Below are 72,089 nucleotides of genomic sequence, written 5' to 3'. Positions count from 1 at the left end.
CTTTACTCAATTTGAAATCAAGCAAGTACAAGGAGAACATGAAACAAATTAAAACAAGATTTTCAGACTAGAAGTAGAAACTAGTAGGAGAGAAGCCTGGGTGAATTAATCGATACTGAAAAGAAAAAGAAAAAGAAGGAACAATGGGAGGGGTTGGCCGAACAGGAGCAATGAGTCACCTTTCTGATAAGCATGCATTTATCATTATTTATTTGAATTAATTTTCCATATTTATTTAATAAAAAGAGAGTTCATTGAGTATTTTGTGTCTTTTTCATGAATAATGTGATTTAGGTTATTACAAATAATGTGGAGCAAAGTTGGCAAATATATTAGATATTGGAGGATTTTAACTAAAATAAAATTAGGGGATTCAATCTTGATCTCGCTAGTAGGTGTCCCATGTGTCTTTGTAGTAGTATCTGCTGCACTCTACCCTTCAGTAGCCTCAGATGCCTTCACAGTACCACTACCAGAGTTGTTGGTAACGTGGATAGCTTGAATATGAAAAATTTGTGAAACCGGTCCAGACTTAGGTCCGTCTCCTCCATTTAGTTTCAGAAAATCAAGAAGCCTCTTGACAGCAGGGTCTTCCATGATGTCAACAGGGAGGAGTTTAGAGAGTTCAGTTGTCGGCAAGGGTAAATCATCAACGATATTCTTGTGCACAGCCTGTGGGTCACTATGACCGCCATCAGCTTGAATATCAGCCTGCTTGTTTTGATCCACAGCAGTAGGGAATACATTTTCTTTTGCCACAACATCCACTGGTTAGACCTCTGATGTCATCCTAGGATCTCCACCGTGAGAGCAGCCAGCATCTCCACCTTTTTTTGTTTTCTTTTGTATCTCAGCTTCGAAATCCTCAGCTTCAATAATATTTTTTCCTTTTTCCAACCAAGAACAATTTGGTTGGGGCATACCTTTTGCATTTTTTCCAATAGTCGGGTCACCGGCGTGTTCAGCAACAATTTCATTAGAACGGAATTCTCTCAGACACACCTCCTGAATCTTATTACCCAAGTCTGTCGAAAAGGAGTTTCCGCTATGAGAAGAGTTATCCAGAAATGCATCCACAAACTCAGCATCATAGATTCTTATAGGGGTAATTTTAACCTGAGTTACCCCACCTCTACCGCCAGCAACTTGGATCCCTGGGAAGCTTTGAACGTTGCTACCACAGAGCACCACACCCCTACGGATGGGATCAGTAGTGATATTGTTAAAGGACCCAGGTGCTGCCAGCCCAACTATACTGTTGCTTACTCCTTCATGTAACGAACTGAAGTTAGTTTCGTGTGTAATTTTACCATAGTTAGCACATACCATCAGGAGTTCATACAAAATACATACTTCAAACCAGTCTCCCTTCACATTTTGGATAGTAGCAGAAGGTTTGATGGGCAGATTAATGTCCAGAAGCACCTTTACTCTAGCACTGTTCAAAGGTAGACCTAGATCCACATAGTTAAGTTGAACGTCAAGAACACTCCCAACGTCAGATACAACATTAAAAATTTGTTCAAACCCAAAGCATTCAGACTGCACTCCACGTAGTTGCACCCAAACAGCAATGGGGGGCAGCAACGATCTCTTTCGGTTCTTAGGGAAAGGATTAACCGACAGGTGAGCCATGTGGTTTCCAACCCACCATGGCGAAAGTGACAGAACTTTACCTCTCTGTTCTGATGAAGCAAAGGTAGCACGAAACAAATCCCTTCCGCAGCAAGCAACAGAGGACCCCCAGGTCCTTCCAAAAAGTAGCCAAACTCCCACACAAGAGCTCCATTGATAGTGAGGGATATCCTAAGGCATATCCAAAAAGGGGGCCGCCGGGGGCGTCCCCAAACGGGTCAGCTTTCTTTTTTCCAGATGAGCCACGAGAGAGCTGCCCAGATGGTGCCAGTCCACGATCAACTGCAAAGGATGACAACCCAAGTCCAGAAGAAGACGACGAGCCAGAGAACTGCATATCCAGTGGGGACTTCAGGGACGCGGAGGATATTTGTCTACTCTGCATACTCGCACCCACAAGATGCACAAAAATGGAGATACAAGCAGTTGTTAAAGTGAAAAAAAAACTCGGTGAGATTGCAAAAAGTAAGAAAACAACAGAGAATATATATTGAAAACGGCAATGTAAATAGGGAAGCACGACAGGTGCACACAGCCCTACAAAGCAAGAAGACAGAATCTCAGTCGAAAAAAGCTCAATTCAGACCAACAGGGTCGATTAGCCAGAACAGGAAACGAAGAAGTAACTATTAGAGGCAAAAGGAATATTACTGCTTAAAGGAACAATAACGGCAGGTGGTTGGGGAAGGGGTAGGAACCATAAAAGCAATAAAGTCTATAGAGCTTCATTAAGGGAAGCCGATTGAAGCAAAATAAGTGGTTGAAGCAATAAATGATTATTTGAAACAGGAAGTTCGTAGAGCTTCCAGGTGCTATAGCATGCGACCCATCTCAACCGCCACGATCCAGAGACTCCATTGTCACCAGCACCCTACCCCTCAAGGGGCCATTAGTTCTGGTAAAGAGAGGAGATGAGAAGGCCGACTCGAGGACGAGAAAGACACGAGTGAGAGGGAGGGAAAAGAAAGCCATATAGAAAGCCAACCTTTTTTTTTAATACCGCCCATTCAGAGGAAACTTTCTTATCCGTTTAAGCAATTATTATTAATTTAAACTAGAATCAAAATCCAAACACCCTTAAGATATTTTTATTTTTATTCTTTTTGTCAAAAAAAGTAACTCCTCTTTTTCTCAAAATTCTAATAATTTTCCCTCCTTATCTTTTCAAAATGATCCCATCACAGAAGAGTCTTTTTATCTCCACTCTTCTTTGGGTTCCACACTTCCACTTGCAACCTTCTCTATTTAAGGATGTCAATTCGGTGCGGTACTAATAAGGTATCAATACCATACCGAATTTCAAAACCAGATATGGAAACTATACCATACCAAATTATACGATACAGTATAAAAATTGTATTTCGCGGAATCGTACTATACGATTTCAATGCAAAAACGATGCTTAGAAACAATGTAAATATGGTATAATTTCGGTACGAAATAAAACATTCTTCTCGATATAATTTTTTCCTTGCATATGTGTAAATATCTCAATAGCCAATTCAATTGAAGTTTAATGCATTTCCATCAAACTAATGTCACTAACCATGTCTACTAAATCAACATAAGGTTACAAAAAGCCGGTAAACTAAGATATGACCATACACAAAGTGTGTCAATTTAGACTTAAAGACTAAAAGGCAAAGGCAATGATGAATTAAACATATGCAGCCATTAATTAGCTGGTTAGATGGGTAGTGGCATACTAGAATTGGATCATGACAGAAGTGGAGGATCAAGGAATTCCTAACATTAGGATATGAAACAATCTCACAACTTTAAATATATTCGTTTGTCAAAAACACATTTAGCTTTACTCAATTTGAAATCAAGCAAGTACAAGGAGAACATGAAACAAATTAAAACAAGATTTTCAGACTAGAAGTAGAAACTAGTAGGAGAGAAGCCTGGGTGAATTAATCGATACTGAAAAGAAAAAGAAAAAGAAGGAACAATGGGAGGGGTTGGCTGAACAGGAGCAATGAGTCACCTTTCTGATAATCATGCATTTATCATTATTTATTTGAATTAATTTTCCATATTTAGTTAATTAAAAGAGAGTTCATTGAGTATTTTGTGTCTTTTTCATGAATAATGTGATTTAGGTTATTACAGATAATGTGGAGCAAAGTTGGCAAATATATTAGATATTGGAGGATTTTAACTAAAATAAAATTAGGGGATTCAATCTTGCTGCCCAAGAAATCATGAATGTTGAGATTCAACTTAATTGATGCAAGGAGAGCATGAATCTTAGCCAAATTGAAAACAGGTAAAGGTCCAAGGAACAAAATTGGTAATAAGATCTGAAATCGTGTAAACCTTGAGTATTTTAGGCATATCTCTCTTTTATAAACTCGAATTGCAGTGATTTAAGATACAATAGAAAGATAACAAAAATATCTACAACTTTTTAGTTTTGAGTTTTTCTAGAATATGAACTAATAAAGGTCAAATTGAAGGCTAGAGATGACGAATTCATTGTGTGCGCAATATATAAAAAGGAGAAGCCAACCACAGATGGAGAGAAGAAGACATTACCAAACCAAGTTGCCTTTCCAAAAGGACACTCTAAAGGACAATAGAAGAAGACACTACCAAACCAAGCTGCCTTTGCAAAAGGACACTCTAAAAGAACATGATCGATAGACTCAACCAACTTCCCACATCTTTTGCAAGAGGGTCGACTTTCAATTGTCTATCCCTCATTGCTTTGCTCGTACCTAGGCCTTGTGCACACGCCCTCCATAAGAATGATTTCACCTTTAGCACGGTTTTGCAGTTTCAAATAAGTTTCCAAGCTATCGAAGTAACCAAATTCCATTTATGTTCCCTAGAAGATGAAGGAAGAAAGCTCATTCTTAATTTGGTCTCTACTATTACTTAGCAAATGATAAGTAGATGTAGATGAAAAAAGCCCATTCTTTGATGCCCCAAACTAGTTAGTCCTCAGCTTGGAATTGACTAAGTTTATACTTCTAATCCTTCTCACATCCACTTCATAAAAAAGTTGGACATGCTGATCATCAAACTTTACAGTACCATTCAAGGTTGCCAAGTGGCTAAGTTTAGCAACTTCGGCAATTTAGCATGTCTTCATTCCTGTTGGGAAATGCCATGTCAGCATTTGCCACATCAACCTCTATTGGTTTTGATGATAATAAGCCTGAATTACTAATGGCTATGTTGAGTTATGATGTTTTAGTTCAAGATGAGAACAAGTGGACCAACTCCAAGTCAAAGCCATATGCAAGTCAAAGCCAAGATCATGCCAAGATAGACATGAAGTCTAAGTCAAGATGACCATGCCAAGATGGACATGAAGACCGTTGCACAAAATCAAGTCGAAGATCAAGACTTAGGCTGAATTAGGACTTAGGACACTCTCTCATACACATTCATGTAAATGCATCAATTATATGTAATTCATATTACTAGAGTGACATAGGACATGTTAGTGAGGTGTACAATGCTTAGGGTTGACCAAAAAGTCCAAAAACCCAAGCCATGTCCAAGCCCCAACTTAATTCAGCAAAATAGGGCTCAAACGGATGCCCGTCTGGTTTAGCATTTCTGTGTTTTCAATCACAGAAGGCCAAACGGAATTTCCGTCTGGCAGACGGAATTCCGTCTGGGCCAATCCAGGCCAGACGGATGACCATCTGGGCAGACAAACGTCCGTCTGGTCCTGACTTAGCCAATAACGGCCAGTTTGCAACGGCTCTTTTTTGAGACGGATGACCGTCTGCCCAGACAGAATTCCGTCTGGTGTGAAAACAGCCTATAACGGCTAGTTTAGCGGCTCTTTTCAGACGGACGCCCGTCTGGGCTGAAAAGTGGACTTAAAATGTGTCCGTTTTCTATCCATTGGGGATTGGGTTTTGGCACTCAAAGGTGCTCTATATAAACCCAATTCACCTCGTTTGAGAGTAACAATACTCACACTTGATCACCCACTCCCCAAGTGATCCTAAGCTCTCAAATTGCAAGAAAGCCTTGTGCTTTGCCTTTCACCTTCTCCCCAACCTTGAAGAACATTCCAAGGTATTAAGCAAGCTTGTGGAAGCCAAGCTTGAGGTGATTAAAGGCGTCGGTGGTGCATACATTTTCATTTGAGCATACAACTCACATTGCATCACATTCACACAAGAGTTAAAGTGTCACACCTCTTGTAAGGTAACATCCTTCCTTTGTAATTGTTTCAATTCTAGTCTAGGTTGGTAGATTAGTATTGGTTTGGGTGCTCTTGCTCGTGAACAAAGATTGTTAAGGGGTGCTGTTGCCCTACTTGCTAAACAAAGATTATAAAGGGTTCTCTTGCCCCGTAACAAAGATTATTGTAAGGGTTTCATCTCTACCCATTGTATTGAAAGAGAATCAATAATGGAATACTCTCTTGAGGCCAAGAGAGGAGTGGACGTAGACTTGCAAAGTCGAACCACTATAAAATACTTGTTTTGTGGTTGATTGTATTGTTTAATTTCATTTGAATTTTCAATTTACCTTGTATTTCCGCACAAACCGAAAAATTGGGACAATCCACTAATTGCAACCTAATCACCCCCCTCTAGGTTGCACCAACAATTCCCAAATAAATTAAGCTATTTATGGCGAGATAAGGCTGCATCGTGTTGTGACCATGCCTAGATACTGCAGTTTTGGGAGCCTCGTTGACTAGGTAAGGCCCCTGATGTAACTGGTTCAAATTAAATTTTCATTTTTGTTTTGTAGATAAATACAACAGGTGGCCTTCAAGCGTCATGCCTTCCGTGTAAGAAGCTGAGCATCCAATTGAACCAATATTTGATTTGTGCATTAGCCAAGTAAATGATCTCATGTTCAGTTTTGCAAATTTATGAGTTGCAAATTTATGTTTATGGTCTCCAATAGCCCATTTTCTTCCCACGCCAAATCACCTAAACACCCCCTCCCAAAAAAAAGAAAGAAGAAAAAATGACTCATTGAGTGTGCAAACATAATTTATCTGTTTAGATTATTGGAATTGGACATCTAGTATTGATTTTGCAACCCAGGTGGAAAAAATGCAATATCTAATTCCTATTCCAAGACTAACCATGTTTATGACGATGAGACCAAGTTGAGATTTTTGTTCCATCACAAAAACACTCAATAACCAGTAGATCTTCAAAGAATTTCTATATACAGCAAAGATGATGCATATTGCTTTGTGGTATCCAGAGACTCACGAGTTTGCAGAAGAATAGGCCAAAGTGGAAACCTGAGGAGAGGCAAACATAAACAAATGCAGGAACAGAATGAGCAATATATCCAACAATAGCGAAGAGAGACGCAGCTTTGTTCCCAGCATAAATTCCTCCAACATCACTGAAAGTGAAGTATCGGTACCGGTATCTGGTGCTAAGTATTAATGAAACCTAAATACAAATGTTATAGCAACTACCACCAAAGATGCCTATCTTTCAAGTAAGACTACAAATGAAATCGATTTCTTCAAGGCTATACACGAGTGTTACACAACTCACTATCAATGCAAATGTTTACCAATGTTTACCAAAAAATAAAAATTTCAATTATTTTTTAGACAGGGCAAAAAGGTGAAAAAGGCACCGCTATCATGCACGCCTATATTCATCTCCGCAGTCACCAATTACTTTTAGAAGATTCTTTCCTTTCTTTGATACTTCTTGGATGCTATTTTCATCGGAATTAAATCGTCTGCGGCCTAACTTCCAGCGGCCCCGCTGGGTGGCCACCACGTGTTAGCAGCTAAAATCTCAACCGCTGACACTTAGTTGGTGGTTTAGGTCGGTTAAATGAGAAAACCATTATTGGACCGGTTTAGTTTGGTCCATTGTTTCTTTAATTTTTCAAAATAAAATAAAATATAAAACCTAAATCAGTGTTTCTATTCATTCGACGGAACGGAAGTAAAAAACCGAACTTTCTGAATCGTCTTCTCCATTGAACGACTGAGACCAAGACCAAGACAGCACGAAGATACTTCTCTACATTGTCTCCGACGAAGGATTGCGACCAAATCGATTTCTTCTCTACATCGTCTTCCATCGAATGTAAATCGATTTCTTCTTCAATCTAACCTGAGATCTAAGTTCTCTGCATCTTCTTCTATACTCCATTGTTCTATTTAAACCCATGGCTGTCGACAAAGACTCAGCGAAGGAGATTGCGACCAAGAACCGATTGAATTGTTTGCTCGAAGGTACTTCTCGATTGAATTTTTTCTTCGACCTTATCTTTGCTAAAGTTATTGAGTGGTAAAATTTCCCCATATGATTTCCTTTGATGCTCAACTGAATTTGGTGATTTTTCTTCTATCTTGAATATGGCGATTTTTCTTCTAGCTTGAGTATTTAAAATTTAAGATTCACCTTGTTAAATTATCATGTTCCATAGCCAATTGCATCCCTAAACATACGGCCAATATGCAGTAAAACTGCCAAAATAAAAAATTCTTGTAAAAATGCATTTTGTTATGTACTCTTGTTTTAATTCATAGATGAATGAATATAAGAGCTTTGAGTTTTCATTGTATTCCATTTGATTGCTTCTACATTTCCTAGAATGATCTTTCATTTAAGAAACTTCTTGTGAAATTTTGTGGGATACTAGCTTGGATGCCTATGAAGCGTTTGATGAAATGTTTATAAGCAACTTGGGTCAAATGTAAGATTGACAATAGAATCTTGTGGATTGTTTTTTTTTCCTCCTTTGTCTCATTATTGATACGAGTCCTTAGCTCAAAATGGAAGAATACCTGGAGATGCACCAAGGTATGGTGGTTCGACTCCACCAGGATTCATAAAGTTTTTTTTTTTTTTTTTTTTTTTTTTTTGTTCATTTTCTTGGAAAAACCTGCTCATGTCATTGCATTTGAATAAAAATACCCTGCTCATGTATATTTCCTTAGGTTCGTTGATAAATCAGAACAAATCCTTTATGCAAGTCTGTGGCTTTTAATGGGGTCCTGTTCTATGAAGATGAGTTGTGCCATGTTGTTGCTCAGAATAAGCTTCTTCCACATTCTGAAGAGGTGAAATATGTCCCAGAAAGATGCATTCTTAAATATTTTACGATAGCATTAAGTATTATCTTGAATCTGTAGACTTTTTGGCAACAAACGATTGCAACTATAAAAGTGGCAGATCCAAGGGGTTGAATGGTTTAGCTGCATTTTGCTCTAGTTTCCATTATCAGTCTATGGTGGTAAATGGGGACAAAGTCATATTACTGTGGAGCAATTTATCTAATCTGTTGAATCATAAATTATTGCTAAAAACTTGGTCATTGAAGTTTGCTTAATAAAGTTTGATGGGGAAATTTGCTTTGAAAGAATAAGACATGTATAGATATGGCAACTAGGAAATTTGATCATGTAAAAACTTAATTTTTGAATAAATAGATTGAGTAGTCCTCCATGGTTGTGTATCATTCCATTCACCTACACAAACAAACACAATGGATTCATTACTTGAAATAGAAAAAGAAACTTATTGCTGTTCCTGTAGTCAGATTAGTACCGTTACAACAATAGACTTGTCTTCATTAAACAGAGGCTGATCCCCAGAAGTGGGGTCAATTATAGCCAGCCGTTGATGAGACAAAAAATTGTCTCTATATTGGTAAAGCCCACTCCAGTTGGGCCGTTCTCATAAACAATGGTTTAACAATTAATTGAAGATATTTAATAAATAATTTTTTCAAACCATTTTGGATATAGACATGAGCAATTGGTTATTCAACTGTGATCCCAGTTGTAAACAAGAATCATAAAACCAAATATGTAAATTCACCAACATTATCAAGACAAACTGTCTTTATCTTACAATCCATAAATTGTGTTTTTAGACTAATTATTTGAGCAAACAAATCGCAAATACCAAATTGCGAGTTCATAATGAACATTCATGTGACAATTTTATAAATGCATATACTAAAATCATATATTATCTGAATGGTCCACATGATGGGTGAACGGGCACATATATTTCACCATGTATACATTTTAATAACGCAGAATATTCGATCTCAACTTTAACTGATGAATATCTAATAATAAATTTCCCTTGAGAACAAAAACCACAAGAAAAATCACTTAATTGAAAAATCTTTTGGTTCTGCAATAGATGACAAATGAATTTTCAATAATTTTTTGCATCATACTTGATTAGGGATGGTCCAACCTATCATGCCAAATAATAAAACTATCAAAATCAATGTTCTTTTGATTTACCCAGGCTTGTATTTCAATTATGCAAATATTCGTGTAGTACAAATTGGATGAAAAGATCTAACACTTTTGTAGTAATTTATAGATATTCACTTTTACCATTATTTGTAATCTCAATCTAATAACCATTTTAGTAAATAGCTTCAAAATTTAATAAAAATTTTTGAGACTTATTATAAAATAATGCATTATTTATAACTAATTTGGTCTCCAAAGTAATAATAAATTAGCTTTTTCGGAACCCTCAATCAATGTTATACTGTCAATTATTGTATGAACATTGGCTTATGCATCATCAAATAAGATAAATATTCTTTTTGTCTTTCTTATTACAATATGCATCGTAACACATTAGAGAATATTCATATTCTTCTTTAAAATAAAACAAAATACATCAAAAAATATACAGAAAGTCAATAAAAAAAATTAAAAGGGAAAAAGATTAAATTTAAGATAAGAAAAAAATTAAATTTAAGATAAACTAACATATAAGATTTAAGGGGAAAATAATTACAAACTAACATAATATCAATTTTATTTTAATTTGAGCTCCAATAATATAAACAAATCTTCAATTGTTATATTCAAAGGAGTTTGCAGTATCTAGATATGTAGTATCTGTGAAGCCATCAAAATCATCCTCTTTATACGCAAAATTTGTTCCACTATTATTATTTTGGAAAGTTTAATTTATCTCCACATTATTTTCATTCCTTTAATCAAAGTTTGACAAAGCTTAACGAAATATTGTGGAGTACGATAGATAATTGCCTAATGATATTTCATATCACATCGATAACAAATATTATCTTTACTCATTGAAAACTCACATTGAGAATCCTTATTATTATTTTATTTATTTTTATCATAAGAATAGTAATTATTCTGTCTTTTGCCTCATCTAAGTCCACAGTCATAACAACGTTTATAAATTTGTCTATTTTATGGCCTATCATGAATTACTGCATTCACTTGCAATGAATGGATGAGCTTCATAATTTCTTATTAATAATTCATTATTTTGCTCAGTCACAATGAGACATAAGATCAATTTATAAAATCTTTTAAAATATTTTTCATGATATTACTATTGTAATAGCATATTTGAAGCATGAAAAGTTGAAGCTGAATTTTATTTACAGTAAATCATCATCAATAATATTTTCTCCACATAATTTCAATCAAAAACTAATTTTAAAAATTGCAGAACTGTACTTATTTATAGTTTCAAATCTTTCAACTTCATATGCATCTGTAGAACTGTATTCATTTAAAGTTTTAAATCTTGCAACTTCATGTGCATCTGCAGAACTGTATCTTACAGTTTCAAATCTTGCAACTTCAAGCGCATCCAACAATATTTGTAGTGCAAAAAGCAACTACTATATACAATAAATAAAATCATTATGTTGAGATTGGTTGATGACAAACCACAATTGTTAAGACAACCTAATATCTTATAATTTGTTTGACTCTTAGATTATATAAATCACATACTTTAATCACGATGCATTTACATTACAAAATAGACAAGACAAATTATATTGCTTATAGAAACATGCGAGGAGGTCGATTATCATTTTCACCTAGGAATAGAAAGCATAATGATACATAGTTTGTCATCTTTTTTCTCAAAACACAATACTTTAAGTAAAGTCATGCTAATAACGTGTTATAAAATATAGAAGATATATTAAATACGATGAAGAAAATTATGACAAGATAAGTTCAACTTCCTCTATTGAGTTATTCATTAAATATTTATACTAGAACTAGCATTTTCTCTGATATGGAAATATCAAAGTTTACAAAGAAATACAATATATGATTCTCACACAAAATAAGATGATCTTGATATGGAATGATGGATTGTTAAAATCTTCGGTTAATATGTAAATATGGATCGCCAAGATTGCACGCTGAGATGGCTAAGATCTTTATTTGGAAGATACATCATTTGGTAAGATCTCTTTGAGGGTGATGGATATCCACAATCAATATTATTTTTAACAAGGATTTAATTAAACAAATTATTAAACTACTAGTGAGAAAAATATCAAGGCCCAAATTTATCAACCACTAGTTTTAGAACCAAGATAGAATATTCTTTTTACACATTACTTATGGGTTCCCTCAAATTTTTTATACTAAGGACTGGACTAGTATAGTAATGTTTCTATTTTTGGTTTGTTGTTTTTTTTATATTGGTAGAATTTAGAATACTGAGTCATGTATGTATAATTCGGTTTGTTTGTTGTGTCCCCCCCCCCCATTTTTAAATGAACCGGAACTTTGGCACAGTTCTGAGGCCACTTTCCATTAGAAAAAATAAAATAAAGTTCTCTTGTAAAGGCAAAAGGGCATTTTTGTCTTTTTGATATCCAAACATTACCTCTAATTTTGAAACCCAAAAAACTCAAATATTTTCCTTACCTATCGAAGTGAAAAAAGATACTAAAAGCATAATTATACTTCACATGCAACAAGTCAAGTAAGCCTCAGAGATCACCTAGATTAGGGTTAAGAAGTTTCATTAAAATAAGAAATCAAAACAGAAAAAGATCAAACTGATATGGTTATTGTGACCCAACCGGTCATTCATGGCAGTTGGTTGGGTCAATCAACCACCCTGATCGGCTGCCCCCTTCTCGGTCAGAAACTCAAGTTCGAATTCAGACTTTCGATCACCCATCCTCAATCTGATTTGGGATGATTCAAATCCGAATTTCGTCCTTAATATTCCAGGGATTTCATCTCATTCTAGAAATATAGAAGATGAAGACTAAGAATCCACTTCATCTCTTTCAACTAAACCAACCCTTGATTCGGATATAGAAATCCATCTTCGGGCATGATCTGGTCGCGATCGTCGATAGAAAGATTCAACACACTATCTACAGAATCATAGAGGGAAGAGGAACTCTCAAATACCAAAGAGAACATGTATGATGAGTGTGTGTGAATAACTAACCTCCAGAAGATTCGAAAGACTGGACGGGAATCAAACCTTCTCTGTGATTTGAGCGTTCTTCACCACCAAACATGTGTATTTTACCTCCTAAGTGTCCATAGTAGCCTCCACGAATAAAATAATACGAAATTAGGTCATAGATGGCTATTTATAGAGAGCTGGCGAAAAACAAGGTTTAAAACCCGCAATTAGACATGACCAGTCGGTTGGGGCGGTTGCAAAAATTTATTTGTTTGTGTCTAAAAATGCTACACAAGTGCACGTGTTGCAATCAAGTAGTAAATAGTAAGTAGAGTATCGATCCCTCAGAGAATTTTATCGTTAAATATCAATATAAAAGGAAAACTAATTTAAACAAGATTGACAAAATTACTTTGTGATTAATGAACTAAATAAACGAAGGATAGGTTAATTAAACTAGAGATCCTAAATGCAACAGAAATAACTAAAATAAGTGGTATAAATGTTGGGAATCAATTTCCCCTCCCCTGAATTTGGGTTGAGAATGCTACAGCAAAGCTGCAGTACAAGGCATATCAAAGAACCTGGAACAAAATTGCACTCAGGAATCTTCCAATCCACATATGCGTTAACATCCTAATTCAAAACCATCATATTCCTATGGAGAATTGAATTTAGGATGCAAATTACGCCTGAGTTCCAATAGTGGTTACGTGAGACAGGTGAATATTCCTACCCTACCCACTAATTAGCTAAACCCACATAAAGATCAAGCTAACTCACGCTATTCAACATTGATCTAGATCCAATTAACTTTCCAATTAACTAAAACCACAACATTCACTCAAGGATGATCAAATCGATAAATGAAATTATTCAAAAACATGCATACTGAATACATCGATAATAAACTGTGCTAAGTAGAGCTACAACAAACTGAATAATCACATCTCAAATCACAGGTTTGGGTATTCTTATCATCCCAACAAAATAAGAAATTAGCTCATATTAAAGTTCAAATATAGTGAGATAAATGTAGCCATTAAAAGAGTTTAGCTAGAATATAAAGAAGTAGGAAAATAAAACCAAATAAAGAATTAGGAGAATGCTTCTACAATGCTCCAGCTCCCTATCTCCAGCAGTTCTTCCTCATGCACGAGCTCCCTCTCTATCTTTGGTTCTGTTCTTTTTCTTCTTGTGTTTAGTAGCTCATCCGCCTTCTTTTCAATTCCCCCAAACTTTCCTTAAGTGATAAGGTAGAAATGGATTGTAGGATTAGAATCTTTCCTTCTGATACCAACGGCTGAGATCCTTCATGTAATGATAGGAGGAATATCTAATTAATAAATATTTTCAGTAATTTCACTAGATGATGCCACGTGTGTTCAATTTGGGAAAATCATGCTACTGCAAAGCTACAACATCTTTACAACAAACTAAGAAGACTTTTTCTTTGTTCCTCTTCTATGTTTCGTATCATTTCTTCATCCTTTATAGTTCTTTTCCTACAATGCTAAGAAAAAGAGGACTGATTAATTCCATCCATTAATTCAAAGGAAATTCATGCATAAATGATATAGAAGACCTTTACAAGATTTAAAACACTAAAACTCACTAAAACAAAATTTAATGAGAATTAACACTAAAACAAAAGGAAAATACTCTTGAATCAAGCTATTTTAAGTATAAAATTACTAGAATTAACTCTGTTTCATAGACTTATCACACCCCCAAACTTAAGATATTGCTCAACCTCGAGCGCTAAAAGGAAAAAAAAAAACACAAAACTATAATACAAAGGATAATAGTAAAAGACCAAGAGAGAGGAAAATACCACAACCTAGCTTAGTCAAAAGTTGCCTCTCAATCTTTCTCTAATTTTCAATTCCAACACTTCTTGCCAATAACACTTAGATGCCATAATTTTACTCATAAGGATGCCCTCAAGTGTGTGTATGAAAGTTAAGGATCTCACCCCTGATTACCCTAGCCTAGCTGAATTATGGTCATCAAGCTTAGTTAATTGATCTCATAAGTTGACCAAGTGATTACCTCTCCACTGATTAGGGACCTATATCCTTTTACACCCCAAAAACCCGTTTTACAATATTTTGAGTGTTTGAACCCCAAACTTTATCTCTGGATTTTTTTTTTTAAATGTCATTTATGCCTTTTTACGCAAATACCAACATTTGTGATGAAGGTACCCCTGGTTGCTCAACAAGATCACAAACAAAAGTGCACATGCATGCTCATATTCCGGGTCACTATTTGACGCAAAAGTAAACATGGGTTAAATGCGTACTCCTGGTTACTAGGCAACCTAAAGTAGCAGAGCATTATTCTCTCTTCTCTTTTTCTTTTCATGCTCATATTCTGGGCCACTATTTAATGCAAAAGTAAACATGGGTTACATGTGTACTCCTGGTTACTAGGCAGCCCAAAGCAACGAAGCATTATTCTCTTGGGGGAAGGGGGTTCAAACCTTTGCCAATACACACAATGCACATAATTTTTGAAACCACCCAAATTGGGATCCCCAATATGTCAGTCTCAAGGTTCTCATTCAACTAATTCTGAAATCCTAAACTCTCACATTGATCCAACCTTCCTAGGTTCTCTAGGGCTCGAAGCATCACTTGGTGCTCAATAATACGACATAAAAAATATGAGTAAATGAAAACATCATATCATTATAGCAAAGTTGTGGTAATACATCCCACAAAAATCAAATTAAGAGGCACTGACATTCTTATTAATTAATTGCCATCCAAATCACATAACAACCCAGATCAACTAGCTTTTTATTTTTTTAAATTTTTTTTATCACATATATAGAAATACACACTATATACACAAAACATCAAACTAACATTGATGCAGTAACAAAGAGGCAAAGCAAACAAAACCTAAGCCATCACATAGGCTAAATGACTTACAAACCTTGCTGCAACATCAAACAGCAAAACAACAGACATAAAAGCCATAAGATAAAATTAAAAAAATAATAATAAATAAAGCAAAAACTGACTCTAGAATGCTACTCACAAATGAGCAAATAAAACTACATATGCTGCAAGTAAAGTAAACAAAACATTAAGAAACTAAGACCACATATAAAATAAAGATGATAAGATGACATGCAACATGCAAAGCCTACCCCCAAACTTTAAGTGAGCAGTGTCCTCACAGCTCCAAAATAAGGAAATATAGAGACATGATAAATATAACAAGCATCAAAACAAGACTTCCCTAAAATAGTATGAAGGATCGGCAAAGCCTAAATATTCTCCGTATCATTAGGTCTTGTGGCCCCGGTGCCGAGGAGAGAAAAGATGTGGTGGAAACTCTGGGAAGGTGTTGAACCCATGGAAAGAAATTTCGGTAATTTCGCCCGGTTCGCTACCCAGCGAATCGGGCGAACTGGCGAAATATCGCCGATATCTTGGCGAAGCGATATTTCGCCCCCCATATAGAAATTTTCACCCCTAATTTTTTTGAGTATTTTTACTCAACAATTTTGGTAAATTTGATGCCTATCCTAATCTGATGCAAATATGTGGTAAATTTGAATTATTTCCTAAAAATCATTCCATTTAAATTCTCTTACCTAGTCACATTTAATATGTTACCTTATGAGGCCTACATCATTAGGACATAATTGGAACGATTATCAAATCACTCTGAAGATTCTTTTATAAGATTCATTAATAATTTAAATTGTTTCCATAAATTATTTCATGTATACACTCTTCCCTAATCACATTGGCATGTTGACTTTGATAATTTAAATTATTTCTTAATAAATATTTCCATTTAAATCTCCTGCATAGCCACATTTAACTGTTACCTTCTAAGGCCTAAATCATTCGGACATAGTTGGAATGATTAACCGACGATTCTATTACAAAATCTCTTCATAATTTAAATTGTTTCCATAAATTATTTCATGTATATACTCTTCCCTAACCACATTTGGCATGTTGACTTTTGAGGACTAGATCACTAAAATATAGTTGGTAAGATTGCTCATTAATCTTGAAGATTTTGCTATAAAAAATTTTCCTATTTATAAGTTATTCTATGTAGATTCTCCTCATAATTACATTTAGCATATTAACTTTTGAGTCTTGAATCATTGTGATAAAATTGGTAAGATTGTGATAGAATCGTGAGAGAAATCGCCTAAAAAGTGCAAGAAATAGTATAAAAATCAAACAAAAAAAATTAAAAAAATGGATTTTTCCGAAATATCGCGATATATCGCCGATTTCTCGACGATATCTGGTAAAAATCGTTTCGCCCCCTAGTTTCGTTTCGCCAGGGGGCGAAACTGGCGAATTTTGCCGATATTTCAGGGAAACTCGCCGAAATAACTTTCCATGGTTGAACCGGTGGCTGTTTATTCTCAAATTGATTTGGAGTGCTCGGTCTCATGCGGCAACATAGGACTAAAAGTCTGTTTGTTGTACGTGCATTTCTCGAAGTTCCTCTAGGAGGTGGAACTGAGATATTTCCATTAGGCTCATGCACTACTCCAATTGAGTGTAAGAAGAAGAGGATGCACTTGGGGTAGAAGAATGTGGGGGTATCGCCTCTACATCACCAGGGTTGTGCTCTAGTAAGGGATTAGCTCGAGCTCTCTAAGTCCTGCGCACAATGGTGTACCTCGTGATGGCATCCTTATTAGGTGTTCAGGCATCAATATCTTGCACAGGGACATGGTGAGCCAAGCATAAGTCAGTAAGCAAAGAAGGAAATAACAGACTACCTCCTGGCCTATGAGCACAAGCACAAATCGCATCATGAATGCGTTGACCGACATTGACCCTACAACTTTGCAAACTGGAGTGCAGGACTAATGCTCTCTCCACTGAGACAATCTGAATGTGTGTGGAAGGCATTAATTGAATTGAGACTATAAGAAATTATACCAAACTTTGGCTTCGGGTTTTAAGGAGGAACGTAATACAATTAATGCCCCATGGGCTGACTCAGACCACTCTATGCCTACAGAACATAAATGTGTGAATATCATGCATCTCAGTGGGATCTGCCTTAGCAAGATGCATTATGTGCTCATCAACTACATCCTCTAGTCCATAAAGTGTATTAATAGTCTAACTATCAATTGGGACCTACACCCCTAACATAGACCGTATCTTGGGGCAACTCCGTTAGGTTAGAATAAAATTCTTGGACAAGAGAAAACATAAAGTCGCCAGGATGGGAGCAAAACCTTTCCCAATTATGCATCGCAATGACTGAGAGTAAGAAGGGAAATCCCTGTGCCTCAAATGGGGACAACCGAAAACCTTTCTCCTGGAAAATATTTCGTTTGCAAATAGAGATAAAACGTGCCTCATCTTTTGAAGACACAAAATGTTGGGGGCAAGGGATTCACTAGAAGTAGGCTAATGAGCTGAGCGGGTTTTCTTTCTAGGTTCCATGATTAATGGAGCTTTAGTAAGTAGAAATAGAAGCACACCCTTAACAAACAATGATTTGAAAAGAGGAAAAAAAATTCAAAACATATAACTAATGAAAAGGGAGAGTAAGAGCACTTAGCTGTTGCAGAACGAGAGATTTTGTTGCAGCTGTGCTATAGCACAACTAGAGCATCCCAACCACACAAAAAAATGACGTCGGAATGGACGTTGGAGAAGAACTTTGTTGCAGCAGAGACGAGAAGAGTACGATAAAGAAGTGGAGACAGTGGTGTATTAGCTTGGGGGTCGGGTTGTGTAGGCAAGAAGGGATAAGAAGGATGAATATTTGTGGGCAATGGTAGGCAATGGAGCCCTAGTATGCTTCTGAGTCAAGGAGGAATAGAGGAAGAAGAAGAAGAAATGGTTTAGGGTTAATGGAGTGGCTAGGTTTTTGGTTGGTTCTTGGCTTCAAATGGGTTTGGGACATTATGGGGTTGTAATGGGTCATGGGTGGTTCAAAGGTTTGGAAGTGATGGGTTGATTGGTTTACAGAGAAAATCGGGTCGGGTCGAATTAAGTGGCCCTTGTTCTTTTTGCTCAGATGTTGTGGCACTACTGCAGCATGGTTGTAGCATCACATAAATTATGCAGGTCATATAATGCATTCTTGTAATTGTAAAACAAACTTTGCTATAGCTTTGCTGTAGCAGTGCTAGTGAATTTTCCTAGGGAATGACAAATGCTCTAGTGATGATGCAGCGATTCTATAGCATTGGGATCCTATTCATCAGTTTATTCTGCTGATCGAAGTTGCAAATTACTCTCTCATCCTCTTGGCTTTCGTCACACTCCCTACAAGTCAAAATACATGTCATCTTGTCATCTTTCATTTTTACTATCAAGTTAAAACTAAGACAAAATTGTAAACTATCTACTAACAAAAAGCTAACTCTACTAAGCAACTACACAATCAATTAACAACAATATAATTCAAAATAATAATAATAATAATTTGGGTTGCGTCCCACAAGCGCTTGTTTTTAAGTCGACAGCCCGAGTACTTCCTTTTTTTTTAGGCATCATGAAGGGTGATTGAGGATTTGTTACGCTCCAATAGTGAGCCCCAATAATGCTTGATCCGCTGTCCATTCACCAGAAATCCCCTGTTGGAGCTTCCTTCTTGCAACTTGATAAGTTGATTTCATGCATATTATTTTAGACGATTAATTTACTATATTTCCATGTGTTTACAATTGTTTTATATCAATTTACCCTAATATGATATGAAAATGAATATGTTGCGCCTTTCCTTTAATTTCTATAATTTTGGTGATTTTATATATTTCCTAACAAATTCTAATTAAGATTTATTACTTTTACATGTAGGAAATTGTCAACCAAATCTGCAAGGGTATTATTGAAAAATTCTGTAAAGAAAGTCCTAATGGAACCAAACTGGATTTTATTCCATTCTAGAAATGAAAGTCTTGTTCATCAAGTTACATTGCACTCTAGAAGCTTCCTCAAGTCAAAAACATAGAGAGAATGAGTCCTTGCATGATTTTGTATTTTATTTCCTATTTGGGACTTGATCAAAGAAGGAAAAAGAGGAAAAAGAATCATATTCAAAGAATGAAGACAGAAAAATCCTGTTTTTGAGTGTCTTTGTCCAGTTTTGATCAAGCCCTTCATCGGATGGTCATCCAGTGTCTGATCGAGCAAATATTTGGAGGAGATCTTCACGACTTCTTGGTCTTCAAATCCAACGGTGGGATTATGTATTGGAGATCTTTAAGTTAGTCCGATTCATACGTCATCTTTAAGTTAGTCCGATTCATACGTCAAAACACTCCTTGGTTAAGTCATGTAGGAACTCTGAGTTTGATTCAAATTCTAAGTTTAATTAATCTATAAAAGGAGAGCAAACTCCAGGAAAAGAAAAGAACGTTTTTTGGAGCTTTAGAAGAGCATAAAGAACCTTCTTGGAGATTTGGAGGAGCGGAGAGGTCGAACCAGGAGACGTTGGTTGGCTTTGGAGATCTGAAGTTTGGGAATAAGTTTTTCTTCATCTTCTTTCAATGTTCACGAACTCTTCTGTAATGTTTTTTTATTTTTAGTATGAACTAATTTAATTTTTCTAGGGATCAGATGTAGCCTATCTTTGAATTCTCACTCTTGAATTCATCAATAAAATTTTGAATATTGTTTCCTTTGATTGAGTTTTTACTTCTATTCTTCATGCTTTTGATTAATTGGCCACTAATCGATTGATTTGTTAATCATAATGAACTTAGAGGGGATTTATGTGTTTAGTTCATTGGAGTAAAAGCCATGAATTACATGTAGGATAGAGATATACTTACATGGTTTGTGTAGTTGTTACATGGGAATCCATAAAATTTAATGATTTCTTAGTTGTTTTAACCCACATAGAAATATAGTGGGTTAGCAATTTAGAGAATTTTTATTGGTACTCAAGAGAGACTAGTAGATAGTAAAGGGAATCTCGACTATCAATCATAAAAATATTTGTCAAATTATAAAAAGGGATAAAATGGTGGAAATGCTTAGTTATGGTGAAATCTGACCCTTAAGTTTTTAGCTATTAATAAATCTAAATTTCAATTTCAATTTGTATTATAATCTATAATAATTCTCTTCCTTATTACTTGTTCGAATGAAATTGGTATAATTAATTTGGTACTTCATCTATAGTTCTCGAGGGAATGATCTTTTATCATTATATTACTTGTTACGACAACGTACACTTGCGTTGTTATTTTTCACAACAAATTTTTGGCGCATTGCTCCATGTGGAAAAATAGTCACTACGTTAAATGGGCCTGACCATCTAGATTTCAGCTTCCCTGGGAATAGTTTAAGCCTTGAGTTGAACAATAAAACTTGTTGGCCTGGTTCAAATTCCCTATTCAAGATATTTCGATCATACTATTTCTTAACTTTCTCCTTATAGAGCTTGGCGTTCTCATACGCTTGAAGTCTGAATTCATCAAGTTGATTTAGCTGTAACATTCTCTTTTCGCCAGCTAGAGTGGATTCAAGATTGAGTTTCTTGATTGCCCAATATACCTTATACTCTAGTTCCAAGGGTAGATGGCAAGCCTTTCTAAACACCAGTTGATATGGTGACATTCCAATGGGGATTTTGCTAGTTCGGTAAGCCCAAAGTGAGTCATCCAATCTTGTAGACCAATCCTTCCTTATAGGGCAAACTGTTTTCTCCAAAATCAACTTGATCTGCCTATTAGAAACCTCTGCTTGTCCATTTGTTTGGAGATGATAGCTTGAGGCAACCTTGTGACAAACTCCATACTTAGCCAATAAAGCTCCAAGATACCTGTTACAAAAATGTGAACCCTCATCACTGATAATAGCTCTTGGTGTACCAAATCTGAGGAAGATGTTTTTCTTCAAGAATTGAATAACCATTTTGGCATCATTAGTTGGACAAGCAATAGCCTCCACCCACTTGGACACATAGTCCACCACTCTACTAAAATGTATAAATGACCATATGAAGGAATAAAAGGCCCCATGAAATCAATTCCCCAAACATCAAACAACTCTACTTCCAAGATATTGGTTAAAGGCATTTCATTCCTTTTGGAGATGTTTCCCACTCTTTGGCATCTATCACATCTTTGAATAAATTGATGGGCATCTTTGAACATACTTAGCCAATAAAACCCTGATTGCAAAACCTTTGCAGCAGTCTTATCACCTTGGTAATGTCCACCTGATACGGAGAAAATATGATCGAACTTGGTTCATTCATGGTTCGACCTTCGACTCCGGATCGAGGCAAAGGGAATCGACTCGTTTCCGAACGAGCCGGGTTCAGGAGGTAGCTTGCTGAGGAAGAAAACTAACTCAGCTATAGGCACACCCTAATCCAATACTTATGGAGAAGTTTAATTAACCTAATCACGGCAAGTCGAATTGGGCGGCTATCACTTATCACTTTCAGAAGGATAATCATCAGATAAACGATCGGATTATCCTAGGAGTCCTCTACTAGTCCAAACTAGTAGAAGTCTATCACTCAACGGATCTATCTGTTGAGATCCAATGGCTATTCGAAGAAGGCTCATACACATCCAACGAAGGAGATTCGAAGGTACATTCTATATAAACATCGCCTCCCCACAAGTGAGGAAGGATCTAGATACACACACTTGAACGTGAATACTCAGATGCTTACTATCTGAATCGTATTCCAGTTATTCATTCCTTAGCTCTGTGTTCTAGCAGAGCCGTTTGTGATTAAGTTCATCAACTGACTTAGCCTTCGGAGGTGGACTCCCGACCCCCGCGGTCGGGCCACATTTGACGCTTTGTTTTGCAGGTCATTCTCAGGAGATCTAAGGGCTGAGCAGATTTTGGATGCATCATTTGGTGCCGTCTGTGGGAAACGTCATGAAAGTCAAAATTTGTTGAAACCGGAGAGACACAGAAGCGTAAAAGACCAAATGGTGAGGGTTCGATCACCTTTGGAGAAGAGGATGAGAGAGGCGTTTGTCTGCCTCATGATGATGCCATAGTCATCAAGGTAGAGATCGCACGCCGCAAAGTACACAGGGTGTTAGTTGACACCGAATCTGCTGCAGATCTTTTATCTTATGCAGCTTATCAAAAACTTAAGGTGGGTGAAGACTTGATGGAGCCTTCATCCACACATCTATATGGTTTTGCAGGATCATCTACAGTGGCGGAAGGATCGGTCCAGTTGGACCTATCAATTGGAAGTTTCCCAAAGGAATCAACTATTCAGGTAAATTTCTTGGTGGTCCGAGATCTCCTTGCTTACAATGTGATTCTTGGGAGACCGTTGTTGTCGAAGTTAGGTGCTATCATTTCAACGAAGCACCTTAAAGTAAAATTCCCGACTGATATGGGAGTCGGTCAGGTTTCATCCGACCAGAGAATTTCTCGGCAATGTTATGTTGCATATCTAAAGGATAAGGAAGGGCCGAGAAAGACAATGGCTTTGCCGATTGAAGTACGAGACGATCGGGATGAAGCAAAAATGCAAAGGCCCGAACCAGTAGAAAAATTGGAGCGAATCCAATTATATCCCGGTGATGAGAAAAGAGTTACTTATATTGGATTTGAGCAGCTGGAAGAATTCAAGGGGGAGTTAAAGTCTTTTCTTCAGCAAAATAGTGATGTGTTTGCATGGTCTGCAGATGATATGCCAGGAATCGATAGGCAAGTTGCAGAACACAAACTTTGGCTAGATCCCAAGGTGAAACCAGTTATTCAACGAAGGAGAAATTTCTCCGTGGAAAAATATGAAGCCGTTTGAGACGAGGTAGAGAAGCTAAAGAGTTCTGATTTCATCGAACCAATTGAATGCCCCATCTGGCTGGCCAACGTCGTGATGGTCACAAAGGCAAACGGGAAGTGGAGAATGTGTACAGATTACACAGACCTCAACAAGGCTTACCCTAAAGATTGTTACCCGTTGCCTAGGATTGATCTGCTGATAGATGCAACTGCAGGATATGAAACCTTGAGTTTCATGGATGCTTACTCAGGGTATAATCAAATCCTCATGAATAAGGAGGACGAAAAATTTACGGCTTTCATGACTGATCGTGAAAGTTTTCATTATAAAGTCATGCCTTTTGGCTTGAAGAATGCAGGGGCTACTTACAAAAGAGCTATCAAAAAAATATTCAAGGATTTGATAAGGAAAATTGTCGAAGCTTATGTTGACGATATGCTGGTAAAAAGCATTGCAAGAGCGAGACACATAGAAGATTTAACAGAGGTATTTTCAGTAGTACGAAAATACCAGATGAAGCTGAATCCAGAGAAGTGTGCCTTCAGAGTCTCGTCAGGCAAATTTTTGGGCTTCATGGTATCACAAAGGGGTATTGAGGCTAATCTAGCCAAAACACAGGCCTTAATTGACATGGAGGCCCCCAAAACTGTTCGGGATGTACAATGCTTAACGGGGAGAGTAGCCGCTTTGAACCGTTTCATCTCACAATCAGGAGAAAAATGCCTACCTTTTTTCAAAGCTCTCAAAGACCTGAGGGGAAGCAAGGAGGCAAAGTGGACCGATGAGTGTCAGAAAGCTTTCGAGGAACTGAAGGAGACACTAGGGAAACCACCGCTATTATCTCGACCCAAGAAGGGGGAAGTTTTACAGATATATTTGGCAGCATCACCTTCAGCGGTAAGTGCAGTTCTTGTTCGAGAGAAGGATAAGAAGAAATGGCCAATATATTATGTCAGTCATGTATTATTGTGCGCGGAAACTCGATATTCTCAGATTGAGAAGCAGGCTTTAGCTCTTATGATAGCAACTAGAAAACTACGGCCATATTTTCAAGCTCATTCCATCGAGGTATTTACTACTTTTCCTCTTAGTAAAGTTCTTCGTAAACCTGATTTATCTGGACGAATGGTGGCTTGGTCGGTTGAACTCAGTGAGTTCCAAGTAAGCTTTAAGCCTAGAAGACAATCAAAGCACAAGCACTAACCAACTTTGTAGTAGAGACGTGCACCCATAGAAGAAGTTATCGAGCCCACCATCCCGACTATCTGGGAGGTATATGTGGATGGATCAAGTAACAAAGATGGGGCAAGAGCTGGAATTCTCCTGAAAAGCCCGGCAGGATTCATTATTCAGTATGCACTAAGATTTGCATTTGAGGCAAGTAATAATGAAGCAGAGTACGAAGCCTTAATAGCTGGACTTAGATTGTCAAAATCTTTGGCAATAGCAAACGTAACTATTTACAATGACTTTCAGCTTATTGTCAACCAAGTACAGGGGGAGTATGGTGTTAAGGAGCCCCGGTTACAGAAATATCAAGAAATTGTGCAAGTATTGCAGAAAGAGTTCAGAAATCTGAAAGTATGTCAGATTCCAAGAAAAGAAAATATAATGGCAGATGAGCTATCCCGATTAGCCAATGCCAAAGAAAAGAATTTAGACCCTTCGGTCTACATCGAAGAGATAATGTTTCCAAGTTATCACGAGAAGGAAATTTCCTATATTGAAGCAGAGCATTGCTGGATGGATCCCATAATTGAATATCTGGGAGATGATAAATTACCAGAGGATCTGAAAGAGGCGAGATTAATCAAACTACAGTCGGCACGATTCATTATGCAAAATGGGAGGCTATACAGAAGATCTTACTCTGGACCCCTCCTGAGATGTTTGGGTCCTGAAGGATAAGAGTCAGCTCTGGCTGAAGTGCATGAAGGAATTTGTGGTGCTCACATGGGTGGTCGAGCCTTGGCACACAAAGTTTTGAGGCTTGGTTTATACTGGCCTAAACTCCAACAGGCTGCTATGGAGTACGTTCGCCGATGTGGCAATTGTCAAATCCATGCCACGGTTTCTAAACGCCCAGTTGAAACCATGACTTCGATTCTAGATCCCATCCCTTTTGCGATGTGGGGAATTGATATCATGGGCAAATTCACCAAGGCGTCGGGCGGGCAACCATCACTGCAAAAAAGGTGGAGAAGTTCGTACTCGAATTGATTATATATCGGTTCGGGATGCCAAAAAATAATCATGACCGTTCATGGCACCTAATTCGACTGTCCTCAGTTTGAACAATTTTGTGCAACTTATTTGATCGAGCATCGTATGTCATCAGTGGCATATCCCCAAAGCAATGGTCAGGTAGAGGTTACAAACCAGACACTACTTGAGGGAATAAAGAGAAGACTCGAAGCTGATAAAGCCTTATGGGTCGAAGAATTGCAGAATGTCCTGTGGGCCTACCGAACTACGGTTCGGACACCTACAGGAGAATCTCCTTTTAAGCTGGCATATGGATCTGAGGCTTTGGCACTTGTGGAAGTAATGGCTGGAATGTTACGGGACAGAGAATTCGAAGAAAAAGCGAATGAACAAGGACTGCTTGATACACTTGATTTGTTGGATGAGGTTCGTACGAGAGCAATAGCACGAACTCAACATTATCAAAGGAGAATAGCGTCACATTATAATTCCCGAGTAAAAGACCGTCGGTACTCAGCAGGAGAAATGGTATTGAGAAATACCTTAGCTTCATATCCACGCCATCAGAAGAAATTGGACCCTTCGTGGGAAGGACCATATATGGTTGTCAAACCAGTCGGTTTGGGAGCTTACAAGCTCAAGAACTTGACAACCTAGAAAGAGTTGGATCGTTCGTGGAATGCCAGGCATCTGAAGAAATATTATCCTGAAGATTATTATTTTCGTTCACGATGTAACAAATTTCAAACTCAATCAATACAATTTTCAGTTTTTCAACATACTGTCTTTTGATTGGGGGCATCATACAACACATTCAAGGAGCAGATCCAGCGATAAATCAAAAGGCATCAGTTTAAAAACCGTGTGGGTCCTTCTATAAGGCATCGGTTTAAAACCGAGTGAGTTCCTTCTCAGACTTATTGAATTTCTCCGGAAATCTTTAAGTAAAGGCATCGGTTTAAAAACAGTGTGGGTCCTTCTACAAGGCATCGATTTAAAACCCGAGTGAGTTCCTTCTCAGACTTATTGAATTTCTCCGGAAATCTTTAAGTAAAGGCATCGGTTTAAAAACCGTGTGGGTCCTTCTACAAGGCATTGGTTTAAAACTTGACTGAGTTCCTTCTCAGACTTATAGAATTTCTCCAGAAATCTCTAAGTAAAGGCATTATAAGACCTACTGTGAAATCCAGCCCAAAACCTAAATTAGACACCCTATTTGTTTTGGATGAAGAAGAACTTGTTTGATGTTTGACCATGAAGTTGGACCTTGAGTATGGTGTTGATATGTTTAGAAGGTCCTAGGAAGTCAAGTCGGACCTCTCCCTTAGTGTAGATTCGAAAACCCATAGAAATCGATGATGGAATTCCCTACTTGAAGAGCTTGGTTGATTTAGAAAAGAGAATGCACCTTGATGAAGAGAAGATTGGTTGATGACCTTAGAGCATGGTTAGATATGATTTAAAGCCATTTTCCTATGCTAGGTAAGTTATAGTTGTTGTGTTTAAAATTTCGTTTGATTCCGATAAGAGAAAGGCCCTCAAATCCTTGTTTTAGGCTATGCTGTCACCCTGGGTCGACTGGCTGGGTCGACTGGGTCAATCAACCCAACCCACTCGACCCAAGTAAACAGAATTCGAGCAGAATCTTCTGTTTAGGTCATTATTGCTATATATACCTCATAACTTCGTGTTTTTAGTATCCCTAGCCTCCAAAACACCTAGAGAACGAAGGAAACTCATCTCCAAGCCTCCTTTGGTGTGGAAGAAGATCTACATTCAACTCTCAAGCTTTCTCTCTCTTGTTCTTCAATCAAAGGTTAGTATTCAATCTATTATGCTATTGATTCATTCTTACTAGGATCATTCTCTTCCCTGATCTGAGATTATGAGGAAGATATTGCATCTCTACAATCATATCTTCTACAATCTCTTCTCATTCTATATGTTATGATTTCATATTCATTCTCTACATGATTTTCATGATTTCTTCTTAAACTATGATCATGTTCTTATTTCAATTTCTTCTAGCATATTAGATGCATCTCTATGATCATTCTTACTCTTGATTTACTGTGTTCATATACTAGAATGAGGTCTCATCATCTCTAGTTCATCTCTTTCATTCATTGCTTGTTTTCAATGAAAACCATGTTGTTTTCCAAATTAGAAAGTCTTGTTTTCCAAAATAGAAACTATGATTTCAAATTAGTAAGTAATGGTTTTAATGGTGGTTTGATGTCTAAATTATGCTTTTTAGTCTTAGACTATTGTGTTAGACAATCTCTCCAAGTTTCGTCGCATTCCGGTTTGTGTAGCATAGGTTTCGGATCAAGATTCTCTTTTTATTTTCGGATTTGCTCTTGGGCAGATTGCCTGGGTCGACTGGAGCACTCAATCCAGCTAATCAACCCGCAGTGACAGCAACTCTGTTTTTGATCCGTTTTGACTCCAATCTTTTGGAATCACTTCTTATGACCTATACATGTTTTGTCAAGCTTGTTTAGGTGATTTTGGATCTGTTCTCTGATTTCTTATTTGAAGACTATAAGTTTGGATTTCGAGGTGAGTATTCCAACTCACAATATGCCTATTTACATGTCTTTATGTATTATGACATGAATGCATGATTTAGCTATTGTTATGTTAGTTTCCATTATGATATGAATGTTGTAAGTATAGTAGGATCTTATTTCCTTATTTACTTTATGTACTTGATCATGAATGAATACTTATTCATGTATGTTTCTTATTCATTTAATCTTGTCTTATTATACTCTTCTATTTGATGAGATATTTGTCGTGGATGATATGACTGAATTATGATTGTGATTGTTTAGGTATGATTTGGGATTGGGTAATGTCCTTTTGACATTTCTGTCCTTGGACATCATTGGGGATAGTATGGGATATTTCCAATGTTGCCCTTTGACACTTTCCCGGATTATTGGTTGTTTTCCCGGGGTTTGGGCGGGGGGGGTGGGGGGGGGATTTTCTTTTTTTTTTTGCCCGGTTGGGGGGGGGGGGGGGGGTGAATAACGGGGGGGGGGGGGGGGGGGGGGGGGGGGGGGGGGCGGGGGCGCGCCCGCGGGGGGGGGGGGGAGGGAGTTGGGGGGGGGGGGGGTGGGGGGGGGGGGGGGGGGGGGGGGGGGGGGGGGGGGGGGGGGGGGGGGGGGGGGGGAAAAATTTTTGAAAATAGAGTTAAGATTTATAACTTTTATACTTGAGATGGCTTGATTTAGGAGTATTTTGTCTTTGTTTTAGTGATAGTATTCATTAGGTGTTGTTTTATTTAGTCTCAACATGTTGCATTTTGTTTAGTTCATTTTTGTCACATTGCATGAATTTCCCTTCTTTTTATGGATGAATTTGACTGTTTCTCTTTCTCTTGAACATGTAGGTGAAGATTCATAATAGAAGAACATGTCCTCTAACTTTGTTGTAGAGTTGTTGCTGCATTGCTACAACAACGGAGTAGAATATTCTCGAGATCCAATTCAAATGGAATTGACCAAAAAGGGCTAACTTAAGTGGGCTAAATTCTTGTAAATACATGATGGTTTTCAGCCCTTGATCTCGGGAGGAAGGTTCTAATCCTATAGCAGAATATAACCTAATGATTGAAGACATTTATGGAAGAAAGAGAAGAGAGGCAAAAGAGAAGGGAGGAGACATTGGACCAAGGTTGGGAATAGAGACTTGGCTGAGAGGAAAGAGGTAGAGAACGAATCTTTGGAGCTCTTGTGGAAGCAAGGAGCTCTTTGGAGTTGTTGATTTCTTTGAAGAAGAAAATTTGGAGCTCATGTGGAAGCATTGAAGCCTTAGTTTATTCTTGTTTTTATAACTCTATCTTCTTATTTTCTAGTCTCATGTCAACTATACTTGGTTTTATGCATTTGAATTCTGTTATGGGCTAAATCTTAATTTGTGTTGGGATGATAGTAGTACCTAAACCTGAATTTTGATATGTAACTAATCATGTGTTCTTTAGTTTTATTGCAATCCACTTTATTGTTAATGAATTCAGCATGTTATATTGACTAATTTCAGTTCTTGAATGATCTTTCTTGAATGAATGTTATGATTTCATTAATTGGAAAATTAATGAAGTCTAGGTGTTTGTTGAATTGTGTGAGTTAGCATCATCTTTAATTAGGTTGTGTTAATTAGTAGGTTGGGTAGGAATACCCAATTACCTCACATTACCATTGATTGGATTGGGTTTAAATTGCATTCTTAATTCAATTCTTCATAGGAATATGCTGATGTTGATTTAGGATGCTAGCTTATGTGTATTGGAAAATACCATATTGCCATTCATTCCAAGTTCTTGATTTATCTTGGGGTTGTAGTATTGCTTTAGTATTTGTGTTTTAAAATTCAGGGGAAGGGAAACTTGATTCCTAACACACTTGTCACTCATTAAGTTTCTTCCATTGCTCAAATCTACATTTTAGTTCCTTAGTTTTCTTTACCTGTCATTTGGTTAATTAGTTAGACAAACACCAATCAACCTTGTTAATTTCATTTAAATCAATTTTATTTTTACATTGAAAGTTAAGGATATAATTCTCCGTGGGATCGATACTTTACTTATCATTTATTACTTGATTGCGATACGTATACTTGCGTGATATCTTGAGATACAAGCAACAAGTTTTTGGCGCCGTTGCCGGGGAATTTTGTCTTTGATAATTAGTGTAGAAGTAAGTTTTTGTTTTATCTATTGAAATTTCTTTGCTTTGATATTAGTCTTCTTTTATTCTCAGGTGCTTTTACCCTTGTATGAACACGCTGCTTGATCAAGAGTTGGCACCCTTTTACATCGAAATAGAAAGGACATTTCGAGCTAGAAGAAGGAGCGAGAGAGGTTTAGCAGCAGGTCAAACAATGGCTGAAGCAATGAGATATGGGTTGAATAATAATGAGAATAATATGGCAGCTGAGGGTGATGATAGAGATAGGGCCATTAGAGGATATGCTGTCCCAAGGTTGCATGAGCTGAATCCAAGTATAGTAAGGCCAAAAATTCATGCATTACATTTTGAGCTTAAGCTTGTGATGTTCCAAATGCTTCGGACTATAGGACGGTTCGGTGGGATGCCAACGAGAAGATCCTCATCTCCATCTTAGACTCTTCATGGAAGTAAGTGACTCTTTCAAGATACCGGGAGCAACTGAAGAGGCTTTGAGATTGAAGCTATTCCCTTATTCATTGCGGGATAGAGCAAGAGCATGGTTGAACTCCTTACCTCCACAATCAATAGCCACATGGAATGATTTAGTAGAGAAGTTCTTGATGAAGTACTTCCCTGCATCAAAGAATGCCAAGTTCAGAAATGATATCCATTGGTTTTCAACGGTTGGATGGTGAATCTTTGTATGAGGCATGGGAAAGATTTAAGGAGCTCTTGCGTAAATGTCCTCACCATGGTATTCCTCATTGGATTCAAATGGAGACTTTCTACTATGGTTTAAGTGGACAAACTCGATCCATAGTGGATGCATCAGCAAATGGGGCTATATTGGCAAAGTCTTACAATGAAGCTTATGAGATCTTGGAGAGAATGGCCAACAACAACTACCAATGGCCAGCTGAGAGAGGTGCTGCAAATAAGAGAGTGGCAGGGATTTATGAGTTAGATGCAGTGACAACTTTAACTTCACAAGTGTCATCCCTAACTAGTGTGTTAAAATCCGTAAACTTGCCTACAGCTGTACAAACTCAACAACATACAGCAATCTCGTGTACATATTGTGGTGGGGAGCATGTCTTTGATAGCTGTCCATCTAACCCAGAATTAGCTTACTATGATGGTAATTTCAGCAATGCCAATAACCCATATGCCAACACCTATAATCTTGGTTGGAGGCAGCACCCTAACTACTCTTGGAATGCTCAAGGACAGTATGCAAGCCCATCTTCCATCCTGCTTCGACCTCATCCGCTTCCAAGTGCTCAACAGCAAGTGAACATTCAACCTATGGAACCCTCTTCATCAATAGAGCTTTTATTGAAGGAGTATATGGCAAGGAATGATGCAATGATTCAAAGTCAAGCATCTTCATTGAGAAATTTGGAGAATCAAGTTGGACAGCTGGCTAGTGCTTTAAGTAATCGACCTCAAGGATCATTGCCATGTGATACAGAAAATCCTAGATCTCCAGATGCAATAGAAGAGTGCTTTGTTATGGATGTCCTTGAAGAGCTGGTTTCCGAAGAGTTGGAGACAGAGTGTATTAAAAACCCACTAGAGCTTTCATTGGCAATAGAAATTGAACAAGTGGATGATGAAGCAAGTAGATATATGGATTTGTTAGAGGCAAGACCAGCTAAGGCATTGAGTGGGAGTAGATTTGAGTCTCTTGTATTATCTGAGCTTGAAACTAAAGCCCCTAAACCATCAATTGAAGAGCCACCTATGTTAGAGTTCACACCTCTTTCAAAACACTCTCAGTATGCCCATTTGGATGCAACCAAAACATTCCATGTTTTTGTTTCAGCACTACTAACAAAGGAGCAAGAAGATATGCTACTTGAAGTGTTGACGAAGTGTAGAAGAGCAATGGGATGGAGTATAGTAGAGATCAACGGGATCAGTCCTTCAGTATTAAAGCTTAAAATTTGGTTGGAGGAATGTTGCAACAGGTACATGAAGCATCAGAGGAGTTTGAGTCCAATTATGGAAGGTGCACAAGAAGAAATCATTAAATGGCCTTGGGAACTAGAGCATGCAGTGGATCAAGCATTATTGGGGAGCACCATTGGAGTGGGACAAATCTTCAATCATCCTTCAAGAGGCTTAAAAAGAAGGGAGGTCACTTAGATTTCATTATTTTTAGTAAATTGTGTGCTAGTAGTTCATTAGGGGTTTAATAAAGTCATGGGTAGTTCATAATGTGTGATGAAAAAAAAAAAAAAGCACTGACAGATAATTTGCTGACAGGTGTCTTTGATGTGCAGGGAGTGTGGGGAACAAACAGAGAGTGCTTGGGTGTTTTGCCAAACTTATCATCAAATCAAACTGCTGAACAGAGCATGTTTCAATATCCAGCAAATTTCACTATCTTTGTAGTAGCGATGTGGCCACAATGCTACTACAAAGTTTTGATCCTCAGCTACGGGTCTTGCATGTTCTGTTAACACATTACATTCTCTGTTGAAACTTACATTCTGTGTTCGTTGCTATAGCAAAGCTGCAGCAAAGCTACAACAACGATTAAACCACTCACCCGACCCGGTTTCATCTCAAACCCAACCAACCCATCAAAAATACACTTCAAACTTCTATTAGACCATCTTTGAACCCATCCTGATTCGAACCCATTTCATTTTTTTTTTAAACCCTTCTAAACCAATACCAACCCAAACCCATAAAACCTCTCATTTCAAACCGAAATCCAACAAAACACTCAGCTCACTTCATCGACTCTCACAGCTCCATCGTCTCCTCCACTGCAACTCATCCTCCTCTTCTCTTCCATTTTTTGTTTTTCAAAGACTTTCACACCTCCATTTACCTACATTCACCCACCAAAGCAATCTTTTCTTTTCACAAAAACCCTAACTTTTTCCCCCATTCCATCCTCGAATCACTTCTCGAGAGGACTACCGGTCTTTGTCTTGGGTTTCGGGCATGTTTTTGTGGTATTTCGACCTTCCATCTTCCCTACACCACATCAGCTAAGTGTTCTCCCCATTTCTTTTCTTTCATTCTATATTTTTGAACTTTACGATTTCTTTGTGTTTTTGTTGAATGTTCAATTTGTGGTTTGTGGGTTATGTGTTTGTTCTTATCTTTGTCTTAGTGTATGTTTTCGTTAGGGTATATACAACTTTTCTTATTTGTTTAGGTGTTATTTTGGAGCTACAATCACTTGCACACACCAATACAGCATTTCTGGGTCATCGTTACCCTATGCTCATATCCTCTGTTTTTGTGCTTGCCATTTGCACCTAAAACAACATAGAATTTGTTTGTTAGTGTTTTGTTTTTGTTTGCTTAGTTATAGTTCATTGTTTGTTAATTGTTTGTTCTTGTTTTCTACTTTTATGGTGTCTCTGTTTTTGTTAGATAAGGTATGTTTTAGTGTTTGTTTGATTAGTTTTTTTTTTTTTTTTTATTTTCTACAATTTGTTTGATTAGTTGTTATAGTGTTTTTGTTAGCTAAGGTCTGTTTTAGTGTTTGTTTGACTTCAATAGTGGTTGTTAGGGGCCAACCTTGTGCACTCCATTCGAAATGGCCCCTCAGAAGAAGAGCAGAACAGACCCTAGTTCTAGTGCTTCAATGGATGAAGATAATTCTCCCATGCTGAGCCTACTGCTGATGATGAGTTCCATTCCTTAGATGATGATGATGAGGCCTAGCTTATTCAGGGAAGTTCTCTCTCTTCTTTTACTTTGTTTTCTTTTGATTCCCTTACTTTCTTTTCCTTTCTTTTTTTGTGAGGACACTTGCTCCTCTTTAGTTTGGGGGTAAGCTTTGCAATTTTTCAATAATTGCATATGTGATCTTTATGATTATGGATGCTCCTAGTTGCTTAGTTTTCGTCAGCTTTCTTTTGTGGTTGCTTTCTTTTGTTGCTGTCCAGTTTTAGAGTAGTTGTTTTGGGTAGATGTTTTGTGTAGATAATCTGGCTTTTCATGAAATTTGGATGGTTGTTAAGGAATGCGAATGTCAGTGCCTCTTACTCTGATTTTGTTGGAAATCTTAGCACAATTCTGCTATAATGATCTGATGTCTGCATTTACTCATGTCTGTGATGCCATATTATTGATGCACCAAGTGATATTTCAAGCTCTAGAGAACCTGGGGAAAGTTGGATCAATGTGAGAGTTTTAGGATTTTAGAATTGGTTAAATGAGAACTTCAAGACTTACACATTAGGGATCCCCATTTGGCTGTTTCCAAGAACTTTGTACATTGTGAATATTGATTGAGGTTTGACCCCTTCCCTTCCCCAAAAGAATAATGCTCCGCTGATTTGGGTTGCCTAGTAACCAGGAATATGCATGTAACCCATGTGTATTTTTGACGTCAACAGTGGCCTAAAATATGAGCATGAAAAATAAAAAAATATAAAAATATAAAAAAAAAGAGAGAGAAAGAAAATGAGAATAATGTTCCGCTGTTTTGGGCAACCTAGTAACCAGGAATATGCATGTAACCCATGTGTATTTTTGACGTCAACAGTGGCCCGAAATATGAGCATGCAAGGCACTCTTGTTTGTGATCTTGTTGAGTAACCGGGTATCTTCATCACAAATGAGCGATATTCGCGTAAAAAGGCAAGATGACAACAATAAAAAAATAAAAAAAAAAAAAAGTTCATAAAGAATAAGTTTGGGGGGGTCAAATGCTCAAAAGAGTATGAAACAAGTTCTTGGGGTTGTAAAAAGATATGGATTCCTAATTAGTGGAGAGGTAATCATTTGGTCAACATATTAGATCAATGAACTAAACTTGATGACCATGATTCAGCTAGACTAGGATGATCTGGGGCAAAATCCTTAACTTTCACACACACACTTGAGAGCATCCTGATGAGTAAAGTATGACATCTAAGTGTTATTGGCCAGATGTGTTGGATCTGAAAATTTAGAAAAAGATTGAGAGGCAACTTCATCTAACACTCATCCTATTGCATGCTTAAGCCGGGTTATTTGCTTTTCTTTTCTTTTGATTTCCTCATGCTTTCATTAGTAGTTAATTGTTGTTTTCATTTGTCTTTATTGCTCGAGGTCAAGCAATGTCTTAAGTTTGGGGGTGTGATAACTCTATGAAATAGAGTTAAGATTTATAACTTTTATACTTGAGATGGCTTGATTTAGGAGTATTTTGTCTTTGTTTTAGTGATAGTATTCATTAGGTGTTGTTTTATTTAGTCTCAACATGTTGCATTTTGTTTAGTTCATTTTTGTCACATTGCATGAATTTCCCTTCTTTTTATGGATGAATTTGACTGTTTCTCTTTCTCTTGAACATGTAGGTGAAGATTCATAATAGAAGAACATGTCCTCTAACTTTGTTGTAGAGTTGTTGCTGCATTGCTACAACAACGGAGTAGAATATTCTCAGATCCAATTCAAATGGAATTGACCAAAAAGGGCTAACTTAAGTGGGCTAAATTCTTGTAAATACATGATGGTTTTCAGCCCTTGATCTCAGGAGGAAGGTTCTAATCCTATAGCCAGAATATAACCTAATGATTGAAGACATTTATGGAAGAAAGAGAAGAGAGGCAAAGAGAAGGGAGGAGACATTGGACCAAGGTTGGGAATAGAGACTTGGCTGAGAGGAAAGAGGTAGAGAACGAATGCTGGAGCTCTTGTGGAAGCAAGGAGCTGCTGGAGTTGCTGATTTGCTGAAGAAGAAAGCTGGAGCTCATGTGGAAGCATTGAAGCCTTAGTTTATTCTTGTTTTTATAACTCTATCTTCTTATTTTCTAGTCTCATGTCAACTATACTTGGTTTTATGCATTTGAATTCTGTTATGGGCTAAATCTTAGCTGTGTTGGGATGATAGTAGTACCTAAACCTGAATTTTGATATGTAACTAATCATGTGTTCTTTAGTTTTATTGCAATCCACTTTATTGTTAATGAATTCAGCATGTTATATTGACTAATTTCAGTTCTTGAATGATCTTTCTTGAATGAATGTTATGATTTCATTAATTGGAAAATTAATGAAGTCTAGGTGTTTGTTGAATTGTGTGAGTTAGCATCATTTTTAATTAGGTTGTGTTAATTAGTAGGTTGGGTAGGAATACCCAATTACCTCACATTACCATTGATTGGATTGGGTTTAAATTGCATTCTTAATTCAATTCTTCATAGGAATATGCTGATGTTGATTTAGGATGCTAGCTTATGTGTATTGGAAAATACCATATTGCCATTCATTCCAAGTTCTTGATTTATCTTGGGGTTGTAGTATTGCTTTAGTATTTGTGTTTTAAAATTCAGGGGGAAGGGAAACTTGATTCCTAACACACTTGTCACTCATTAAGTTTCTTCCATTGCTCAAATCTACATTTTAGTTCCTTAGTTTTCTTTACCTGTCATTTGGTTAATTAGTTAGACAAACACCAATCAACCTTGTTAATTTCATTTAAATCAATTTTATTTTTACATTGAAAGTTAAGGATATAATTCTCCGTGGGATCGATACTTTACTTATCATTTATTACTTGATTGCGATACGTATACTTGCGTGATATCTTGAGATACAAGCAACAGTAACCAACCCGGGGGGGGGCGCGGGGGGGTCCCTGTGTTTTGAAGGGGGGGGGGCTGGGGGGGGGGGGGGGGGGGGGGGGGGGGGGGGGGGGGCGGGGGCGGGGCGGAGTGTGGGGGGGGGGGGGGGGGGGGGGGGGGGGGGGGAGGGGGGGGGGGGGGGGGGGGGGGGGTGGGGTTGGGGTGGAGGGGTGCATGGGGGTGGGGGGGGGTGCTGTAATGCGTGGTGCGTGGATAATTACCAAACGGTTATGTGAGAGAGCGGTGACTTAAACCCCAGCCAAGGTTGTCCGTAAGGTCTACCGACCCATTACCAACCGATGATGTATGATTGAGACCTTCCCAAAGAATTATGGTGCTATGACTTAAAGCATGTCTGCCAATAGAGACCAACATACATATATAGAGTTAGAAGCATATTTGCATATATTGTTTCATATCATTACATATATGTTTGCTTGTGAATACATGTGAAGATGCTTATTGTGTTTGGTTTACTTGCTAAGTTCTTTTGAGCTTACCCTTCTGGGGACTTGTTTTTAGATGACTTGCAGGTACGAAAGAGAACCCGTACACCAGCACGGAGAACCTTTACGTACATGGTACAGCTCCGGATGTCCTTGGACAAGGTAATGAACAGCGAGGCAGCCAACACTCGGATTTGGGCTGCACTGACGACTCCTATTGATGGCAGTCGGCATCGTCTTATTCGCCGATGGGATCGTGCGCTAGATGCTGATCTGAAGCTTCAAGAGCTTGACCCTAAAGTGAAGAAGATGAAGACTAAAGAAGAAGAAGAGCCGACTGAAGATGTTGATTAGATTCTCTTGTTTCTTCTAGACTTTTATTTTACCTGTATTAGCTTAGAGCTTGCTTTAGATTTCGATCTACCTTCCGCATATGTTGCGGGGTATATTTCCGCTATACTCTACAGTTGTCTTTTGATTTGGTATCTTGTTATTCCGCACTCTGATATTCTTTAGTGATCCTTCTGTGATCCTTTCTTGACTTTTACTATTAACTTATTAGAATACAATGATTTGTTCTTGCTTTTGATTATGTTATTGTGCTAAATGGATATGATCGTTCCTAAACTTGATCTTTTGGGCTGTGGATCACTCCCCCGAGTAACCCAGATAGGGTATAGGCTGGGTGTATTTGGGCGGGATGTGACACCTACTGCAACAATGACTCAAGTGACTAGCAAAGTTCAAAGATGAAGTTCAATTCTTTATTTCTTTAAACGACCAGAAGAGGCCAACCTTTACAACCAGCATATAAACAAGTGTTGGGGTACAATCTTCACTCAGTCAAAAGAGAAAAACATCATCAAGAAGTTAGACAAGATCGAAAGAGCTTTGCAGAAGTAGTACCAGAGTCAGGAAGCAACACAGATTCAAGAAGAAGAAGAACAGAGTTGGGAAAAAGCATGTTATCAAAATCCTCTGCAATTCCATACTCTTTATCCAGCTTGACCAGAAGAGGCCTAATCGTTGATCAAACCTGTATTCAAGGCAAGCTCTTTATAACTGAATCCTTGGAGAGGAGCATAAGGAGGGGAATCATCGAGAAAATGCATGATATCTGGATCTGGAGGTAGAGGGTCGTTCATATCCTTGGACCAGTCAGGAAGGGGAAGACCCAGCTTTGCAAACACTTCAGGATGACAACTAGTGCTGTAGGGAGTCGTGTCAAAATAAGGATCTTTCCTTAATATCGATTCCCATACTTCGTTTCGCCATCCTGGTATGCCTGCAAGTTATAAGCGTTCAGCATGTCAACAAAGGGCTTACTGTGCAAATACTTGAAGATGCAAGCTCTGCGAACACTAGTTGGAAGGGATTCGAGCTAGGGAATAACACCTTGCCTTTGGGGTAACGCTTCAGATCATTTCGCCCCGACCTTTCCTGCTTCTTGCTCCAGCCGCCGGATCTTTTCCCTGGCATCATCCAAATCTGAACGGAGACGCTCAATGACAGAGTTTTTCTCTCCTGCAACCTCCCAAGCTAATTTCCTAAGACGAGCAATTTCAGTATCCTTGGCTTTGGAGTCTTCCCGAAGCCTGGAAACTTCATTACTTAGTTTACTGAGTCTAGAGGCTGCTTCCTCTTGGTTGTGGAAGTTGCCAGTGAGACTCCTGCAACAACTTCCGAGTTAGTCAGGAGCAAAAGAAAAAAGAAAAAAAAATCTTCAGAATCAAAAGGTAATGAAGAAAAACTTACATCACCAGCGACTTCATAAAGTCATCGTCTGGAAGTTTGGAAAGAGCTCAACTCTGAGTAGGCATTTGAGCAGCAGTGCACCACTCCAGCGCCTTGTCAAGCTCGTTTGACATCAAGTCAGACTTCCTCAATGGACAGGAAGGATGAACTACATCAAGAGAAGGATGAGCTACATCATCCACCAATCGACAGCGCTTCCTGGTGGCAAAATCCTCCAGCTCCAAAGAAGGAGAGGAAGAGGATGCCAAACAAGCATTAGAGTTGGAAATAGAAGCAGCACCTGCAAGGACCGCGCCTTCAGCCAACATAGTTGCCTCAGATGTCCGAAGGGTCTCCTTTGGAGAATCCCAAATGATTTCTCCGGCAGGGGCATCAACAGTACAGGCCGCGACGAAGGGATCAAGATCTTCCTGGGAAGACCGAGCGGTCTCTTCAGGCGGAAGGAGCGTGGGAGAAACATCAGCAAAAACTGTGGGAATCTGGATCGAAGATTCACCAATAGCAATCGCCTTACTTTTAGAAGATTCACCAGATGCAATCGCCTCACAGGGAGCAACCTTCGTCGGTACTCGGACAGTTTTCTTACAGGGAGCAACCTTCGTCGGTACTCGGACAGTTTTCTTACAGGAATTCGCCCTAATGAAGCTCAAATCAATTCTGGGAGGCACTGCAAATACAAAAATTAGTGTCAGTACGAAGATCCTACAACATACAGAAAAAGGGGAAACCCTAGGTCTCTGATAAGCACGAATTGTTCAGAACTTCCTTAATAAGTAAACCCAAAGTATGAATACTGTGGGGTTTACTCAGGGAGAATAAGAGATAAAGATTCGTGACAAAAGACTTACTTTTTCAACTTCTGATCGAAGATAGTGTTGAGGACAAGAGTATGAGGAAGACAGAATGTCGTTTTGCAAATCTATCAGACAGAAATATTTGCAGATGGCAAGATGAGGTTGAAGTACCTTTGAGAGGCTTAAATAGCCTCAAGGTGCGATGCGATAGTTGAAACCCCAAGGTAATCAAAGGACAGGATTGAAGAGATGCTTCGAACTCCTCAAAACGAAGAATCAACGGTCAGGGGATAACGGCGCTTCAAATTCAAAACTCGAAGGCTGATCAAGGTTTCCACGTGGAACAATATTCACCTAATACGAGGATACTATCAACCGTCGTACCACATGAAGTATTAAACTTCTTGGGAGAAGCAATTGGCGTACGAATACAGGAAAACGTTTGGACTTCGCAATAAGTGGAGGAACGATTGGGAATAAATGATCAGAGAAAATGAACAAGCTTCTCCCGAGCACGTCTCTGTGACATCCCGAACGGTATCTCCAATTAAAGTACAAGTTACTCTGCAAGATTAACTTGTATCATTTACGTCTTGAACTAAAGGCGGTATTTTGGTATATGGGACAAAGAAGCATTAGGACAATCATTGGAAGAGTTCGAGAAAAAAGATTGATTTCTATTTCATTAATAATGTGGGGGGGGGGGGGAACCCTTACAAAAGATATAAATATATACATTGGGGATTTGTTTTCCTATGTTTCTTCTGCATCATCAACGGCAGTATCAACCGAGGAGTCTCGTCTCTATCAGGTTCTTTTTCCGAAGCAGGCTGAGAAGGTTCTTCGGGAATAGGCGGTGAATCAGCAAGATACTCCTCAATATTTGGGTCCGCTGGAATTGGATCCTCCTCTTCCTTGGCCCAATCCGGGAAGGCCAACTTAAGCTTCCCAAAGATCTCTTTGTGGCACACCTCTCGAAAGGGAGTTGTATCGAAGGAAGGGTCGGATCCAAGAATTTATTCCCAAACATTGTTTCGCCCCGCTCGATAAGCTTGAAGGTAGCCCTGCAAAGAAGTAGCATGCAAGTTTCAATGAATTGGCATCATTAGTTTAACAAAATTTGATTTTCAAGTTCATGTATTTTCTGAATTTAAAAGCTTAATCTAAATGAAGAACTTAAGCTGAAAGGAATTTTCATTTTCCACATGATTACAAATTTTTTCCACTTTCAGGAAAAAGATTTAAACTTCAACTGTGGCAGCGCTGGCAGCGGTTTCAAGGAATTGAGTTCTTTAAAGGCTTTGTTGAGTTGAGTGCCTTGATCAATAACATTAAGCTTTGATTAGAATGTGACGCCCAAACCTATGGAATATTCTCTGGTTTGTTGGACATGAGCATTGAATGGAACCAGAAGACAGAATGCCAATTCTAAAGTTGACCTCTGATTATCGGTATTGACAGAAAAGGTGATACAAAGCACTTGCAGGCTTCAAATTTAACTTGGACACCATTAAGCAATATGCTAAATATGTGAGTAAAATGCTTACCGGGGTACCCTTTACAACTGTGGATACATGACCATGTATTCCTTCAATATCCGGCACTGGTGCAAGTTTTGAAAGTCCAAAATCAGCAACCTTTGCAGTAAATTTGGAGTCCAACAGTATGTTGGTGGATTTAATATCTCGGTGAAATACTGGCGGGGTTACTTCTGTATGGAGGTAGAGAATGCCCCTTGCTGACCCCAGTGCAACACGTAACCTTGTGGAGAAACTCAGAGGTTCTGCGGATTTAGCTGTGGTACAACAGAAAGATTTGTTTAGAGCAAGTATATAAACACATGGCGTGTAACTCCTAATCTTAACTAAGAACTTATTTAGTGCTGATCTTGATGGCACTAATTAATTTGTAATCTCTATTATCTGAAACCTAGTGACTTTTGAGTAAGCCTGCCAAATCAGAGGTTCAAAAAACCGGACTATGTGGCTGATTCGGACAATAAGACTAAATATGCGGTTTGTTTAAAACATCCCCCTTCTTCTTAATGGACTCTGATTCATCCATCTCACCAATCCAGATAGCAGAAACAATTACCAAAGAGGGCTCTAACTCCCATAGTTATGTAGAACTTTTCCTTTTTCTTTATAATGAACCAAAGGGAAGGAAAATCAATCCCCCAACCACAGAAACAGAAACAGAAAAAGAAAAATGAATATTGAACATAAAAGTGGAAAAGAACCAACTTTCTGGTGAAGTAAATGTCTTTTAAAAGGGGTATTATATATGGGACGAATTATTCCCCCTCTATGATTTCACCAGATTGAGTTATTTGTAGTTGCCAATGTCATCTCAGAACAAACAATGATGAGAAAGCATAGCAGAATGATACCAGCAGCACTGCAAAAACTCGAATATGAGAAGGTTTACCAGAAATATGATCTCTCAGTGTGCCATTTTCCATGAACTCATACACCAGCATCTGCATGAACAACCCCCCCCCCCAAACAAAAAAAAAAAAAAAAGAAGTCAAACTTGAACAAATAGCTTAGATTGTGAGTGAATAGGATCGAGAATGAAACCACAAAGGGAAATTGTAGTTCATTTGAATATAATAATGCCATTTTTCAAGCTGTCAGGATTGTGAGTGAATATGATCGAGTCTCAAGTTCTCAACAGATAACATTATAAAGTTAAGATTAGAGGATGCAAGGGAACCACCTGTTCACTTTCTTCATCACAATAACCAAGCAAAGAGACAAGATTCCGATGGTGTAATCTTGACAAAAGTTCTATTTCAGTGAGGAACTCCTTCTCACCCTGTAAAGATCCCTCTTGTGCCCGCTTTCTTGCCACAATGGTACCATCAGCAAGAATACCTTTATAGACCTTCCCATAACCTCCTTGACCAATTTGTGTGGAACTGCTGAAATTGTTTGTAGCCAGTGCCATTTCTTCAAAACTGAATCCTTTCACACCATCGATTTTGATTCGAGCCCTTGATGCTGCAAGAAGTATACAAATAAAGAATAACTAGATAATGAGTCATCTATGTAAAATAAAAGGTATAACACAAGCAACACCTACAGTTATGGATTCCACTATTGGTTCCCATTGTCCAGGCCTCCAGGGACCAAGTGATGGAAACTAATAGAAACTGCACAGATTAATGTCTTTGTGAACTGATGTAGGAAAGCAAGAGTTCAGATCTAAATATCCCACAATTTTTGGTTTTAGAGAAGAGTAAGGTTTTACAAAATAAAATCTAGATTCTTGAAAGCATTAAATTATGTCAAATTAACCCTCAAGTTGAAGATTCTACTAGGGTATAGATGATGTACCATGTTTGAGATCTGAAAGTGTAGCATGGTATTAGATCCAAGAGATTGGATGCTTGCTTTCCAGTAAAAGTGGGGAAACATATTGTGCGGTTTTTCTCAACCTCTCTCTCCCTTGGTGTCCCCAAGAACAGGGTTTATTAGAATGAATGGGTCTACATTTGTAGAAGGTGGAGCTGTGTGTTTATATACATTGTTGTAGCCTTACTTCAGCTTGGTGATTTGTTTACCAGAACCTTCTTTAGAAGTAAATTCCTTCAAGGTTGTTCCAAGCCAGGCATGGGTGATATTTATGCTTCAGCTAGAGGGTGTGAAGAGTTAAGTGCAGCAGGCAGTACTTTTGGAATAACTTTTGTCCCTTGGGGGCTTATTATGGCTGTTTTTGGTATCAATTCTCATTGTCTATTATGACTATTTAAAAGAAATAAGTATAAAAATTCATTATTGGTCAAGAATGACAAATGGTTTGGTGACATTTGTCGACAATAAATTATGGAATGAAAAACAAGTTTGGTATGTCAAAATGAAAATTTTCTAGAAATTAATACAGAAAAAAATCGTATTAATCTTAATATTAACAATTAACTAATTACCAAAAAATGCATCAAATAAAATATTAGCTAAACAATATTCTTATAAACTATAAGTTTTCCAAAAAAAACAATCATACTTACTACAATATCAATGTAATGTCTACTAAAATTAAAATTACATCAAACACTTATAAAGAAAATAAGTATCAATACATTCATCATCTATCCTAATAAGCTTCCATGATTTGTTCTGCAATTTTCTTTCGATATGCTTCCCATCGTAATTGTTCTGTGCGGCCTACCACATTGGCAATGTCCAAGACCTCATCATCGGCAATGGGTACTGTTGTGGGCAACTAAGGTCCCAAGTCCCCCCCCCCCTCGGGAGAGATACACCTCCCTCGGGCTGGTGCATCTCTTCCTTCATAAAAGGTCCCGAGTGCCTCACTCGGGAGAGATACACCCCCTTGGGCTGGCTCATCTCTTCCTTGACAAAGGTCCCGAGTGCCTCACTTGGGCCAGATACATACCCGACTTAAGTTGGTGTATGTCTTCCTTGGCAAGCCACGCTCGAGGCGGGTCTCAAAAGACCCTCTTGACTAAGTCAAGGAGAGTTAGTTACGAATAACTACTCAGCATATCCGTTCCGATAATTGGGGAGATGGGTCAACAAATAAACGGCTCTATCTGGTGCGACAAAGAAGGAGCCGTTATTCAAAGGATACTCCACTCACTCTTCAACTGTCGATTCGGAACTCAAGGAAGCGCCGCCTCCAGGTAACCTATATATAAACCCACCTCCTACATGGAGAAAGGTACGAGAACTCATCTAATCAATTACTCATTACGTTCTTGAGAACTCTCTCAAGAACTCTAATTGTTGCCTAGGCTGACTTGGGCGTCGGAGGCGGTTCCCCGGCCAAAACTTGGCCGGACCGTTCTTGCTTTCTTTATGTGTGCAGGCATCCCAGTTATTCCAACTTGGCTGAAGAGCTCTTAAGGTGATCATCTCAATATCCGGCCCTCGAAGAAGTTCTAGACGCAACAAGTACCAAACTAGAATTGATGCACTTCTTTGTTGCTTCTTTTTCTTTTTCTTTGACAATTCACTTGGCAATTCATCATCACTTGAGTCATCAATATCCAAGTCTGCAGCACTATTAGAAGCAGATCCCATATTTGATGGTGGTTCATTTTCACTTGTGCAAATGGTACCACTCCCATCAGCAACAAATCCTTGAAATAATTCTCGTAGTTGTTCTTCATATTGTAAAGGACCATTCTTGACTTGCTTTCCTTGGGGATATTTCTGCAATTTTATTAACTTAAAATAATTATCTCCTTACTCCATCATTGAATAAATAGAATGGAATAACTTGAAAGTTTGAGTTTGGTTGAAACCTGTGGACTGGAGCTTGTGCACCAAGAAAAGCCAAAAAAAAGAGAGGCTGATTTTGCCATTGTTCTCTGCCCTGCAAATCTGATTCTTCCTAGTGTCACCTCTTCTCCTCACCAGCTCTTCACCACATTCAGCTAGGATAACAACTGAGCTGTTTTTATTGTATTAAATGGCAAAATATCATCCACGGAAACATGCTGTAGTTTCACTTACATTAAAGGAAATTACTGTGATTTCGAAAGCAATCAATCTGTCGACAATTAAAAAACCATACAGTACCAACGCAACGATGCAGCACCATTAACTTTGATCATAACAAGAAAGAAAAAAAAATTCACAAAAATCTATACACCAATACAAGAAATAAAGAGTGAATGCCCATCTTTACTAGTTGCAAAAACAGTAAGGCAGATATAGCAATGCACAATTCGAAGATCACCAAGGCTCTCCTAAATAGATGGAATATTGATACAAACAAAGGCTTGTCCTCTTGTTTGCTCCTATACATTTGCCGTTTCAGATTCTCTTCCAATATAGATCACACCAAACCTACCAGAAGGAGTTGAGAAACCAACCTAGTGGAAGTTCTCACTCACTGAACTCTGCTCTGTTTCAACATTCCAAAGCTGAGGAAGAATCAATAATGGCTGGCCTGCAATACAACTTCTTCCCCACTGACTTGCTTAATCCCTCTCACTTGGGTTATGCTTTGAAGGGAGACATGAGAAACCATCAACCTGCACTTCACCAATCTGATTCTACAACTTCAAAGGAAGATGAAACCATGAAATTCAAAGCTGCTTTGCTTCGAATACAGCAAGTTGACACCAAAGCTCAACAACCCCTTCTTACTCCTGTTAGCCTTAATGCCAAGCAAATCAGAGATGGGTTCATTCGTTAAGAGGAATTACAACTCCGTTCTTCTTGATCGGTTCTGGATTTCTTTGTTTCTGGAGATTAGTAACTCATCTAGTCCGGAAGTTTGTCATTAAACAGCATAGCTAGTAGTTTTAGGTCTTTCTTTTTTGGTAAACCAATTTGTAGCCATATTTGCAGTTCCTTTTCTTTCTTTCCACTTCATCTCTACTAACAATCCTTACGCCATGAAGTAGCAGTAGCGAGAAGCTTTGAAGGAGAGCGAATTTGAGCAGCCACCGTTCAAACTTCAGAGTTGAGAAGAAGTGAGAGCTCGGGTTAGGGTTTGAGAGGGTTTGGGAGCGACTTTTATAAAATAATGCATTTTTATCATTATACCCCCATCTTGATTTTAAAATTTCAAGTGTGCCACCGCATAAATGAAGAGAATGAATTGTCCCTCATAATCCACAATGGACTTTTAGTCCATTATGGATTTTGAAGGTTTTTCTATTATTTTAAATAAAAATCAAAATGATAATAGATGCCAAATCATTTAAAACAATGAAAAAATCTCATAATAGACAATGAGAATTGATACAAAAAAGAACCTATGTGTATGCCACAAAATTAAGGGTATAATAGTAAATATTAAGCTTCTTTTTTTTAATAAAAAATACAAAATAAATGCTATTGAATGGAAATATTGGATATTCTCCAATAGATAGCCACACTTATCCCTATCCTCTCTTCTCTTCTCTCTTGTGTTGCCCACTGACAACCAAGCACTTCGTTGACAACAATGACAACCAACAGATAGATATTGCCATGTGCATTGTCTTACATCTTTTCTTCCTTTTTTTTTTGCTTTCAAAATCTTGTTTCTTCATTTTTTTTTTATTTAATTTTTTTTTTTCTTTTCTTTCTTCTAGTTATAACTGTTGGTTCTTCCAGGTCTAAAATTGTTACATAAGACACTGGACTTATTGATGTCAAGAGATATGCCATGAGATACTTGTGGTGGGCAGTTTGGATTAATTAGTTGATGTTGTAAATCTTATTATGGGCCTTGCAAACTCATGTTTGTCAGTCTTGATATAACAATGAGCAGGGTCGAGATTGGGAACAATGTAATATAAAGATCAACCATACCCATTTTTAATTAGAACAAGTTGGAGAATGTTGTTTCAAGACTTGCTAAACATTCACTAAACTCATTACCTCATAAGCGAAGTTAATGGGTATCATCAAGTCCTAACCTAAAACAACACAAACCCCTCATAGTTACCAGCGATCACTGACTTCAATACATTGTTACAACTGTTTGTCCAAAAGCTCAAGCTATTAAGCGCAGGTGATTACAATGTATCAACCCACAACACTCCACCCAAAGGCAAAATCTTTTAATTTAGCAATACAAAAGGCAATTTATTATCTATTCCAAGATCCATGATCACCTTAATAGGATAGATACCACAATTAAAAAATCAAAACATTTGAGATGAACTTATAAATCTTTATGGAGATACTCACATTGGCGTTTTCTTGTCAATGCCTGCTGGTTTCTCATAGCTCTTCTCATTATAAGGAGAAGAATAATCGCAGCTAATGCAGCAGCACATGCAATGGCCTCTAATATAATTCCGGCCAGCGCACCCTTGCTTAGCCCAGAGATAGGGCTAGCAACATTCACTGCCACAGAAGGGAAACAATCATTGACCAGATGCTAAATGATAATGCTCAATCACATCATACTACCACAAGATTAAAGTTTTGATCAAACTTTAGCCAAGAATCTTAATGATACTTCAAGAGAAGACTTTTTATGTAGACACCGTGACCATTGGAGTCTGTAGGCACTGGGTCCAAAGGCCTAATGGAGTTCCCGCAGAGGAGAGAGAGCACACTGGCTTTTGGATGACAAGATAAGTCTGACAAACTCCGGGGAAAGGAAAAAGGACAGGAGCTCAAATGCCCAAGTACTAACCAAACAGGAACATTCTAGACCTAGGGTTCTCCTCGGTAGGAATGACGAATGGATATGTTCTGCACAAGGTCCAAGTTTACTGTCATGCGAGTGCTAGCCAATTTTTACAGAACCGGAGGATTTGTGCTACCTACTAAAGTCCTGTTTACTTCAAGTAAAGCCAGTCACCAAATCTGCCCCTAGGAAGCGAGACACAGAATCAATTACTTAAGCCTATATCTTGTTTATCAGCTTACGTACCATTCTTATAAGGTCCCAAAGAGAGTGAAGTTGAGAAGTTCATATGGTCCAAATATATCACTGTCAGGAATTTTCCAACCTGTGAACATGCCCTTGATTCTCTTGATCTCGCTGGTGTTAAATGTATAATTAACAGGAAACAACTTCACGTACATCCTGAGTCAAGGGCTTCTTCCCAGATAAAAGTATCAATGGCCAGCTGATAAAGAGCCAATTCAAGGCCTGAGGACAAGTAATGATCAAACAGAATCTCATATGGACGGGAATCTGTGAACCCAGGACTTTTTAACCGATATCCAACCCAAAGTGGTGCTGCACAGGAACAGTTTAAAGGAGGTGCAGGAACATATTTGTATCCTTCATTTTCAGGACACGATTGAACAGGACAATCTGCCGTGTTGTTTGCTGAATTTGTGTCTGTATTGTTGACACCACTTATAGATGCACAAAACTGGGCTAAGGTGACTTGATTCGTAGACACGCATACAGGATTCCCTTTAAGACCGAAAATCATACGGAAAACTACTGCAATGATCGAGAACCTCCCAATATCTGACAAATTTAAAAGAAAATCAACAAATAATGGATTTGAAAGTAAAGAGATACATAGGCTTCCATGCCCAAAGATGGGACCAAGACCAGGACACATTGGTCATCAAGTAAGAAAACAACAACCAATTTCAAATTCATCAAATGAAAAAACCCCATGATACATTTGAATTATCATAGTGTTATTGTGTTAATGCTGAAAACAGAATTGCCAATTCACTGGCCATTTCAGAGATTGGATGTTGTGATATTACCATAGAACAAAATTTGAAAGAAACTCAGGTTTTGACCATGTGGAAATGCAAAATTTAAGTTGAAACCTAGGAAACTTCACGGAAACTTGGGACTCTTTTCCTGCAAGTTTCGACAACAAGTTTTGACACGTTTTAGGGAGTATTTTGGGAGTGGGACTCGCATATAAGCTAATTAGAGCAAAAAATAACACATCAACACATGCATTTTGCTTTAAAAAAAATCAATGTAGATATGTCATTCAAAGTCATAATATATATAGAAAGGCTTCTGATAAATACACTATAAACATAACATTCAATATATAACTTCTAAGTTCAAAACTTCAAATACAAAGTAACTAATTTTTAGCCTAAAGACACATTACTTATAACCTAAAATGTTCCCAAACTTTGGAGATTTTTTTGCTAATTAAAAAATATTTTTATAATTAAAATATTAATTATTAGTAACTATTAAATACATGATATCAAAATTAAGCAACCTAAAATTAACTTGGACACTATCATAACGTAGATTGAGTGATGGTGTCTCACAAACATCAAAACAAAGCCTACTACATCATGTATATGTAAGTTATTTTGAAAAATATAATTTTGTAGGTACTTTTTGAAAACAGAAAAATAAAGAAATAGTAACACAGTTCAAAAATTAAATCTAACAACATACATTTGTAGATCCAGCTACTAGGGACAACATATATTAAATTCCAAAAAATCCAACACTAGTTGAGCATGAAACAAGAAAAAATAAAAATTTGGAGAAATTTTGATTGCCTTGAAAAAAACCTTAAAATAGCCACCAAGAACTATAGAAATCACTAAGGCACCATTTGTTTGCTGAATCTGAAGTGGGTGGGAAAAAATTAGAAAAATTAACTTTTCCATGAAATCCCAAAGAATGGCTTGGTTGGTTCACTGGGCTGGGAAAGTTGGCAGACAAACTTCCTTAATTTAAGGAAACTTGTTTGCTGAGGTGGCATGCTAACTTTTCCACCCCATCCCTTTTCAAAATCCAACCAAATAGGTGGAATTTTGTGAAAAAATGTGAAAAACAACAAAGTGGGACCCGCATTTGAATCTTTTCTACAAAATCTTTTCCTTTTCTTTCATGTTCCCCCACCCCACTAACTATGGGTCCCACATGTTTATTTTTTCCACCCTCTTTTTTCCCACCCCACAATTGCAAACAAACAATGCCCAAAGGAAGGAAGAAAATGGCTTAAAATGGGCTCACAAAGGTCTAAATAAAAGAGAAAACAAAGGGTTGAAACTTAAGATTCCGCTTGGGTTTCATTCTAAACTCTGCAATTCCCAAAGTTTCGATCAAAACTCATGACTTTAAGTGAAAAAAACCACTTGGTTGAATGGTTTCGACCAGGTTTTGCACGTTTCGAGCAGTTCTGACAAAATTTCTCAGGTTTCGATGAAAACCGATGATTTCATTTCGGTATCCACAAGTTTCGTTTTGACATTTTCAAAATGGAAAATTTTGCTTGTTTCGAGGAAATATTGTTCCATGGATATTACTATGGCTTTTATCGGATCTAAAAGTCAACTTGGTGATATGTTTAGCAGGGCATTTTTCGTCTGGTTTTCCTCATAGGTTATTCCAAGTTGGGCATGGATCATACTTGTCAAGGAGCCACCTCACTGTCTAGGCGCTTTGGTAATGCTAGGGACCCAAGTGTCGTCGCCTTGTAGCCTAGGTGCCATGTCTGGTTGATTTTCTCCCACACCCCCTTGTCCCCCCCTCATCGCCTAGACACCAAGACAACTATAGCATGGATTGACGTCTATGTTCCACCAGAAGAGTGTTGCGATATAGTTATGTATGGTGATGTTTGGTACATGTAATGACAATTAAGTATACTTAGGCATACTTGGTGATGTTTAGCATCCACGGTGAAATTTAAGGAGTGTAATCCAGTTGTACTGGATGTGGGGGTCCTATATTAGTGTAGGATGTATTTGTTGATGAACCTAAAGGATTCTCTATCTATTTCATACCATGCTTCCCTGCTCTTTAAAAAACATCCACATAGTACCGCAAACTGATTCTCTTTCTTTTTAACTTTTACTCGCTTATTTTGAAGCACTGCTCTAACCTGCTCTGGTTCTGCTACAAAGCCCAGATGACTGTCAATTAGGAAGCCACTCTTAAGATGCATGGAACAAAGTGATTTACAGTTCAACTGAGCAAGGGTTTTGTTTCTAATCAGTTCTCATTTTTTTTCTTTTTTACTCCATTATTTTCAGTACTGTTCTAACCTGTTTTGGGTCTGCTACAAAGCCCAGATTATTGTTACTTAGGATTTAGTAAGCAGCTTTGAAGATGCTTGGCTCAAAGTGAATTACAGTTCAATCGCAACATAAAGAAGATTGAGTCAGGCAGATAATAAATCCAGTTGCAAATTCGGACACCAACCTGATGGTGACATTTGGAGGGACATCAAGACTGCCAGAAATATTTGTTAGTTCATTATTCTGGAAATCCCTGGAAAAGAAATGCAAATACCAAGTTTCAGCAAGAGTTCTAGTCAACATCAAGTGTTAATACATGATTGTGTAACACATGGGACCTTGATTCTTGGTAATATACAGAAGACACTAACATCAAAGAGAAGAGAAAAGGCAGCGGTAGAGAAAGAGAAGTGTGCTTTGTGGTATAGAAGTCTTACAAAGTAAGTGTTTCAGTATGACTGGAATTCCCATTTTGCCAGATAGTGGATGAAACAGAACCATTCAATGAGTTATTTTCTAATGACCTGCAACAAGAAATACAACAACAACAATAAGCCTTGTCCCAACTAAATGGGGTCGGCTACATGGATTCTTGCCCTCCAATCAGTTCTGTTCAAGGCCATGCTAGATACAAGGCCTAAGCTATACATATCCTTTCTCACCACTTCTCCTAAGGTTATCTTAGGTCTACCCCTAGCTCTTCTAGTTCCTTCAATATGGATTATATCACTTCTCTGTAGAGGAGCATTTATAGGTCTCCGTTGAACGTGGCCATGCCACCTCAAACGACTTTCTCTAAACTTATCACTTATGGGAGCAACTCCCAGACCAACTCTAATATGATCGTTTCTTATCTTATCCATCCTAGTTTTGCCACTCATCCATCTTAGCATCCTCATTTCTGCTACACTAAGTTTATCTATATGATTCTTTTTAACAGCCCAACACTCTGCACCGTACATCATAGTTGGTAAAACAACGGTCCTATAAAATTTTCCTTAAAGCTTTAATGGAATGCGCCAATCACATAAGACCCCGGACGCACCTCTCCACTTCATCCACCCTATTTTAATTCTGTGGGAAACCTCATCTTCCAAATCACCTCTTTTACTTATGATTGAACCTAGGTACCTAAAACAATCACTCTGAGGAATCTCTTTATCGTCAAGTATCACCACCTCATCACCTGCAACAAGAAATGAGTTACTAAATAAACCCAGATAAATAAGCTATTTGAACTATGAGCTGTAAATGATGTCAACAAATATTACTAGACTAAATAAAGGAAAAGAAGATCTGAAGTATACTCACAATATCTGGAGATGAGGCAGACCCGAAAAGTTACTAGGAATAGGTCCATGAAGATTGTTGTGTGACAGATCACTGCACAAATTATCCATATAATTTCTTGTTTGTATTAAGTCAAGGAAATCTTAGTGGTGTCATTGTCGAAAAAAGACTCCTTCAAATTAGGGGCACTTTGTATACCAATGGATTATTAGAAAGGTAGCAGTTTCACCAAAAGGGTTACCAATGGGAAAGTTACTTTATCTGTTGATGGATGTTCAAGTCATATGGGTCTTTGCTTGGTTCCAATCTTGACTTTAAAAATTGCACAATACATTACGTGACTTCAGATGGATCATATTTTTCATGAGAGGAAATCATACTTACATGGTGGTAATATTGTTGGAAAGCCTATTTGATGGTATAGACCCATTAAGTTGGTTGAAGGCGAGATCTCTGAAATGTGATTGTCACCAGCAGAACAAATTCACCCATTAGAACTAAAGCATGATAAGAATATGTGAATATGGTGAACATGAACCACAACTTACCCCTAGAAACAAAATTTTGCATCTATAATTTAACATAAATAAATAAACCAACAATGATACCAGTGAACTTACAAATAGCCAAGGTTTGGTATACTGGTTAGGTCTGGAATTGGTCCTTGTAAGCTGCAGTTCCTGAGACTCCCGAAAACTCAATGGTAAAAATTAAAAACTTCCACCACAACCTGAAAGCTTGGTTTCGGCGACATGAGAGGAATATGCACATTTTTCTGTGCCATTCCAAATGCATATAAAGCATCCATAACTTGAGAGATAATGGTCAGTATAAAGGCAAAACTCCATTAGTTTGAAGAAAAGTGCTGTGTTTGTCTAAGGTGTGATTTGAAAGCCATGACATCGTGTTACAATCCATAACACAAAAACAGAGTTGACTGAGTAAGCAGATCATAATAAAAATCCATATCCAGTCCATCGTAAATTCAGGGTAAAGAAAAAAAATCTGGGGATATGTTCAACATACTTTGGCATGGTCACTGAAAAGTAGGAAGGAGAAACAAATTTTTTGTATTAACAGCAAAAATCTCTAAATCTTATTCTCTGTGAATATGTAAGTTCAAGAGCCTGACCTATCTTAAATGTTTCAACTAAAGCAAAAAAATAATAATAAAAAGATATATAAATAAAAACCAAATTTACAAGGCATTGAAAAAAGCACTTACAATTTCAACAGTTTTGTCATGTTACGGTAAGAAGCTGGAATTGTGGCCCCAGGAAAATGGTTGTTGTCAAGTTGACTGCACAAGAATGTATAGATATATTACAGAATAAGGAAGTCATGAAAGTTATCCAGAAGAGTAATCATGCATCTGAACAATGAAGCAAATTTAAAATTTCATCATACAGCATAATGTCTGCAAAAGAATGGGCCTGCCGATAGAGCAGGGTAGAAAGCCGACAACTCAGTACCCTGGGAACATGGGTGCCGCAGAGCTTCTTCAATTTTTGTTTTTTAATAGACGAAATTCTATTTCCTACCCATGAGTAGCATCTTGTTTTGATTGATAAAAAAGAGAGTTACTTTATCTTCCTCTTATGGCATGGTATTTAATGTCTCACATTATTGATAAATGAAGGAGATGTGTAAATACAATTGTAGCTCAATCCTTATTATAATGTCAGAAAATGCAATATATTGATGTACAATAAGATAGTAAAATAAGATGAACAAATATTTTATAGCCTTTATTGCAAAATTAATGCAGAGCAAACAATATCAAAACAAAAATATTGCTACATTTCCTGGCATATCAAGAGCTAACCATGATTTCTTATAGTGGCATATTTCCCAAAGAAAGAAATCCCAGTATTTCAACAAATATTGAAAATTAATAAATTTTGAGATATCTTTAGTGTTGATTCTCTACAAGACTAACTACACTTCTCACTGCTCGCAACTTGCTTTCCGTTTAGAAAAATGAGAATAATAACTAAAAGACAGTCAATAGTTGTCTAAAATTGCAAAGCAAAGAAAAATAAAAAATGAGTCTAGAATGTTCAAGGAATTATATAAAATAAGGTTCATACATAATAAGCAAGTTTGGCAGTTCAGAGAACTCTGCTGGAAGATATCCCGATAAGTTGTTGTTATCAAGAAGGCTGCACAAGATTCAGTTGATAGCAACAGAGTTAAGACTAAGGGACCCAGTCTTAAGACTTGTAATGATAAAAAGAGAATGAAGAACTTAAAGTGATAAATGAGGAGAAGCATAAAATTTACAAGTGAACGAGACTTGGCAATCTGTGAAGCTCAGGGGGGATTTGTCCACTAATTGAATTATTGTTCATGTGGCTGCATGAGACACCAGAAATCATCATAATGGAAAAGAGAGATTAGGTAACTAAAATAGTGATATAAAATTAAAGTTACAGCATAAAACCACTGACAAGTGCCTTGTTTTGTTCAAGTAAGCAAAAGATTTAGGCAATGGTCCTGATATTTGATTCTGGTCTATTTGTATTCTGTCCAATTGAGGAAGATAACCAAGCTAGTCAGCCAGAGGTCCCGTTAATTGGTTTCCATTCAAAACCCTGCAAAAAAAAAAAAAATGCACTAGCAGATCAAATATGAGAATTCAAGACCAGGAGTTTCATTTCTTTTTTCACTTTTTTCTGCCAACTACGTGTAAAGTCCGGAGAAGAAAATCAAAGCAATAAATTATATTCTTGAGGAACTAAGTCTTCACATAAACCAGTTAACACATAATAAAAATGGTGAAAGGTTTCCTGCTCTGCACATCTGCTTGTGCCACACATAATGGTGATGGCAATTCAGTCCTAACTCCTACAGATAATTGGGAAATCATTTGGGTTGACCATGTGTCAAAATTCAACCTCAAGTTCAGCCTGTACTACCATATATGTCCATCATGCACCATTCAGAAATCCAATATTTTCTAATGCTTTGTTTTGCCAATTGGGAAACTCAGTTCTGGCTGGACATGACATGTGACCTAACCTAAGAGTCCACCAGTCCCAAAATTTCAACACTAACAAATCTGCATGTGGAATATATTGTGTGCAGACCAGGAAACCTCAGCCCATAAAAGATACGTACAGCAAATCTGCGCAAAAAAAATTAAATGTAACAACCTAGTGTCATGATTTTGTCACATGGTGACACTTCTCTTGCCACATTGTGAACTTGGATGGGTGTGTTAAGAATATTTAAAGGATCACTATTTTGTTGACATTAAGATGGAAGAATCAGCCAGGATTGATCCAGCCAATTATAGCCGAAATCACTGATCTTATCTTAAAGATTGGCTGCTATCAAGCTGAACCACGCAATTCAGATCAGAATAAGTCTTTTACATCCTAGACCGTTTATTCATGTGAAAGGATTCCACAAATAGCTCAAGGGGTAAGTCTAAGCCTGAAAGGAGGATGGTACAAGTTCAGAAAAGAGATTTGAAGTTTATAAAATTACATGAATTCCATTTCAGTGTCATGGAATTTAATGGCATTTCTGTAAATTCCTGCCAATCTAAACCTACTTTTAAGTCATTTCCCCTACTTTTTTGGGGCTAAAGTTGACCAGAGTAATGGTGTTGTGTCCTTCACTGAAACAAACCTTGGTTTCACAGGGAACCGAGACGAAACCTTAAGGGAGTTGGCAAAATTCCAAGATTCTTACTGGTTTCAACAAGATATTTCCAAAAATTTGATAGTTTTAACCAGTAAATACCAAGTTTTTTCTAATTTCAACAATCCCAGTTTCAGTAGTTATGACTTGTTTCAACAAGTTTTGGTAGTTTTGACCAGTCCATCACACGTCAAAATTTACCCAAAAAGTATCCGGTACCCTGGTTTCAGCCAGTTCGACCAAATTTCAGCTGGCCCGTGTAAACCTTAGTCAGCACTGAAATCTTTATCTATGATGTGCTCTTATCACATTGATCCACCCATATTTTCTATGTCAGAAGTCATTATGAATACCAAATGTAAAATCCAATGAATAGCCTGGTATTACTCATATCTGCTGATGTTTAATGACAATTATATGGCTGTGACATTCATTAGCTGGTCTCCTCAACTTCATGCTTCGATCAGCCTAATCTAGTAATCTGTATTGAGCTTTGGCACTGGATCAATCCCAGTATATTTGCCATACTTGGACAAAAAAAACTGGTCAAAACTCATACAGCTTGGCTTAACCCCAAAGTTAAGTATCTCTATGGATAAATTAATAACTTAGATTTTCATATATTAAATTCAAGTTCTGAAGGACTGGGTAAGCATTCAAAATTCAAATAGTAGTAACATACCAGAAAGTCTAACCACATATAAAAGAGTACTTATTTAACCTACAGGAGTATCAGTGTTTTGATATTGCCAATCTCCTTTGGTATGCTCCCACCAATTTGGTTCCACATAAAGTCTCTTCCAAAACCAAAAGAAATAGAAAATTGATTAGTACAATAAGAAAATCAGCAGTTTTGAAATAAACAAGTATGCAGAGCATAGTTCAAAAACTCACTGAAATTTCACTAATATTGGTACTTTCAAGATGATGCAGGAGTGAAACCAAAATCAGCAGTGTTTCGATGAAACTTTACTAATTTGGTCAAAATCTTGCTCATTTTGGTGAACAAAATGCACTGTTTTGTTGAAATTTTGGTCATTTTGGAAATTTGTTCGCAAAATGTCCAAGCAAAATTCATGGGAAAAATACCTGCCTTGACAACAATTTGGTACTTCACTCTTTTGAGTCTGACCGAAATGGCCTACTGATATGAGATTCTGAACTATGATGCAGAGCAACAACCATGTGCAAATACATATATCCACAATGTCAAAGTTGAAACTAGCTATTTTGCAGATTATGGTTTAAGATGCGTTGTGCCTCACAAAATTTCCATGTATGACAATTGACCAAGCTCAGGTGCTAATGTTCCAGAAAGATTCATATTTAAAAGTTGTCTGCAAAAACAAATAAGAACAAATGAGCGACAATAGCAATATTTAATAGTTCGAATATGCTCTATTGGAAAAGAGAAGTTACAGTACAAATAAATAAACGATCTATTCTTAAAGGAGAACTTTCCCAATTTTTGAAGTTATGCTGCATCCATGCAATCACTTGTTAGCATGGAAAAAATCAAAGATTGAATCTGGATGATATGTATGCCACAATCAAGCACAGTTGATTTCTATGCAGAGAAAATAGAATATATTTCTCATCCCCTAGGAAAATTCTCTTTCTTTCAAAGATTTGTGAATACTCACACACAGTTATTGGCTGTACGTTTAACAAATCACTGACTTTCAAAGTTCTAAACTTCACATAAAACTAGTATGCACATGCTCTTCTTGCTAATTCCATCAGAACATGAGGGGTCAAAACATGTTTCAGCACTCTAACCAAAGTCTACATGCAGTCAAATATAGCATATTAGACATTAGTTAAGAATTCAACTAGAAAACAGAACTAGGTTTCCATGATTTATCCACTGTTAAGATTAGAGCTAATCCTCTTTGCCTGCCTACGTTATATCAAGAACTGTAACAACAATTTTACAAAGCATCCCAAACCATAAGCTCAAAATTCAACTTTTAAAATAGGTTCTTACTCTGATATAGAAGAAATATGATGACATCAAGTAAAAGCTCACCAAGATAAATGAATAATCAATTACTGTCCCCCTCATCCACAGAGACAAATTAAAGCAGCCGCCTTAGAAACAAAATATAAATGTCACCCATCCATTATGAGAGGTAGCCAGTCATAGTTCATTCAGTAATGGAACCTAATCACCATATTTGAAATTTCAATGACATCCCGGCTACTTATTTACCATATAATCCTGCACAGTTCTCAAAATTTTCAGGGATGTAGAAGATTCTCTTTTCTATATGCATATAACATATTCTGCTACCTCAACTATTTTCTTACATTATGTTTTATAGAGGGTTTTTACTTCAAATTCAAGAAGCATTTCTTTGAGGGGCAACAAACTTGTGAGTATGTAAAAACATTTCAAAATGCCTAATTTTGTAAAAATCCTTTAATGCAGCACTATACCAGAAAATATCCAGTTCCAAAGTTGAACCCTACTTGACAAAATTTATTGGATACAGTACAGCACTCTAGAAATTTGTGCTCAGTCTCTCCAAAGAATTGGCAAATCATAGAAACCTCAAAGAGGAGATATGAATCCGCCAGAATAATGTTCATCTTGCTCTCACATCCTCTGACAAGAGACACACCCTGAGATGGAAAACTAGCAGAAGTGTCTTCATCAATCAAACTGGTAACACAGTAAAATAAGATATCACATGCCTTTGTTAAGAAAGTTAGGTTGACTTTAAAGTCTAGATCAAAATAAGGCTTGCATGGGATGCTTTTTCTGGAATCTAGGCTGTCGAGTACCATTTAAGAATTTACCTGGCTGCTATAGTAAAAGATTTTCCAGTTTGGAGGATTGTACCTCGCTTTTGAATAGGGTGACTGTTTCATCTTAAATGACACTCCTATCTGTTTTTTATAGATAAAAAATAAAGCAAACTTCAATCAAACATAAATTTCCACAACCTCAAAGCAATTTAATCTTATTATACCTTTGGGAGGAGGCAAAACTGAAAATCAAAAAGAATGAAAATGAAAAGAGAAGCCTTCATAGTCAAAATCTAAGTGAACTCATGCCTATAAGTTCCACAAAATAAGCAGGTAGGTAGGAATTATGCTATTCACACGACTAAATAAACTCTGGACTACGTCCATTCAGATCTGTGGGGGTCATCCAAAGTTCCTTCAAAGGGGACCGGTTTCAGGTACTTGTATTCATGATTATTCCAGGAAGGTCTGGGTCTACTTCTTGAAGCACAAAAATGAAATATTTATTACTTTCAAGCAATGGAAAATTTTGATCAAGAAGCAGATTCGGAAGAAAATTAAAAGATAAAGAACCGACAATGGCCTAGAATTCTGTGAATGAGACTTCAATGAATTCTATAAGAATGAGGGAATTAAAAGACACCGTACAGTTGTGAAGACACCTTAACATAATGGAGCTGTAAAGCATATGAACAGAACCTTGTTAGAAAAGGCAAGGTGCATTTATCAAATGCAAGTCTTCGCAAGGAGTTTTTGGGCAAAAGCAAAAAGCAAAGAAGCATGGTTGGCGAATAGATCTCCCTCACAACTATTGAGTGCAAAACTCTAGAGGAGGTATGGTCAGGTAAACCTATTGATTATAGTAATTTAAAAAATTTTACATGTCCTACTTATGCACATGTGAATGATGGGAAGTTGGAACCTAGAGCTAAGAAGTACATTTTTCTTGGGTATAGATCTGGGGTTAAGGGATTTAGGTTATGGTGTCCTAATCCAAATAATCCTAAATTTATTATTAGCAAAGACGTAGCTTTGATGAGTCTGCTATATCGACTCTTAGAAAAGAAACTCATCCATAGTGATGAAAGTCAGAAAAATTCTGGGGAGAAGGTGGAGTTTGAAGTGGATCAAAGCACAATAAACTTTAGTTCAGCCGCCCACTGTTACTAAAGAAGGTGCTATAGAGAATCTAGAAGGAGTAAAGCATTGCCAGAAATAGGCCAAGGAGGAACATTAGGTCACCACAAAAATATGGGCATGCTGAAATTGTTGCTTATGCGTTGTCCGTTGCAAATACAATTGAAAACGGTGAACCTACAACATATTCAGAAGCTACTTCTTCAACTAATTCTTTGAAGTGGTTGTCGTCCATGAATGAGGAGATTGAGTCTCTTCACCAAAATCAAACATAAGAGCTTGTTAAACCACCTAGAGGGAAGAAAATTGTTAGTTGCAAATGGGTTTACCAAAAGAAAGATCCACCACAGATTATGGAGATGCTAGATACAATGCACGGTTAGTTACAAAAAGGCTACAATCAAATACAAGGAGTTGAATTTTAATGAGGTATTTTCACCTATTGTTAAGCATAGTTCCATTCGTTTTTTGCTTGCTTTAGTTGCAATGCAAATTTGAAGTTAAGAGCACCTTTATGTGAAAACTACATTCTTGCATGGTGAACTAGAAGAACAGATTTATATGCATTAGTCTCAGGGTTTTGTTGTAGAAGGAAAGGAGGACCAAGTTTTCTTGTTGAAAAAGTCTCTATAGGGTTTAAAGCAATCTCCCGAACAGTGGTATAAAAAGTTTGATTCTATTATGGCTACTTTAAGATACAGTAGGTGCAAGAATGACTATTTTGTATTTGTGTATACTTTAAAAAACTTTTTGATGGTTCATTCATATATTTGAATTATATGTTGATGACATGTTGATTGTTGTTGTTAGAGATATGGATGAGAACATCAAGTTGAAACAACAGTTAAGCACTGAATTTAAGATGAAAAGACTTGGGGGCAACAAAAAAATTCTTGGCATGATAATCAAAAGGGATAAGAAGGCAGGAAAGCTTTGGCTATCTCAACAAAATTACATTGAGGAGGTATTGGTGCACTTTGGCATGAAAGATGCAAAACCTGTTAGCACTCCAACTGCATCTCACTTTAGATTTTCAGTTGTCCTATCACTTACACAGATGAAGAGGTGAATTTTATATCACGTGTTCCATACTCTAGTGCAATCGGTTCCATCATGTATGTTATGGTGTGTACTCGACCTGACATTTCACAGGCAATTAGTATGGTAAGTAGATTATTATGCCAGCAAAAAACTCATTGGGAAGGAGTGAAATGGATACTTAGGTATCTAAAAGGGACCTCTAGGGTGTGTTTGGAATTTGGGAGGAATGGTGACAGATTAACAGGTTATGTTGATTCAAACTATGCAGGTGATCTTAACAAAAGATCATTCACGCGATATGTGTTTAGGAAGGTTGTGTGATCAATTGGAAAGCTACTTTACAGGCTACAGTTGCATTATCTACCATAAAAGTAGAGTATATGGCGGTGACAAAAGCAATTAAAGAAGCTATTTGGCTTAGAGGCTTGATTGGAGAGCTCAAAGCACAGTTCAGGAGGTGACTATGGTCCATTGTGATAGCCAGAGTACTATTCATCACTTAACTAAAGATCAAATGTATCATGAGAGGACGAATGACACTGATGTTTGGAATCAATATGTCAAAGAGGTAGTTGCTGAAGTCAATATGCAAGTGTTGAAGATTGGTTCTGAAGACAATCCACCTGATATGTTGACAAGGCCTTTATATATCTTTGAGTTCAAGCATTGCTTGGACTTGATTAGAGTTGGTTGCATTAGAGCTTAGCCCATGATGGGGCTATTAAAGAAGATGAAGATTATTCAGTTTAGTGGGAAAATTCAGGTCAAGGTAGAGGTTTGTTATGTTATGACCCGAATTTTTGTACCCAATTTTGAAGATGGACCCACACCAACATATTTTGGTGAGCAACCCGAATGACTTGTTTTTGGAGATCTGTGGCCAAAGCGGAGGGCTTGGGTCGACTTATTTACCCAATTGGAGTCTATATATATGTATTTTATGTTCGCCTATCACATTATTAAGATATTTGGGATTTTCTGTTGGGGCTTTGGGTGAGAGTTATTGTAACGTCGTTCTTGGCAATAGGTTGTGAGATCTCCTTTTGTTCTTCTACATGGTGAAAAACTCTTCCTCTTCACACCGTGGACGTAGCACCGCATTGGTGTGTGAACCACATTAAATCTTTGCGAGTCTTCGTTTTGTTTCTATTTTGATTCACTATTTCATGGTGTTTGTTTTAACACCGACCAATGAGTTCATTATCCCTATAGCAGCTAGTTGAAATTCAGTTTCTATTTTTAGAAGTGACATCTCAGCATTGAGCCATCAACTTGGCCTGATATTTTAACGGATTGTTCCACACTAATAGACCTCCATTAATTGGAATAATGGGCCTATCCAATTACTTTTTACTTACATTGATTTTTGGTTAGAACCCTAGTTTCTCAGTCCTGCAATAATCCAGATGATGTCAAACAACATTGAAGGTTCACTCAGTCACAAAACAGCTTCTGTAACCAACGAATGGCACTGCTCAACAGGCTTAAGGCTGGTTTTGGTTTTGTAGGACTGGTGGATAGGCATAAAATTTGCGTTAAGTGAGGGACAAGAATGAGATAGTATAAAGATCCAGGGATTAAATAATATCAAGGGCGCAGCAGATTTAACCTCCACCAATTTCAAAAAAAGTGGACAGGTATCAGGTCTACAGCAGAATTACCGTCTGCTAATCTCAAAAGTGGCAAGAAACCAGGGTTTCTAAAGACTTTTAGGGAGATTTCTTGTAGCAGATAATCAGCTGGATAGAATGGGTGAAAGTGGGATCAAGTGGGTGCCTTAGTCAAACGTATGCTTAAAAGATTAAAGGAAGTTGATGGCTAGAGTGGGCAGAAGGGGGTGATTGAATTAACAAGTACAACATAGGCATAAACCAGAGCAGCAGCAAAGGTATTTTGGTTGATGGAGAAGATTCTTTTGTAGCTAGATCACTAGTAAGGGATGAAGAACAGCTTAACGGAGACATCCTGGATGTCCCGCTGCAAGGTGGCAGCCAGATCATGCACCGGCTACTTCCTCCATGCATCAAACACCAAGAGAATAACTTCATCAGAAGTGTGCAAGCTGGACAGCATTGAGAACTGAAACCATGGGCTGCTTGCCGTCCTGGTTGTTCTAATATTAGAGAGAATGGCAAGGAAACATTTTGTAACTTAAGAAATTTGGTCCTTGCTTGGTTCACAAAACACAATCAGTTTCTAAACTGATGTGACCTAATTACTGATGACTACTACTTACAAAATCAAAACTAAAAAGGTTGAACCAAGTGCCGAAGGCTTCCACATGGTTCCGCCCAAGCAGAGTTGAAAGGGGCATTTTTCCAACGTAGTCTTACCTGAACAAATTTTCTGAGAGGCTTTTTCAATACCTTGACCTCAGGCTACAACTGTAGTCCTCCTAAAATGAAATAGGAAGCACAAATATTAACTTGGTCCACATAAATTGACCATAACATAGACTAAAAGCATCTGAACCAAGCAGTTCATTGGTTCACACATGACCCAAAACATAAAAATACAACAAAACCCATGTAGAACCTGGTCCAAATTGTGGCTCCTTCTACTGTGACTGTACCCTTGTCTCCGCATCATCAGTGTTGGTCTTGTGTATATTTCCTATGGTCAAGTATGAGACCTGAGTTTTATTAACTTGTGTCCAAGGGTCTACATACTCTAGCGTCAAGAATCAGACCTGAGTTTTCAACTTGCTAAGTTTCCAAGGGTTTGCACATCCTGACATCAACCTTATTCCTAAAATGTCGATCTGGTACAGGTGATCAGAAATAAAATCTTGATTTTGCAGTCATGAGAAAAATTAAACATATAAAATGAAATACACCTTCATAGTGGCCATGACATTCAGGAGTTGCACAAGTCAGTATAGCAGTACAGGAATGAAAATATAATTAATCAAGTAGACTTACAGGAATGAAAATATAATTAATCAAGTAGACAGCAAAAACATAATCTCAAAAACTCAAGATGAATATGGATCTAGAAAATGCCTTATTAAATCTTAAGGTTAAAAACAACATGCTTTCTCAGCATGAATATGTGGCAACATGCACAAGACAAAGTTGAAAATAGAGTAATCCAGAAGAAAGTACCAGTCAGAACTCCAAAAGACGACTAACAGCCACCAGTGTAAGACCATATGTTTGGTTGTCAGGAAAGTGAAAAATGGGCAAAAAAGACAGAAAAATACATAATAAAACAAAAGTTATGATGACACCAGCAAGTTTAGCTTTCTCTCTCCTCTTTTTCAAGACATAAAGTTTGTCTTCCTGTCTATTCTTGCTGACCAGATATACCCTAAGCGACAGAGCTTTGTCTTAGACGAGGAAATGAAGACAAGCACATTTATTTCAGTTTAGAAATCTACAATAATAAATCAATACACAAAGCAGTTTAGTATGTTATCTTCTTTAATAGGGCTCAGTCAATAAGACTGCACTATATTAGGAAGGGGTGCAGCAGGGAAAATCAAAGAAACAACAAAAAACAACCCCTTAGACAAACCGGTACTCGCTTGAATCAAGTTGAAAGAGACATGAGAAAGATTTTCCTTTACTGAATTGCAGGGCCTGATACTTGAGTGAAATAAGGACACTAACTGCATGGCATCTATGCAAGGTTCATTCACTTGCCAGAGCCTTACAGCATCCAAATACAAAGAATAAATTTTCAGGGGCCTCCACCAACAGAATCCCTCAAACCTTTAGCTCCTCGGTCCTTCAAACTTTAACCAATTTCAGCCAAATGATGGAAACTGTAGAAGCCAAATCTCCAGCTGATTGCTTATATACACACTGAATTTTCTGTTCTCTTTTTTAACCCCTTAACCTGCTTCACCTGTCCAGAAAAGACACTGTCCTAACCTCCACAACCTCTACTGTCTTCTATTCAATTTTCACTGAAATCTGAACTTCACAAGTACAGTTTCGAAGTATCCTACATGAAGTAGAAGTTACAAAAACATATTCAGAACTAACCCATCCTCTACTTCCTCTAGCAGACCAATTGTTTTCTTTTTCAATCATGCCTTTGTTGTCACTGCAATTGAGTTGCACATGAATTTTACATCAACATGGTACTTAGGCTTACCCCATGATTTCCAGCCATCAGGGGCTTCTTATAGTAGTTTCTTTAGCAGTAGTCACTCTAAATGGATTTCAAATCTAACCATAAGGGTTTAGTTGTTATTTGATATAACTTCCTTTCTCTATTACCTGATCCTGGATAAACAACAAGAAGTTTCCTACTATAAAAAAAAGAGAGTTAAGTATTTGCGAGACAAGAACAAACACAAATTGAAGGAAGGTTAAGGGAGAGAAGAGTAAAGCAACCTTTAGAACCCAGATATAAAAGCACATATCCAGCTTGAAGCTAAAAAGAAAGTCATCAAAATCAATCAACCCAAATAAGCAAAAGAAGTGGGCAGTTCATACCCTATAATTTAATCAAGATGTAAGACCAACAATAACAAGGCAACCCCATCAACAACTATCCCATCTCTTCATCTCTTTTTTAACTTTGGGAGGGGGATGCCCATTCTTAAAGAAGCATTAAATCCACTGTCCTCCCCTAACAACCTGCCTACTGAAGATAAGGTTCATATGATACAACCCTTGGATCAAGGTCAGCAAGAACCCAGGAAAGACCACTTCATTCTAGATCTTTTTCAGGAAGTCAAATAAATCCAAAATAATAGTGCCAAAACACTTCCCACCAATAACAAATCTAGACTAAAAAATGATCCATTAAAAAATCACCTTTATGAGATTAAACAAGTCTAGATATTATCATGGTAAATAGTGAGTGGCGACCATCATATACCTAGATGCAGACCACAGCAAAAATAAGACTTCAGTTACATTTTAGCATAACCTTTTTTTTTTTTTTTTTTGCCCAAACATTTTAGCATAACCTAAGGAAGTGTAAGATTAGGCTAGTAATAAAACCCCAATTTAGAAATGATAACCAAACCTTATCCAAATTTGTGATATCTTAAATCAGAGGACAAAATAGAAAGATTAGTTGCATTCTTATATCAGATAACAAATCTCTCCAATTTCGGCGAACAAATAAATAACAGTAGGAACCAGAAGCAAGCTCATCACTGGAACCAGTAGTTGCAAAACATATGAAATTAAGCTTGAATATATTATTTTCATCAACATCAATTACATTAAAGTTAATCCCATCCAAAAGAACCAGTGTGTAAAATTCGCAACTCTCAGTGTTAGTTTCTGTTTCAAACAAACTTTAAATTGGGAAGAACAATAAAAAAACCAGGGATGATTAACCTGAGTCACTCCATGACTACTTTAGCCCCAAGAGCCTTCATCTTCTCAATAATATGCTCCCCTTCCTCCTTTGACACGCCTGTTTTGAACACTGCTGGCGTCTTCTCAACCAAATCCTTTGCTTCCTTGAGATCCAAATCCGTAAAACAACAAATTTCCACCCTTAGACATGGAGAAGCAACAAATTTCCACCTTTTTTTTTTTTTTGGCTAATAGGATGGAAATAAAATGGAGGAGTCTCATCAGCTTTGGTTTTTGCAATGGCGATGACAATGATTTCCTAGAGACTTTAGATGAATTGGTGTAAATGCCTGAGTTATAATTAGCTACTGGTTGAACTCCCAATCACCTACTAGTTAAGAAGTCGAGACATACAATTGCAAGTATACGATTGCAAGTATATGGTATGTCCTTAGGAAATAGATACATCTCATGTTATGATGTTATCTATCAATGTGTACATCATATTAACATTTACAATACTATACTACCATGATTCGTTACAGACACCCAAGGATATGGTATCTCATGAGTGTCTCTCTGCTCTACCTTAAACCTTCCCAAATTAAGCAATTTTACAACTTTTAACTAGCCTACATTACAAAAATAAAAAAAATTTATTGCAACAAGACAATTTGGTCTTAATAAAATATTTATATTTCTCATAATTTCATATTAGAAACCAGAATTAATTTCATAATTCCAAATTAAGGAATTAGCATTGTTGAATTAAGGATGAGCATATTGCTGGTTATTATATACAATCAAACTGCTACTCGATTACCAAAAAAAAGAAAAAGAAAAACTTTACTCGTAAAGAATGTAGCAAAAAGGTCTGAAAATCCTACTCCGCCCAACCGCTCCTTCATCTACCTAAACTCTAGAAGTCATATCTCCTCATCCCCCCACCAGAAGTCTTCCCCAGTTCTCATCAATCATCACCTTCCACCAGGGTTAGTGCCATGCAAGATTGTTAATGCTAATTATATAGTTCATGGATCAACCCATCTGCCTTTTAGATGCTAAAAATACGGATTTAGGGCTTGGAATTCATCATTCACTTGAGAAGATACAACTCAATTACCACTCATTCTCTCTATCTAGTCGTGCTTATTTGTTATACATCAATATACTATTTTTATCTTTTGATCTTATTATCCAAACGGAATGGCCTTTGATGATCTTGGAATTAGAAAGGGATGCAACAAGACAATAGCAATTTGAGTTTTGTTGAATTTTTTAGGATTTAGTCTTTCTAACTGAGACTTGTATGGTTCCTTTTATGGTGTAATCTCTTTCTTCTTTTTTCCCATTTAAATTTAATACAATCAATCTTTATTTAAAAAAAGAAAAAGAAAAAAAGAGAGAGATTATTTATTGTATAAAAGGTTGACAACCTAATTGGTGCATTGTAATATATGCATTGTAATATATTCAGGGAATTGTTAAGATAGAGAAGTTAGTGGCTAGTTGTTGATATATTCATGAATGTGGTCAAATTAATTACACTTGGTTAAGAGGCGAGTTAAGTAGAGGGAATTTTCATTAATGATGAATTTGATTCTGTTTGTCCAAATAAAACAATTTGATGAAACAAATGAACATTGTAAAAGTCTGGAAGCCAATCAAGGAAAAAATAAAAGGGAACCTGTTCAATTGATAAAAACATAAAAGTACAAAAAAGAAAAGAAAAAAAAAATATGCCCCTCCTCAAAAGCTCTCTAAAACCCCTTCTTTCTACTAAAAAACCGGTGAGAACCATACAGGTTTATAAAAACATGAATTTGAAGCATTTAGGAAAATAGCCCCAATGCTATTATCTTTTAAGTGAAACACACCCAAATCATAACAAGCAGCTCTCTCACGTCTTCTTCTACGTCTTGTTGTTCTTGGTAGAAGATGTTCAAATTGGGAAGAACATGGAGGTTTATGTTGAAAGTGACCTGTAAAATATATAGAGTTTCCTTCAAATCCTGGATAGTCGAATGCCGAGACAGAAATACCAGTACTTGTGTCAATAAATAACATTTGATCGCCCAAGTCTTCAACCTTAATCCAAAGCACTGGTGTGGTAGATCTAACTTATATACCTTGAACATAAAAGTTGTTGGAAGATAAACATGACCCTGACGCATGACTTTGGTCCATCTTGCAACCACTAGCAACTCTCCGCAACATTCCACCAAATAAAGTGAACTATATCGACATCGACGATGATCCAATTGTTTCATCGGTGGAGGGGCAATGTTACAACTTAATTGTTCCATCAGTGGAGGGGCAATGTTACAACTTGTTTCCCTTGGTTGAGGAGATAACTTCAGAAGTACAAGATCAAAATTGAACTTAATCATATAGAATTTTCCTTGATAGACGATGAGGTCTCCATATACAATAGGTCCTGGTTCTCTAGGGTTGCATGTCAAGGGAGTCCATGCTCTATCTCCCGGTCTACAGAAGGCTAAAAGACGGCCCGAATAAATAGCTATGACCCAACAATCATCCCTTGCCAAAGAAGAAGGGTTTTCATCCAAACTGGAATCATTAGCAGCAGCAATAGAAGGAGACGACGACAACATAACTTTGGGAATATTATACGTTGGAAATAAAAGTAGATGAGGAATAGTAGATCCAGTTGGAAGTTCAATACGGATAAGAGTAAATGGATTCAGAAGGAACATCCTTCCGTATCCCCCATTACCCAACATTATCAACCAACCCCAGCTTGACCCACAACAGCGAGCATCACGGAATATTTCAGGCATCTTTAACCTAAAAACTTTGTCATGGAGGAGACTGAAAAACCCCCGATGAGGATAATCATGATAATCATGATGACACAGTGAACGATGATGATAAGGACAGTCTGACTCCATGTAGGAAAGCATGAGCCATGGTAATTGAGGTTTGAGGAGAAATTGATGATGCCGTCTTTTGTTGTTGTTGGCAGCAATGGTGATGGATTGCCATTCCCGGCACACAGAACCGAAACGATGGAAAGCCACCAAGTCTAATTTTTTTATTATCATAATCTGAATTTCATCTGGAAGTAGGGCAACAGTATTAGTAGGGATGATACCATTATTCTCAACACCAGAATGGCAGTTTAGGGTTGAAACCTTCAACCGCTTACTAGTATTATTTGAAGTGAAAGCCATGCATATAAGCTAAGTTACAAAGAAAGACTGTGAGAGAGAGAAAGAAAAAAAACTACTGAATTAATTAGAGTACCTGTACTCTGTATGGAGGGAAGTGGGATGTTGTTGAAGAAGAAGAAAGAAATCACCGGCTCCGCTCCCTGGGCTCTACCACCACCGTATTTTATACTTCTTGGTTCTAGGTTTAGACTCTCGCAACCCCTCCCCCTCCCCCTCCCTGTATATATATATTAAAATCTCTCCTTTCCTTTTTCGAGTAGGATTTAACTTCTTTAGTCTTTACCCATCTGGCTTTCCCACTTTTAATATGATTATGATTTTGTTGCAAGTTACACGTTTTAACAACACCTTTTTTTTTTAATACCGCCCATTCAGACGAAACTTTCTTATCCATTTAAGCAATTATTATTGATTTAAACTAGAATCAAAATCCAAACACCCTTAAGATATTTTTATTTTTATTTTTTTTGTCAAAAAAAATAACTCCTCTTTTTCTCAAATTTCTAATAATTTTTTTTCGTTATCTTTTCAAAATGGTCCCATCATGGAAGAGTCTTTTTATCTCCACTCTTCTTTGGGTTCCACACTTCCACTTGCAACCTTCTCTATTTAAGGATGTCAATTCGGTGCGGTACTAATAAGGTATCAATACCATACTGAATTTCAAAACCAAATATGAAAACTATACCATACCAAATTTATACGATACAGTATAAAAATTATATTTTGCAGAATCGTACTATAAGATTTCAATGCAAAAACGGTGCTTATAAACAATGTAAATATGGTATAATTTCGGTACGAAAGAAAACATTCTTCTCAATATAATTTTTTCCTTGCATATGTAAATATCTCAATAGCCAATTCAATTGAAGTTTAATGCATTTCCATCAGACTAATGTCACTAACCATGTCTACTAAATCAACATAACGTTAAAAATAAAAGCCGGTAAACTAAGATATGACCGTACACAAAATGTTTCAGTTTAGACTTAAAGACTAAAAGGCAAAGGCAAGGATAAATTAAACATATGCAGCCATTAATTAGTTGGTTAGATGGGTAGTGGCATACTAGAAATTGGATCATGACAGCAGTGGAGGATCAAGGAATTCCTAACATTAGGATGTGAAACATTCTCACAACTTCAAATATATTCGTTTGTCAAAAACACATTTAGCTTTATTCAATTTGAAATCAAGCAAGTACAAGGAGAACATGAAACAAATTAAAACAAGATTTTTCAGACTAGAAGTAGAAACTAGTAGGAGAGATGCCTGGGTGAATTAATCAATACTGAAAAGAAAAAGAAAAAGAAGGAACAATGGGAGGGGTTAGCCAAATAGGAGCAATGAGTCACCTTTCTGATAAGCATGCATTTATCATTATTTATTTGAATTAATTTTCCATATTTAGTTAATTAAAAGAGAGTTCATTGAGTATTTTGTGTCCTTTTCATGAATAATGTGATTTTGGTTATTACAGATAATGTGGAGCAAAGTTGGCAAATATATTAGATATTGGAGGATTTTAACTAAAATAAAATCATGGGATTCAATCTTGCTGCCCAAGAAATCATGAATGTTGAGATTCAACTTAATTGATGCAAGGAGAGCATGAATCTTAGCCAAATTGAAAATAGGTAGAGGTCCAAGGAACAAAATTGGTAATAAGATCTGAAAATCGTGTAAACCTTGAGTATTTTAGGCATATCTCTCTTTTATAAACTCGAATTGCAGTGATTTAAGATACTATAGAAAGATAACAAAAATATCTATAACTTTTTAGTTTTGAGTTTTTCTAGAATATGAACTAATAAAGGTCGAATTGAAGGCTAGAGATGACGAATTCATTGTGTGCGCGATATATAAAAAGGAGAAGCCAGCCACAGATGGAGAGAAGAAGACATTACCAAACCAAGTTGCCTTTGCAAAAGGACACTCTAAAGGACAATAGAAGAAGACACTACCAAACCAAGCTGCCTTTGCAAAAGGACACTCTAAAAGAACGTGATCGATAGACTCAACCAACTTCCCACATCTTTTGCAAGAGGGGTCGACTTTCAATTGTCTATCCCTCATTGCTTTGCTCGTACCTAGGCCTTGTGCACACGCCCTCCATAATAATGATTTCACCTTTAGCACGGTTTTGCAGTTTCAAATAAGTTTCCAAGCTATCGAAGTAACCAAATCCCATTTATGTTCCCTAGAAGATGAAGGAAGAAAGTTCATTCTTAATTTGGTCTCTACTATTACTTAGCAAATGATAAGTAGATGTAGATGAAAAAAACCCATTCTTTGATGCCCCAAACTAGTTAGTCCTCAGCTTGGAATTGACTAAGTTTATATTTCTAATCCTTCTCACATCCACTTCATAAAAAAG

The 72,089-nt window shown here is 37.3% G+C and overlaps 1 protein-coding gene, 1 non-coding gene and 1 pseudogene across 3 annotated transcripts; all 3 read right to left on the bottom strand.

The window, feature by feature from the left end:
* Positions 1–21,175: 21,175 nt before the first annotated feature.
* On the bottom strand, positions 21,176–21,676 carry LOC149027484 (uncharacterized). The gene has a single exon (XM_089153901.1). It carries the CDS (start codon positions 21,674–21,676, stop codon positions 21,176–21,178), a length of 501 nt encoding a protein of 166 aa, XP_089010027.1.
* A 9,389-nt stretch (positions 21,677–31,065) lies between these two features.
* On the bottom strand, positions 31,066–31,173 carry LOC149027483 (small nucleolar RNA R71). The gene has a single exon (XR_016171287.1). It is a non-coding gene; the product is annotated as a small nucleolar RNA R71 (small nucleolar RNA).
* A 9,524-nt stretch (positions 31,174–40,697) lies between these two features.
* Positions 40,698–69,911, bottom strand: LOC149027482 (uncharacterized; annotated as a pseudogene). Its single transcript, XR_016172988.1, has 21 exons — positions 69,783–69,911; positions 68,393–69,594; positions 59,125–59,214; positions 58,762–58,947; positions 57,588–57,796; positions 57,048–57,119; positions 55,125–55,268; positions 54,958–55,029; positions 54,765–54,836; positions 53,900–53,974; positions 53,295–53,354; positions 53,059–53,127; positions 52,696–52,767; positions 51,822–51,908; positions 51,570–51,637; positions 48,341–48,844; positions 47,647–47,805; positions 42,710–42,993; positions 42,419–42,470; positions 41,539–41,786; positions 40,698–41,055 (listed from the first exon to the last, which is right to left on the bottom strand). The product of XR_016172988.1 is annotated as an uncharacterized LOC149027482 (transcript).
* Between the last annotated feature and the right edge of the window lie 2,178 nt (positions 69,912–72,089).

The sequence above is a fragment of the Hakea prostrata genome, chromosome 1, assembly GCF_041222555.1.
Source record: "Hakea prostrata isolate BN-2017 chromosome 1, UWA_Hpros_2, whole genome shotgun sequence".
NCBI classification, from domain to species: Eukaryota; Viridiplantae; Streptophyta; class Magnoliopsida; order Proteales; family Proteaceae; genus Hakea; species Hakea prostrata.
The sequence above is the reverse complement of the archived record's forward strand: the minus strand, read 5'-3'. Positions and strand labels throughout refer to the sequence as shown.

What these genes read in the sequence shown, in the direction of transcription:
- LOC149027484 (XM_089153901.1), bottom strand. Translation starts at nt 21,676, where the DNA reads ATGGTTATTCAATTCTTGAAGAAAAACATCTTCCTCAGATTTGGTACA.